At 37.4% G+C, this 72089-nt stretch overlaps 2 protein-coding genes across 6 annotated transcripts in view; one reads left to right on the top strand and one right to left on the bottom strand.

Moving 5' to 3' along the window:
- Positions 1-20657: 20657 nt before the first annotated feature.
- Positions 20658-58838, top strand: CBX1 (chromobox 1). 4 transcript variants are annotated; one of them, XM_051994720.1, is made up of 6 exons: positions 20659-20898; positions 43985-44063; positions 54047-54223; positions 54584-54761; positions 55363-55457; positions 57309-58838. In XM_051994720.1, the coding sequence occupies exons 3-6, from the start codon at positions 54084-54086 to the stop codon at positions 57451-57453; spliced, it is 558 nt and encodes a 185-aa protein (XP_051850680.1). In that variant the 5' UTR covers positions 20659-20898; positions 43985-44063; positions 54047-54083; the 3' UTR covers positions 57454-58838. The 4 variants fall into 4 exon arrangements, with proteins under 4 accessions (XP_051850682.1, XP_051850680.1, XP_051850681.1 ...); XM_051994721.1 differs by lacking the exon at positions 43985-44063 and having other exon boundaries at positions 54050-54223; XM_051994719.1 differs by lacking the exon at positions 43985-44063 and having other exon boundaries at positions 20660-20898.
- Positions 58839-62920: 4082 nt separating this feature from the next.
- NFE2L1 (NFE2 like bZIP transcription factor 1) overlaps positions 62921-72089 on the bottom strand; it is a 13637-nt gene continuing 4468 nt past the window's right edge. The window contains exons 3-6 of one of the 2 annotated variants that reach the window (XM_051994716.1): positions 68474-68689; positions 68021-68110; positions 67627-67788; positions 62921-66768 (exon numbers count right to left, since the gene is read on the bottom strand). In XM_051994716.1, the coding sequence (XP_051850676.1) occupies positions 65443-66768; positions 67627-67788; positions 68021-68110; positions 68474-68689 (1794 nt within the window). In that variant the 3' untranslated portion in view covers positions 62921-65442. The remainder of the gene's footprint in view (positions 66769-67626; positions 67789-68020; positions 68111-68473; positions 68690-72089) is intronic. The other variant, XM_051994718.1, reaches the window with a different exon arrangement.

Below are 72089 nucleotides of genomic sequence, written 5' to 3'. Positions count from 1 at the left end.
TAGAAAATTTTTTTAAAATATGTTTATTATGAATCAACAATTTAGCACAGTTCCTGAAAAATATTAAAAAACAAGGGAGATAATAGAGACTATCCCTACCACCTTCCCTAAAGGACATGCACATTCCCCTTTGTACTCTACACTAGTCGAACATCTGTAGTGTTCTGTTCTATTCTAGATTTTGAAACAATGCTAGCAAACAAGAACTCAAGCAAGAACTCTAGGGGAATATGGGTATCTTGAAGTCAGATTCTATGTTATATTCCCAATATAAACACAGTCTGTAATGTTCAGACTAGATTTCTGGAGGTCCTCTGGAAGGGCCTTGGTCTCAGTAGGATAGACACCATGAGAATGGACAAGAATAGAGTCCAAAGTCTTGATTATCTCCTTCACAGTCTATGTCTGTCAGTCTGGCCCAGTTTCAGTCTGACCCGGTCTCCTCCAGCAGTCTGACAGTCTGATAGTCTCAACCCATCTCAGTCTGAGTCTGATTTTGTCCCCAGTTCTCTAAGCCCTTAAATATTCTATTACAATTACATCATTATTACAGTATACTGAGTATAAGTCAATCTCAAGTGATTATGTCATTATATCAAACTAAAGTGATTATATCATTATATCATACTAGATATATGTGAACTAGAGAACCATTATCTCATCAATTCAATTGAGTTAACACCTTGTTTCAAGTGTACTTCTCCAGAGTTCCAGCCCTCTACAACAGTTCATCAATAAACATTTATTAAATGCTTACTGTGTTCAGCACTTTGCTAAGATGAAAGGATGCAAAGAAAGGCATCCTGCTTTCAAATAGTTTACAAACTAATAGAGGAGATTATGTACAAGCAATTATATACAAATGAGTTATAGACAGAATAATTTGGATATAATCAACATCACCTTGAATGTAATAAGTGCTTAAAAATGCTTGACAAATTAAATGTTTGTTATTGATGAAGCCTGTCCAGAAAGATGATAGTTCTGGAAATTGACATAATGACATCTTACGTTTATTGTACTATGGTATAAATGAATGTCTCATTTTGTTCTCACAGAAACTCTTTAAGATGAGCAGGGTAATGATTGTTAATTATTTTATATGTGAGACATTTTCATTTTATACGTTAAAGGTTTAGAGAAATTGTCACTTGCCCAGGATGAAACAACAAGCATTCCATACATACCTACTATGTGTCAGGAATTGTGCTAGGTATAGAATACTTACTATGTACACAGAAGTGAGATACTTTGTTCTCAAGGAACCTATATTCTACTGGGGACATATAAAATATATTCATAGGTAATTAAAAACAGAGACATAAAATAAATGAAAAGGGTTTAGAGGAGGCAGGAAGACAGGGAGATAATTTGAGTTGAGAGAGGGGATCCTTAAGCTGATCATTAAAACAGGCAAGGGGTTCCAAAAAGTAAAGCTGGGGAAGGGAAGCTTACAAGGTGTAGAGGACAGCTGCAAATTATGAAAGTATATAAAAAATCTCCTTTTTAGCTTTTCTAGAGACATTAAAAATAATATTTCTCCAACTTAAAACATTTTCTGGACTTTTTTTCCTTTTAGGAAAGTGGGTAGGAAAAATGCTACAGTCCTTTCTTAGCTTCAGTCTTGAATTACTGCCAGCATGTGCTTGCCTTTTGCCTGAATGGAGATGGAGAAAATCATGAAACAATGCTGATTGGGTCCACTCATATGTTATGTTACACAGTCTCTGTAATTGATTCACCATTCACCACTGTTTTCTAAACTTTTTCTTCTCTCTTCAAACTTTTCAAGATTCTCCCTTCCTCTATTTCTTAGTTGAGAACATTGTCTAATATTCACTAAAAAAAAAAAAAAAAAAAAAAAAAAAAAAAAGCCATTCACTGAGAGGTCCTTCTTCTCCCATCGTATCACTCAGATATCTTCTACCACTTTCTTTTCTGCCACCCTATGTCACATAATGAGGTGGGGTTTTTTTGTACTCCATGTCAGAGTGGTCCCATTTCATCCCATCTTCTCTAACAAATTGCCCATTCTGTCATCCCCATTGTCTCAATAATCTTCAATCCTTCTCTGTTAACTAGCTCCTTCCCTACTGCCTACAAATTTGTTCATGTCTCCCTTATTCTCAAAAAACCCACACTCAATTTTTAATTCTCATATCTCTTTTCCTTATTGTTTTGGGTTGGGTTTTTTTGGAGGGAGGTTAAAAATAAAAGCAAGCTTTTATATAATGCTTAAAAATTTACAAAATGCTTTACATAGTTGTCTCCTTTAACCCATACAACAGGCCTCTCTACCTTATCCTGATTTTACAGATGGAGAAACTGAGGCTGGCAGAGCTTAAGTGGTTTTTTCCATAGTAACACAATTATTAAGTATCTAAGACTGGATTTGAACTCTGATCTTTCTGACACCAAATTTCTCAAAGTTTAGTTCTAGACCATTTTCTCTTTTCCTTCTATAATAATTCACTTAATGGTCTTTTTAACTCTCATGGATTCAAATATCACCTCTATGCACATGGTCTATTTATTCAGCACTAATTTATCAGATGTCTCAGATTAGATGTCCTATACACAACTTAAAATCAACATATCTAAAACTGAATTCATTATCTTTTCCCCAAAATCCACCCCCGCCCCTCCATTTTCAAACTTCTCTAATACTGTCAAGAGTACCATCATCTTCCTTGGCTTACAAACCAGAAGTCATCCTCAATATTTCATTTTTGCATCCTTGACATTTCACTTTTGTATCTTTTATATATCCAATCAGTTGCCAAATCTTGTTTTTAACTTTGTAATATCTCTTATAAATACCCCCATGTCAGATTTGTTAATCAGTGATGACTGAGAAAAATAGGGTTCCAAGCACAATTAGTTTATTAGCAAAGCTAGCAATTGCTAATAATCATATAAGTAATGATTAGTAATCACTAATTAATAATAATATTAATAACCAACTCCCAAATTGAAGTCAAGATCTGCTTCCTAAAGGAATCCTGTCTCTAGTAGCCAGTGCCCTCCCTTCAGAAATTTTATATGAAATTTCTATGTACTTTTTTCTTCAATAAAATATAAGCTTCTCGAGAGCAGGAACAATTTAATTTTTGCATTAATTATGATTATGATTACTAATTATGTTAGCATTAACAATGCTAACAATAATTATTAATTAGAGGTCTATGGCCTCTCTATAGAAGGAGCCAGGTGGTTCAGAGGATAGAGTATTGAACCTGGTATCAGGAAACCCTGAGTTCAAATCCAGTCTCAGATACTAGCTATGTGATCCTGAACAAGTCATTTAACCTCTGTTTGGCTGGAGAAGGAAGTAACAAACCAATCTAATTAATCTTTGCCAAGATAACATCAAGGACAGCACTGTCTTTATGATCACCAAGAGTCAGACACAACTGAACAATTAAACTTTAATGAAACAAACAAAGGAACAAACCACAAAAAAAAGATTTTTCAATAACCAGAGTTCCCTTATGGCAAAATACAGAACATTCTTATAGTCTAAAAAGAAAGAACTAATCAAAATATATATTCATGAGAGTGACATATAGTGATAGATATTAAAATATTAATACATGTTCATAGAATTTACAGAAAAAGGGAAATAGATTGATTTGTAAGATTTGCCTCGGGGTGGGGGGACCAGTGTGCAGAGGGCCAGTGCTCTATCCACTGCGCCATTTAGCTGCCCCAAAGTTTTCTTTTGTTCTCTGTTATGCATTTTTAATTTTTTTCTCTTTCCCTTCCCCCCAGGCCTAAAGAAGATTGCAATTGGACACACATGTACTTACACATATATGTGTGTATATATATATGTGTGCATGTGTATACACATACAATTATACTATACATAATTCTATTTATCAGTTCTTTCTCTGGAAATGGATAGCATCTTCCTTTATAGCTCCTTTGATGTTATTTGAGTATTTATAATTCTCAAAATGCTTTAGTCATTCAAAGTTATGCTTAAAATAATATTGCTGTTATTGTGTACAACATTCTTTTGGTACTGCTCTTTTCATTCTTCATTGTTTCAAGTCTTTCCATGTTTTTAAAAATCTGCTCATAATTTCTTATAGCACAGTAGTATTTCATCACAGTCATATACTACAACTTTTTTTAACCATTTCCCAATTTATGGGCACTACTCCACTTCTAGTTCTTAGCCACTACAAGAGAGTTACTACAAATACTTTAGAACAAATAAGTTCTTTTCCTTTTTCCCTCAGGAAGCAGACTTAATACTGGTATTGTTTGGTCAAAGCATAAATACAGTTTTACAACTCTTTGGGAATAATTTCAGATTGTTTGCCAAAATGGTTGGATCAGTTTACAATTCCACCAACAGTATACTAAGTGTGCCAGCTTTTTCATATGCCCTCTAACATTTGCTGCTTTCCCCTTCTATCATTTTAGCCTATCTGAGAGATATAAAATATCTCATTAATTTGCATTTCTCTAATCAATAACGATTTAAATTATCTTCCCATATGACTATGTATAGTTTCAATTTCTTCATCAAAAATTGCCTATTCGTATCCTTTGTCCACTTATCAATTGGGGAATCTTACACATTTGACAAAGTTTTTTTATATATTTAAGATATAAGATTTTTATCTGAGAAACTAAAATTTCCGTCCCTTACTCCCCCCAATTTTCTGCTTTCCTTTTGATCTTGGCTACTTTGGTTTTATTTGTACAAAATTTGTACAAACCTTTTTCATTTAATGTAACCAAAATTATCCATTTTACACTTCACAATTCTCCTGTTTATTCATAAATTGTTCCTCTTATCTGTAAAGTCTGATAGGTAATATGTTCTTTTTGTTTCACAACTCCACCAACAATGTATTAATGTCTCCTCCAACATTTATCATTATTTTTTCCTGTCATCTTAGCCAATCTGAGAGTGTAAAGTGGTACCTCAGAGTTGTTGTAATGTTCATTTCTCTGAATAGTGATTTAGAATATTTTTTTCATATGACTAGAAATGGCTTTACTTTCTTCATCTGAAAATTGTCTGTTCCTATCCTTTGACCATTTATCAATTGGAATATAGTTTGTATACTTATAAATTTGAGTCAATTATCTACATATTTTAGAAATAAGACTTTCATCATTAACACTAGGTGTAAATATTTATTCTCAGATTTCCACTTCCCTTCTAATCTTGGCTGCATTGGTTTTATTGTACAAAAACTTTTTAATTTAATATAATCAAAATTATCTATTTTGCATTTTATAATGTTCTCTAGTTCTTCCTTAGCTATAAATTCTTCCTTTCTTCACAGATCTGAGAGGTTTTCCTAATGTACTTTTACTATATGTCTAAATCATGACTCCCTTTCGACCTTACCTTGGTAAAGGATGTTAATGGTTAAATGGTTAAAGGTTGTCAATGCCTAGCTTCTGCCATACTGTTTTCCAGTTTTCTTAGCAATTTTTGTCAAACAGTGAGTTCTTATTCCAGAAGCTGGAGTCTTTGGGTTTATCAAACACTAGATTACCATAGTCATTGACTACTGTATCTTGTGAACCTAACCTATTCTATTATTCCAGTACTCTATTTCTTAGCCAGTACTAGATGGTTTTGATAATCATTGCTTTATAGTATAGTTTTAGTCTGGTACAGCTAGGCCACCTTTGTTTGCATTTTTTCCATTTTATTACTTTTAAGATAAATGCACAATTGTACAACTTTTAAAGCTTTTCATAAGTTGGTTCCAACTTATCTTTTCAGGCTTATCATACATGATTCCTGTTCATACATTTTACCCAAACTGGCCTATTTGCTGCTCTACACATATGGCATTTCCTCTCTGATCTCCAAGTTTACACAGACTTTTCTCTCCTCTTGGAATGTACTCCATCTTCTCCTCAATCTCATAGAATTCCTAAGTTCCTCCCAAGTTGAAGTCAAGATCTGCTTCCTAAAGGAATCCTGTCCCTAGTAGCCAGTGCCCTCCCTTCATAAATTTTATATGAAATTTCTGTGTACTTCTTTTTTCTTCAATAAAATATAAGCTTCTTGAGAGCAGGAACAATTTGATTTTTGTCTTTGTTTCCCGACATCTGGCAAATTGCTTACATATGTTTTTTAAAAGCTTGTTAAGAGAATGGTTGGGAGAAAGAGGGGAAGGTGTAACCAGGTGGTGAAGACCTTTAAATGCCAATAAAAGTTTATATTTTATCCTAGTGGATTTAGGAAATTCCTAGAACTTCTTGAATAGAAGGACTGATATAGTCACACCTAGGCTTTTAGGAGTATCAGTTTGGCAGCTGTGTAGAAAATGGAATGTAAAAGAAGAAAAATTGGAAGACCAATTAGGAGCTTATGGTATTGGTTCAGATAAGAGATGGCTAAGATGATTGAGATATGAGTAGAAAAATTGGAAAATTTGAGAGATGCTGAGGAGATAAAAAATCAACAGTACTTAAGTATGGCGGACAATGAATGATAATGAAAAGTTGGGGATAACTTCTAGGTTACAATCTAGTGTGATTGGAAGAATTTAAGCTCTTTGACAGAAATAGGGAACTGAAGAGAAAGAGTTGAATTTAGAGCCAAAATATGAGTTCAGGTTATATTTGAGGTGCCTATGGAACATAGGAAAGGAGTTCTCCAGCATGCAATTGATAATGTGGAAATGCCAGATATGAAAATAATCCATGGGAACTGAGAAGCCCACCCAGAAAAAGGAGATGGTTCAGAACAGAATCTTGTCCTGCTCCTAAGAATTGAATATGTACTATAATTCTAGAGAGAAAACGGTGGGAAAAATCACAACAGAAAAGTATGCTAAAGGGAGGGTGGAGTCAAAATGGCAGAGAAGAAAAAATAGAAAAGAAACAAGAGGTATGTGTGAGAGAGCCAACAGTTTGGAAAAGGAAGGGAAAAAATTGTCTGAAGAAAACAATTCCTTAAACAGTAGAAGAAACCAAATGGGAAAAGAGATACAAAAGATAATTAAAGAAAATCCACACATTAAAAACTAGAACAGAGCAAATGGAAGCTAATAACTTTGTGACAAAGCAAGAATCAGTCAAAAAAAATAAAAGAAATGAAAAAGATGGAAGAAAATGTAAAATACCTCATTAGCTGACCCAGAAAATTGATCCAGAAGAGACATTTTAAAAGTTATTGGCCTATCTAAAGGCCATGACCCAAGAAAGAGCCTGGATAACATTCTATGAGAAGTCATTAAGGAAAACTGCCCCAATATTCTAGAAACAGAGGAGGAAATATTCATTGAAAGAATCCATTGATCATCTTTAGAAAAAGATCCTACAAAGAAAACCACAAGGAACATTGTTGCAAAACTCCAAAATTATAATCTCAAGGGAAAAATACTAGAAGCTGTCAGACAAAAACAATTCAAATATCAAAAAACAACAGTCAAAAATATCCAGGATCTGGCAGCTTCTACAATAAAGGATTGGAGGGCCTGGAATACCATATTCTGGAAGGCAAAGGAGCTGGGATTACAACCGAGTTAACTAGCCAGTGACACTTAGCATCATCTTTCAGAGGAGATGGAGCTTCAATGAAGTGAGAGACTTTCAATCATTTCTATTGAAAAAAACAAAACTAAACTGAAAATTTGATTTACAAACACAAGACACAAGAGAAACATAAAAAGATAAACAGGAAAGAAATATATATTTAAAGATTAAAGTGTTTGCATCCCTACATAGGAAAACTGTAACTTTTGAGAACTGTATTGGTCAATGGGGCAGACAGAGAGGGGGTATCACATGACCTGAGGGTGTGGTTATAAATGGTCCCTGATGTGATGATATCAAAGAACAAAACATTTAGGAGTGGGAAAAGGTCTGTACAGGAAAAAAGAGGTCTATACAGGGGGAAAAAAGGTATAAAGAAATGCATCAAGTGATAGAGCAGGAAAATTCCTAGATAAGATTTTAAGCCAGTTGCAGAAAGAAATAGACAGCAAAACTATTCTAGTGAGGGTCTTCAAACTTCAAACTTCCTCTCTCAGAAACAGACAAATCTAATCACAAAATAAACAAGAAAGAAACTAGGGAGGTTAAAAGGGATCTAGAAAACTTAGATCTCTGGAGAAAATTGAATAGGGAGAGAAAGGATTACACCTCTTTCTCCATAGTACATGGAACCTACACAAAAATTCACCATGTATTAGAGCATAAAAACCTCACAATCAAATGCAAAAAGGCAGAAATAGTAAATGCTTCCTTTTCAGACCACAATGCAATAAAAATTATATTCAATAAAGGGCCAGGGAAAGATAGACTAAAAACCAAACTGGAAATTAAATCATCTAATTCTAAAGAATGGGTGATTCAAACAACAAATGATAGAAACAATCCATAATTTCATCCAAGAAAATGACAATAATGAGACAACATACCCAATGCAGCCAAAGCAGTTTTTAAGGGAAATTTTATATCTTTAAATAGTTACATAAATAAAGTAGAGAAAGAGGAGATCAATAAATTAGACATGCAACTAAAAAAGCTAGAAAAAGAACAATTAAAAAACCTCCCATTAAATACCAAATCAGAAATTCTGAAACGCAAAGGAGAGAGTAATAAAATAGAAATTAAGAAAACTATTGAATAAACAAAATTGAGAATTTATCTATTTCTTAGCTTTTTTCATAAAATAAAAAATAGATAAACCTTTGGTTAATTTGATCAGAAAAAGAAAAGAAAAAAACCAAATCACCAGTATCAAAAATGAAAGGTGTAAACTTACTACCAATGAAAAAGAAATTAAAGCAAAAATTAGGAACTATTTTGCCCAACTCTATGGCAGCAAGTCACTCTGTGGCAGCAAGTCTGACAATCTGACAGAAATGGGTGGATATTTATGAAAATATAAATTGCTCAGATTAACAAAAGAGGAAATAAAATACTTAAAATAGTTCCCTTTCAGAAAAAGTAATTGAACAAGTCATTAATGAATTCCCTAAGAAAAAATCTCAAGGGCCAGATGAATTCACAAGTGAATTCTACCAAACATTTAAGGAACAATTAATTCCAGTACTATGTAAACTATTTGGAAAAATAGGTTAAAAAAAAAAAAAGTACTACCAAATTCCTTCTATGACACAAATATAGCACTGATACCTAAAGTAGGAAGGGCCAAAATAAAGAAAATTACAGAACAATCTCCTAAAGAATATTGATGTCAAAAATTTAAATATAATATTAGCAAAGAGATTAGAGCAACTTATCAGAAGGATAATATACTATGACTAAGTAGTCTTTATACCAGGAATGCAGAGCTGGTTCAATATCAGGAAAACTATTACCATACTTGTCCATATCAATAACTAAACCAACAGAAATAATATGATAATCTCAATAAATGCAGAAAAAGCTTTTGAAAAAATATAGTATTCATTCCTATTAAAAACACTAGAAAGCAGAGGAATAAAGGGAGCTTTCCTTAAAATAATAAGCAGGATTTATCTAAAACCTACAGCAAGCATTATTTGTAATGGAGAAAGGTTGGACACATTCCCAATAAAATCAGGGGTGAAACAAGGGTGCCTATTATCACCACTTTTATTCAATATTGCACTAGAAACATTTTCTTTGGCAATAAGAAAAGAAAAAGAAATTAAAGAAATTATAATAGGCAATGAGGAAACAAAACTCGCTCTTTGCAGATGATACGATATTTAGAGAATCCTAGAAAATCATCCAAAAACCTACTAGAAACAATTTACAACTTTAGCAAAGTTGCTATATGAAAAACAATATGAACACAATTAAACAATACTTCTCACACAAACAAAATCAGATCTAAACAATTAGGAGAATATCAATAGTTCATAGCGAGGCTGAGCTAATATAATAAAATGACAATTCTGCCTAAATTGGTCTACTTGTTCAGTGCCATACCAATCAAATTGTCAAAATACTATTTTGTAGAACTAGAAAAAATAATAACAAAATTCATCTGGAAGAACAAAAGGTCAAGAATATCAAGGGAATTAATGAAAAAAAATACAAAGGATGGTGGCTTGGCAGTACCAAACCTAAAACTATATTATAAAGCAGCAGTAATCAAAACCATTTGGTACTGGCTAAGAAATAGAGTAGTGGATCAATGGAATAGATTAGATACACATGATACAATAATCAAGGCTTATAGAAATCTAGAGTTTGATAATCCCCCCAACTCCAGCTTCTGGAATAAGAACTCACTATTTGACAAACATTTCTGGGAAAAATGGAAAATAATATGTCAGAAACTCAGCATAGACCTATATCTCATACCCCATACCAAAATAAAGTCAAAATGGATACATGCTTTGGAAAGAAAAGATGATACTATAAACAAATTAGGAGAACAAGGGATAATTTACCTATCAGAACTTATGGAGAAGGGAGGAATTTATGACCAAAGAAGAACTAAAGAACATTATGAAAGGCAAAATGAACAACTTTGATTACATTTTTTAAAAGTTTTGCGCAAACAAAACCAACAGAAACAAGATTAAAAGGGGAGTGTAAAACTGGGAAAAAATCTTTATAGCTAATATTTCTGATAAAGGTCTCATTTCTAAAATATATAAAGAACTGTGAGAAATTTTTAAGAATACAAGTCATTCCCCAATTGATAATTGGTCAAAGCATATGAACACATAATTTTCAGATGAAATTAAAATCATTTATAATTATATGAAAAAATGCTCTAAATCACTGATTTGATTAGAGAAATGCAAATCAAAACAACTATGAAGTACCACCTCATGTAATATTCTTTTCTAAAATGTAATGTTCTTATGCTCAAAAAGTTATCAAACTGTGCATACCTTTTGATCCAGCAGTGTTTCTACTGGGCTTATACCCCAAAGAGATACTAAAGAAGGAAAAGGGACCTGTATGTGCCCAAATGTTTGTGGCAGCCCTGTTTATAGTGGCTAGAAGCTGGAAAATGAATGGATGCCCATCAATTGGAGAATGGTTATGTAAATTGTGGTATATGAACGTTATGGAATATTATTGTTCTGTAAGAAGTGACCAGCAGGATCAATACAGAGAGGACTAGTGAGACTTACATGAATTGATGCTGAGTGAAATGAGCAGAACCAGGAGATCGTTATATACCTCAACAATGACACTGTATGAGGATGTATTCTGATGGAAGTGGATTTCTTCGATAAAGAGAGCTAATTCAGTTTCAATTGATCAAGGATGGACAGAAGCACCTACACCCAAAGAAAGAACACTGGGAAATGAATATAAACTGCTTGTATTTTTTGTTTTTCTTCCCAGGTTATTTATACCTTCTGAATCCAATTCTCCCTGTGCAACAAGAGAACTGTTTGGTTCTGCACACATATATTGTATCTAGGATATATTGTAACCTATTTAACATGTAAAGGACTGCTTGCCATCTGGGGGAGGGGGTGGAGAGAGGGAGGGGAAAAATCGGAACAGAAGTGAGTGCAAGGGATAATGTTGTAAAAAATTACCCTGGCATGGGTTCTGTCAATAAAAAGATATTAAAAAAAAAAGAATATGAGTCTCATTCCCCAATTGATAAATGGTCAAAGAATATGAACAGACAATTTTTAGATGAAGAAATAAAAGCCATCTATAGTCATGTAAAAAATAATAATAAAATGTAATGTTCTCCTGTTGGGGTTTTCTTGGGGTCTCTGAAGGCAGCCTTAGTTTCAGTTCAGTAATCATCCCAAATGCAGCCAGGTGTTAAAGTCCAAATTCTTTATTGTCTCCTCCAAAGTCTTGTCTCCTTCACTTGGGGCTCAGCTAGTTTTTCTGGAGGCCTTCTGAATCTTGGTTTCAGTGTTCTGGATAGGGCAGCCTGCCACCACTTCTCTGTCTTCCTTAGTTCTGATTCTGGCTGAGGTTCTGAGAGCTTCTAGTGCACTTGTCTTCTCTGGCCCTGAGAGCTTATATGCTATACACTGAGCATACACCAATCATTATATCACTAGGAAGCCATTATTTGTTGTAGGATTAAATCAGTGCTAAACTAGATTTAACCATTGTATCCTCAATTCTACTTAGTACCTTGTTTCAAGTTCTGGTCCATAACATCTTGTAGGATTAAATCAATCATACTGAACCCATGCTAAAATAGATAACTATTATCTCTATCAATTCCACTGACTTAGTACTTTGTAAGAATCCTTTGTTTCAAGTTCAGAGTTCTGGCCCATAACAACCTCACATCTCTCAGATTGGCTAAGATTACAGAAAAGATAATGATAGATGTTGGAAGGGATGTAGGAAAATTGAAAAACTAATGCATTGTTGGTGGAGTTGTGAAATGATCCAACCATTCTGGAGAGCAATCTGCAACTATGCCCAAAGGTTTATAAAACTGTGTATACCCTTTGATTCAGTAATGCCTTTACTGGGTATGTATTTCAAGGAAATCATAAAGAAAGGGAAAAGACCCACATATGCAAAAATGTTTGTAGCAGCTCTTTTTATGGTAGCAAAGAATTGGAAAAGGAGTGGATGTCCATCAATTGGGGAATGGCTGAACAAGTTGTAGTACATGAAAGTAATGGAACATTAAAAAATTCTATAAAAATGATGAACAAGCTGACTTTAGAAAGGCCTGGAAAGATTTCCATGAATTGATGCTGAGCGAAACAAGCAGAACCAAGAATATGTTGTACACAATAACAGCAAGAATGTTCAATGATCAACTATGAAAGGCATTGTTCTTCTCAGTAATTCAGTGATCCAAAGCAATCCCAATAGACTTTGGGCAGAAAATGCCATCTGCATCCAGAAAAAAAACTAAGGAGATTGAATGCAAATCAACATAGGCTATGTTCACTTCTTTTTTTCTGTTTTTTTTTTAATCTCTCCCATGGTTTTTCCCTTTTGCTCTGATTTTTCTCTCCCAACATGATTCATAAATCAATGTGAATTAAAAACAAACTGTAGAAATATGTATAGAAGAATTGCACATGTTTAACATATATTGAATTACTTGCCATCTAGTGTTGGAATCCTTACAAAGTTATTAAGTCATTAGAGTTGATAGAGACAATAATTATCTAATTTAGCATAGGTCAGTATGATTGATCTGATCCTATGAGGAGATATTATGGGCCAGAACTTGAAACAAGGTACTAAATAGAACTGATAGAAATAATGCTTGTGTTCACACCTTTAGAGAGCTCATATAAGCAAGAAGCTCTTAGGGCCAGAGAGCACTCTGGGAGAAAACCCATAATCCCACTCTCAGATACCACAATCCCACTCTCCGAGAAGGAGCATAAATAGAGCTTTAGTGAGCCAGTCAAGGCAGTTCAGGAGAAGCCCTCTCTTGGAAGGGCAGTCAGATTCACTAATTCCACCGAGGTGGCTGGCCCCCTGCACTTCCCCCACTAAGACCAAGGCTGGTCTGAAAGGCTCTCCAAAAAGCTGCTCAGCCCCAGGCAAGGAGACAAGACTGGGAAGGAGCACTCTGGGAGATTGAGAGTCAGAAGCCCTCTCTCAGAGGCAAGAGAGATTCATTCCAACTTTCACCTCGGTGCTGGCTGGAGGCTGAAGGACAAACCTTAGGATTTGGAAACATTTAGAGGGAGCTCTTGGTACCAAACAGAGAGATAGGCCACTAAGAAAACTAACTGGGCTATTTTGGAGGAAGCATTAAAAGATTTAAACTTTTATCACCTGGCTGCATTTTTGGTTGATTATTACTTTTAACTGAAACTAAGGCTGCCTCCAGAAAACCTCCCCAAGAAACCTACTCCCAGAGAGAATGATTATATATTATAAAAGAAGAAAAACACCACAATCTAGGGATGGGGCGAGTGAGGAAGCAGGGGAAATTTGGAATCCAAGGTTTGCAAGAGTCAATGTTGAAAAAATTATTCATGCATATGTTTTGAAAATGAAAAGCTTTAATCTGAAATTATGCCCAAAAAGTTATCAAACTGTGCATACCCTTTGATCCAGCAGCATTACTACTGGGCTTATATCCCAAAGAGATACTAAAGAAGGGAAAGGGACCTCTATGTGCCAAATGTTTGTGGCAGCCTGTTTGTAGTGGCTAGAAACTGGAAGATGAACGGATACCCATCAATTGGAGAATGGTTGGGTAAATTGTGGCATATGAACGTTATGGAATATTATTGTTCTGTAAGAAATGACCAGCAGGATGAATATAGAGAGGCTTGGAGAGACATATATGAACTGATGCTGAGTGAAATGAGCAGAACCAGGAGATCATTATATACTTCGACAACAATACTGTATGAGGATATATTCTGATGGAAGTGGATATCTTTGACAAAGAGAAGATCTAATTCAGTTCCAATTGATCAATGATGGACAGAATCAGCTACAACCAGAGAAGGAACACTGGGAAATGAATGTGAACTGTGTGCATTTTTTGTTTTTCTTCTTAGGTTATTTTTACCTTCTGAATCCAATTCTTCTTGTGTAACAAGAGAACTGTACGGTTCTGCACACATATATTGTATTTAGGATATTCTATAACATATTTAACATGTATAAGACTGCCTGCCATCTGGAGAGGGGGTTGAGGGAGGGAAGGGAAAAGTCGGAACAGAAGTGAGCACAAGGGGTAATGTTGTATATGTTCTGTCAATAAAAAATTATAATAATAAAAAAGTAAATAAAAAGCTTTAATAAAATAAATAAATTTACTACAATAAAAAAATTTTTTAAAAAGAAAGGTATCCTTAAAAAAAAAAAAAGCCCAAAGATGAGAGATTGGGAACAGGACATCTGACCTTTTTTTTAATCATGCTCCCCTTTGGCCATCTGCTAAAAATAAGGAATCTTCTCAAATAATGTTTGTAAATGCATAAAATAAAATACATAAGATTAAATAGGAAACTAGTTAGCATTAATGAAGACATCAAAATTAAAAAACAAACCAGGTGATTAATTCCTAATCTAGAAGAAAGATGTTGACTGACTTTTAAAAACTGTATTTATATTATTTTCTTTTGCTTCTATAATCATCCTCATTTCTGAATACATTACTCTCTCCTCCTCTCCCTAATCCCATCTAACAAAAATTTAAGAAGAATAAAAGCAGGTTAGCAATTGCAACCAACATAATCAATAAACGTCTAATATGTTCTTGAGGAGTTTATGTTCTAATAGGAATCCCTATTAGTATTCCTAAATAAGGGTCTATAAGATTCAGAGAGAGTACATTTAAGTTAACTTTAGAAGTGAAGGCTCCGGTGAAGAGCAGGGAGTTGGGAACTAAGAAAAGCCTGGTGCAGTTAGAGCTGGGTCTTGAAGGAAGTCAGTGATTTTAAGGGACAGATATGGGGAGACAGTAGAGGGCAAGTAGGGATAAGAGGACTACAAAAAGCCAGGTTGTGAAGAGAATTAAAGGGGCATCTTCCAAAAGACAAAAAGGATATGGAATCAAGGGTACAAGTAGGATTCTGTACTGGCACCTCGGTGATTTAAGGCAAGGCCCAATGCTGAGGAGAAGTAAGAGAGGTGGCAGCAATAGGAGTCCAATAGAGCCTGGATAACATAAAATTGTTCTGGATCCACACATATGGATAGCACATATTATGTGACTTCCTCTAGTTTCATTCTGTGCCAAAGGAGTAGGATTAGAAAAAGCAGGTGGTGGGAGTAATCAAGGGGTGGAAAGAGATGGATTAACATTCATTAGACAATGGAACAAAGGATTCAAGGTAGGATATAGTATAAAATTCAATTGGTTAAGACTCAAGTGTTTGAAGGAAGAGAAATGAATATGGAGTAGGAGTGAATGAATGAGAAAACAAGGAGGAATAAAGAAGTTGGAGGTTTCAATGTGGATAGAGAATAGCTTTGGGAATAATGAGGTGGAAGAAAAGAGGATTGTTACAATTAACTCAACAAGCAGTTAGGAAATCCCTGTTTTATGTTAGGCATGATAAATTCTGGATTGTGGAAGCAGAAACCCAAGGATATAACTATCCCTGTATATGTAGCTGAGATAAAATGTAGGAGCAGATCATGAAAATTGAAAAAGTTAATGAAGTAAAGGGTAATTGAGGGTATGTTGACATGTAAGTATGACAGGTTGGGGTTGAGAAGAAGACTTGTGAGCCAGGTACTAGATTACTTGAGAAAGGAGGAAGAATGATTTGGAGGCCTGTAAATAATAAGTTTTACATAAAGGTGATCCATACAGAAGAAATGAACTTCTAAGGGTCCCAGTGAAATGGAGGAGGAGGTGGGGTGAGGGAGATGACAATAAGTGACAATGAGGAGTATGAAGCATGCTGACTCTGATGGATACTCAGGGAAGTCTTATTCCAGAGAAGTTCCAAAGATTAGTGATAAACTTCTCCTGGATTTGGATTGGCAAGGGAGGAAGAGTCTACAGAAATCTGTCTGAAAAGTCACTGCTTCTGCCATGAAAGTGCCATCAACACAACCTATAAGTGACAAAGATCAAACTGCTTTTTTTTCTGTCTTAGTTCATTATGGGGATGATGAGATGAGGAAAGATGGCCAGGGATGTAGTGACTTCTGGGAAGAAAATGAAAGCATAGTTATACAATAGAAAGGTAGTTCTAGAAGGTATAATGAAAGTGAAAAGGGAAAAAACTATAGAATCAGGGGTGAGAGAAACTGGAAATGAAGTAGGGAGAGTGGTGATCATGAAATACAAATAATTCTTTCCATACAGCACTTAGTACACATTTATTTGGAACTCTGTTTCAAGTTTTATGAAATTGCATATACTTTCCTCTGGCAACATCACTATTATATCTAGATCTCAAAAGAGATCATAGGAAGAGGAAAAAGACCTTAAACACAAAAACTTGAAATTTAGGGGTACCCATCTGTAAAGAGCAGAACTTTATATAATATATTTAGGGTTCAGTATGATTGCTTTAATCTTACAACAAGGTGTTAATTCAGTGGAATTGATAAGCAATGGTTATCTTGTTTAGCAGGTGAGTTCTCTAGTTCAGTATGATTGATTTAATCTTACAACAAATAGTGATATAATGATTGGTTTATATTAAATATATTGTAATGATGTAATTGTAATAGAGTATATAAACTGGGAACAAACTCAGCCAGAGGAAGAGAAAACAGAAAACTGGAGGCTGGAGCTCAAACTCTCGAACTCAGACAGATTTCAAGATAAATACCCTTGTGGTGGCTCTTCTGCCTCCTGCATTGAAACCAAGACCCATTCTGGAGGGCCTCCAGAAATCTAGCCGGGCCCCAAGTGAAGAAGACAGACTGCGAAGGAGATAATAAAGACTTTGTACTTTATCCCTGGCTATTCTGCTGAAATGAAGGCTGGTCCCAAGACCTCCAGAAAGCTAATCAGAACATTCCACCCATCCTTAAACTCAACTCAACTATGAGATAAATGGGGAACAGACAAACTATAGTTTAGGAATATGATAGAATAAAATTATGCCATAAGAAATGATGAAAGGGACAGCTTCAGAGAAATTTGAAAGGCATATGAATAGATGCAAAGTAAAGTGAGCAGAGCTGCATAATGTACATAATGACAACACAATAAAGACAAACAACTTTGAAATGCCTTAACAATTTGAGCAGTGCAAGGATCAATCATACTTCCTGAAGCACATTGTTACCCAATTCCTGACAAAAAGGGGATAGAATTGAGATGCAGAATAAAATACATGCTTTGGGGCAAGGTCAATGTAAGAGTTTTTTTTTTTTTGCATATTTCTTACAAGGACTTTTTTCTAATTTTTGCATTGAGGCAGAGATGAAAATGAGAAAAGATGAATTCTTAATCGTAAAGAAAATTTTAAAAATTTTAAATGATTGTGGATTCCTCTCATTCTGCCAAAAAAAAAAAAAAAAAAAACAACCTACCACTCTTTTCTTGATTCTGTTGCCTTTCTCCCTATTATATAAGTGAGAGCTTACTATGTAAACTAGACAGCTGAATTCTGAATAAAGTTGGAGTATATGGCTACCATTTTTGGAAAAGGTGTGACAATGGTATGGCTGATTTGATTATGATTTCCTGAGCAAGAAGTATAGCAAGAGCACAAGACAAGATACCTATGTTTTTGTGGTGCTACTGTTTTAGTCCCAGGCTGAAGGCAGGATAATTGGATAGGACGAGGCTCAGTCTCAGATGGAACTAGTAATAGATAGTAGAGATGAAGTATGACTTAATTACCTTCCACTTCCTGTAAAGAGCCAGAACTTTGGAGAGGTATACATGAAACAAGGTGTTAATTCAGTGGAATTGATAAGACAATAGTTATCTAATTTAGCATGGTGATTAATAGCAATGGTAATTAACACAAGGTGTTAACTCAGGAATTAAGATAATGATCCTCTAGTTTACATGTACTTAATACTTAGTATAGTTCTACAAGTTGACCTCTATTCTATAAGATTGACTCCTATGATGATATACTTATAATAGAGTATATAAGAGCTAAGAGATCTGGAAGATAAAGACCTTTGTGGTGGCTGTCCTGTCTCCTGCATTCCTCCACTGAAACCAAGATCCATTCTGGAAGGCCTCCAGAAAGCTAGCCAGAACATTACAACTTCCAAAGGGGAGGTGATAATTTCCCCTATTTGGGAAAGAAAGGATCTGTGGAAGGTCTACACAGCTCAGAAATGATAAAGATAGAATTGAACAATGGGCAGTTCAGTATTCTTGCCATGAAACAAACCATGCTGCCTCTCACATGAATGAGTGAAGGAAATGGAAATGTTTATGTGGGAAAGAGATGCTTTGCATCTGGAGAAGAAGAAGGGAGCCTATGATTTGGAATTTCTGTTCAAGTAAAGGCTTGGATGACAAGCTGTCTGGGATCTAATGGAAGAGATTTTTTTTCCTACACTGGTAGGAGATTGGATTAGATCATTTAAAAGTTTTCTTCCAACTCTAAGAACCTATAATCTGATTAAAAGAAGAGGACAACAGAATAATAGATTCTAGAGGCAAAGCAGGATCAAAGGAAAGGGATGAGTTGAAGATCTATGCATATTTATTGATAATAGGAAAAGAAGATTACAGATTTGAAAACATTAATCAATAAGTATTTACTAAGCATTTGTTATATGCCTAGCACTATACTGAAATCTGGAGGTACAAAGACAAAAATGAAACAATTCTTGCTCTCAAGAAGCTCACATTGTAATGCAGGTGACATTAACATATGTGTGTGATACATATAATGCATGGAAAATTATTGCAAGATAGTTTGGGGAGTATAATAGTTGCTGCAGAAATTCATGTAGAAGGTGAAATTTGAACTTAATCTTAAAGGAAACCATGGATTCTGAAAGGAAGCAGTGAAATCTACAGCACTTGTCCCCAGCTCAAAGGTATACTCAGAAGAAGAATGTCATGTGTAAGCAACAGCCAAAAAACAAATCTGGATTCATTTCAGAATGAATTTTGGGAGCAATTATTTGGGAGGAATAATTGAGGGATCAATATCCTAAACTGAGAAAAAGAGAGAAGGATCAATACCACAGATTAGCCTTGAAAGGGGGAAGAAAAGGAAGTTTAGTGGGAGAGATATACTTGTGAGGGACAGAGAAAAAAAGAGGGAGACGGGTTTCAATGCTGCATGGGTTTTTAGTTCCATGATTTTATCCAGCAACATTTAATGGACTATTCTCTACCTTACTGGATTGCAGAGCTAATTGTCTTCAAATCCAGCCAGTATCCTATCCATTACAAACTCCCTGATTGACATTTAAAGCACTTTACAACCAGGCTCCAACCTACTTTACCAAACTTACCACACATTACTACCTAGCAATCCTCTAAAATTCTATACCCACCACACTGGACTGCTTGTTCTTCAAGCATTCTATCTTTACTGTCCCCCTACCTTCCCCTCTTGCCTCATCCTCCCCTCGAGTTCCTAGGAATGAACTTCTTGCTTACCCTGGAAACTCAAAGAATTTATAATTTCTTTCAAAGGAAACTCTGAAACAGTTGCTGAGTACTCAGCTCAATCCTCACCTCCAATTTGAGGTTTTCCCAGATGCCACCTAATTGCTAGTACCTTGCACCCTAAATTATATTGTGATTAATTACCTTTTAGTTACTTTATATACTTTTTTTAAATGTTGCTGTTTTGTGTCGAGGAGCAATGTTATTAAGTAGAGAGCGAGCTGGTCTCAAAGTCAGGAAGACCTAAATTTATAGCTTTCCAACACTCCAAGCCTCTCTTAGATTTATATCTTAATAAATATGTATCTTAGTTCATAATAAATAGTATAATATCGCTTTAATTTATAATAAGTATTGTAATTAATATAAACCTTAATTTAGAAATTACAGAGAATTGCCAAGACGTTTAAATTCACAAGACTGGCCCAAAGGCATATTTAGAATGTGCTTCTGTGTCTAGGCCGTTGTCAGGGAAAGGACTGTTTCATTTGTCTCTCGGTATCCCTAGCAACGTGGCCGGTCTCTAGACGCTTAATAAATGCTTGTTGCTAGATGGGTTGATTACACGTGCCACAATCCAATCAGACACCACTAGTCCCTGGAGCAGCTACCCCGAGTTTGTAGTTTCGTCCGGTGACGTCACCACGTTCCTTCCCTCGCTGTATTCTGGGGGTTGTAGTCTGGGCAGGACTTCAAGTTCCACACTGCTTCGCGTTGGGTCGCGGCGCCTGCGCATTGCGCGCGGCGGGCAGAGCCGAGTCTGGGGCTCTTTTGTTCCGCGGAGCTGGGACGATTGGCTGGGCCCGGGGGAGCTTCGCTTAGCCTAGCTGAGGTGAGGAGGGGCACCAGGCGCTGGACGTGACCGCAGCTCCTCTTGGCTTAGACAGCTCACCTTCCTCTTCGCCGTCCCCAGCCTTCTGCGACGCGCTAGCGGCGCGACACCGATTCCCCCCGGGTTGAGTCGACGCTGCTCTGAGGTAAGGAGGGAGGGGTGTGTGTATATGTGTCTGTCTGTGTGTATATGAGAGTATGTGACTGGTGACACGTTGGGATGGGGGTCTGCAGAGCGGCAGGGGGCGGGGAAGGCGCTGGGCCGATGGGGATGGAGCCGTTAGGAGCCCGGAGCGCGGGAGACACCCCCCGACCCCCTCCCCCACCGCTCCCCCTGCCCTCAATCCATTCCCGCGCGCGGACCCCGGGAGGAGGCGGGGCTCGTGGAACGCGCGCGGTGAGGGCGAATCCCGAGTTGGAAACTGCTGGTGTGGCGGTCGGGCCCCCCGCACGTGGGGGCAGCTGTGAGCCCGGGGCGTTTTGCAAGAACTATTTGCTAGGGGGTATGAGGACCCGCGAGAGAGAAGAAATGTGGCCCCGATGCTTAGGGGGGAGGGGCTGAGCTTAAGCTACTTTAGACTGTATTGTTTTTACCTGCTAAGAAAGGGGGCGGGAACGCCTTTCTGCTGAATTGGGGAGAAACGTAGTACTCAGCTTCTGAATTTTTGTAGCCAATGCAAGTTTAAAATTGCATTTAAGAAGAAAACTAGGTTGAATAACGTTCTTGAATTCAATTCTCCACCTCCGCCTTCCGCCTGTAGATTATCTCCAATTGAAGTTGTCTATAGCTTGTTTGTACACAGTTTGCACGTTGTTTACCTCTTGTGAGTTCCTCGAAAGCAGGTACTTTTGTAATTTTGCACAGTGCCTGGCATGTGAAAGACATTTAATAAATGTTTGTTGACCTGACGTAAGTAGTTGTGTGCGAGGGCAATGATTTTCTTTCTGTCTTTGTGCTTATAGTACATTGCCTGGCTCGTAGTAGAAGCTTCATAAATGGTTATTGACTGACGAAACATAAAGAAGACAAAAGCTTGAGAAGCCAAAGTTCTCTTGCTTGGTATACTTAATGTTAGCAAGTAATAAGATTTCGAAATAAAATATCATTCATGTTACATTAGAAAAATCGTTTCCAAGACGATTGCAATAGGAAAATAAAACTAACTTTTAATTAATTTCATTTCACTATGTTCTCCCCCTCTTTCCTCCCTCCCCCCCTCCCCGGTAACAGATTATTTTCCACAAAGTATTGATGCCACAATCAAACTCATGCTCAAATTTTGGTTAGACTCAGGAGTAAGAAAGACTTTGAATCCCATCTTAGACATTTACTAGTTGTTCCTAGACAAGTCTCTTAATCTTTTTTCAGTCTCACTTTTGTAGTCTATTAATCAAGAGAAATTTGTGGGAAGAACCCTTGCTTTCTCTTCTTAGGCTGTGGGCTGGCATTCCTCAGTTCTTTTAATTTAGGTTTAGCGCTGAAAGGGAACCTAAAGACTTAAGTGCTTTGTAGTTGGTGGGAAAGCCTAGGTGTTGATCTGATTCCTACCTTTAGCCAAACGGTACCGGGAGCCTTCGAGGTTTGGTTGTTGGTTTATGGATCAGCTTTAAATTTTATTTCTTCATTCAGCCTTTTGTCTAACAAATTTTGGCTCTTGATGCTTGGTGGTGACTGAGTTTAAGTTTTGGAATTGCTTCCTTTGGAAAGGATTGCTTGTGAAAGTGTGTAAGAGGATGCCTTTTCTTTTTGATCTTTTGTAAAGTGCTTCTTGGGCGCCAAATTCAGGGTATCTGAAGTGTGAGAAAGCACCCTTTGAGTTATTTAAATGCAGCAACTTTCACCTCTTTCTACACTACCCAGAAGATTGTTTTGTAAGAGCTTTTATGTACCCATTACTATGTCAGGCTGAAGACTTCCTGTTTGTGTGGCTTTACTTGGGCTGTTTCCCATGCCTGGAATTCAGTCTCTCCTCACCTGAGCCAAGCTAGAATCCCTAGATTCCTTCAAAGCTCAGTTTAAACCTTACTACAAGAGTCTTTTCCTACTTTTTTCCTCTTCAGGGAGCTGAATAAATGCTTGTTGATTTATGAAACTACCTAAAGGACAACCATTTCTTTTTTTGTTTTGCTGAGGCAATTGGGGTTAAGTGACTTGCCCAGGGTCACACAGCCAGGAAGTGTTATGTATCTGAGAACAGATTTAAACTCAGGTCTTCCTGACTTCAGGGCTGGTGCTCTATCCACTGCACCACCTTGCTGCCCCAAGGACAACCATTTCTGACAGTTCTTTTCACCATTTACCCTAACAAAGGGTCATCTCAGTTATTAGGTAGCTGAGTGACTGAAAGGTCCAAAGGGGAATAGAAGCAAGAAATCCTTTATGCTGTGATCCTCCAAGACTTTTTTATATGGAAGATAATAGAGTTAAAGGAAGCCTCTGGGTTTTGGAAAATCTTCATCCCATCATCATGGGTTTTGCTTTTTTCTTCTCCTCTGAATACATTTTTTAAAAATTTCCAATATCTTATATATTTCAAATTGTTTTTTAAAGAGCATAGTGCTACAACCCATTGTCAGGTTCTTGATTAGAAAAGATATGTACTTACTGTTTCTTTGTATATATGGTTAGATATCTTAATTTTTCTAACTCCTTCTATTGAAATATACCGGTAGTCTATTAGAAAGGAAGTTTTTAAATGAGAGAACTTAAGTACACTTTGAAAGGAGGACTGACATTTTAATGTCATTTTCCAAAGGACATAATCATAAGAATAGAAGGTATAGTTTTTTCCCTAGCTATGAGCATTTATTTATCACCCATTATGTTCTAGGCATTATGCCAGTATTGAGTATACAAAGAAAAAGTTTTTGGAGATTGGAGCTCTCCTAGCTGGAGGGTCAGGAAAAGCCTCAAGTAGGAGACACTTAAAGGTGAGCTCTGAAGCAAAGTAGAGCTTCTAAGAGGGAAGAGGTGAGATAGAAATAGACTTCGATGCAGACCTAAGATGGAGTGTCTTAGTAGGCAAGTTTCACTGTAATGTAGAATAGGTAAAGACAAATAATGTGAAAGACTTTATATGTCAAATAGAATTTGAGTTTTATTTTAACCCAGAGGAAGCTGCTAGAGCTTTTGAACAATCTTGACTCTGGCAATTGATAATATTCCTATAAATCATTTATTCTGAAATGGTGTGGTATTTATTCACTTGTTTCAGTTTTGTCTGACATTTTGTGACCCCATTTGGGGTTTTCTTGGCAAGGGTAGAGGAGTGGTTTGTCATTTCCTTCTCCCAATTCTTTTTACAGATGAGGAAACTGTCACTTAACAAAGCATTGAAAAAAGGTACAAAACAGTTCAGCAAAACTTATAGTCATAATATATTTGCATTAAGCAGTAAGAGACCTTTTTTTTTTCCAATTCTTTGGAGACAAGCTTGTTACTAACTACAGAGTCTTTTTCAGTAGTTAAATATTCTCTTCCATAGATATTGTGTCTATGTATGTATTGTTTTCCTGGTTTTTTTTTTAGTTTGTTTATTATCAATTAATGTTGTCTTTCTGCACTTCTCTGAATTACTAATGTTTTCCATTTCTCAGGCCATAGCGGGATCGGATTGAATTAATACATCAATATTTTTAGCCTTTTCCCATTTGGTTTGTTAATTTTTCTCCCTGTTCTTGGCTACCCTAGAAAATACTGACATGAATGTGTTTTGAAGTATGAGAGACCATTTGTTTTCTTTAACCTCTCTCCTTCCTATTCCTAAAAATGGGATTTCTGGTCATTAAGTATAGACACTTTAGTCACTTGGCATAATTTCAAATTGATTTTCAGAATGGTTATACCAAATTATAGTTCCATCAACAGTATATTGGTGTTCCTGTGTTTTGCAGTCTTTCTAACATCATTTTTGCCAATTTGGTGCCTGGTGGAGAAACCTAAGCTGTTTTGATTTGCATTTCTCTAATTTTTAGTAATTTGGAGCCATCTTTCATATGATTATTAATACTATATAATATGATTATGAAAATTATGAAAATTGTATTTGTCATCCATTGAGAAAATGTTTTCTTTAGCTTATTCCCTGTGAATCTTAGGCATCTGGCTCTTCCTTATCACAGGTATTTGAAGCAAAGGTTTTTGTCCCCAATTGGCAGTTTCCTTACTCTATTGCATTATTCGTTCAAAATCTTTTCAATTTGATGTAATCAAAATGAACCATGTATCTTTTGTGTTCCCACTCCCTTGTTTGGTCAAGAATTTTCCTATGAGTCTGTGGGATTGTGATTGGTACTTAATCTAGTTTTCTTTTATTTTTTATTTCTTCTAACTTAGGACTTTTATTATTCAAATCTCATTTCCTATTTAGGGTTATCCTGTTATATAATTTAAGATTATTGGTCTAAACCCAGTTTTTGTCCAACTGTTTTACACATTTTTCAGCAGTTCTTGTCACATAAGGAATTCTTCCCCAAGTAATTTATGTCTTCAGGTTTCTGTTTTTCCTTATTTAGTCTGTTCCACTGATCCACTTTTTTATTTTTAAAAGGTACTAGAGTTTTTCCCTACCTTCACAGTATGATAAATTTATGAGTCTCATATGTGTTTCCACTGAACCTTCATATTAAAGTAAGCCCCTCTGGTCAGATTTATGTTGTCTCTAGGAGGTATCCAGTGTTGGCTTTGTAAAATAACTACTTATGAAAGATAAGGGAAACTCCTCCAAGCTGCACATGACACCTGATATTTTGAATTTTTTACGATTGTACTGTGAAAAGTCTTAGCCCATATGGAAATAAAGTAATGGAATCAAGGGAATTTACAAGAACACAAAAGATTTTAAGTTTGGGGTTCATTTTCTTTTACATTTTAAATGTGCTTTTTTAGGAGCCAAAATAAACTCCCCGTATTTGATCTTTTAAGTATCTGTGTTAGTAAGAAGTTGACATAATAGAAAGTAGCAGAAGCAGGGATTTGAACCCAGATTTTAAAATTCCAAATTCCACAATATTTTCACTAGACCTTCTATTTAAATCTCTTCTTTGCTGCTTAGTATTGATGTGATCTTTGGACAAATCACTTAACCGCCAAAGTGTATCAATAAAGTGAAACTCAATAAGAAACATCATGGTTTCTTACTCTCAAAATTTATGGTCCTGTGATACAGTATCTGAGAAACTTTTCCTTTTCCTTTCTTTTTATACAGACCTGTATTGAATTGAGAGTTGTTGCTAGTTATTTGAACTTTCAAGGAGGGAGATTTTTATCTTGGGATGCTTCCAAACTTGGACATTTTCTGAACTCTGAGTTAATTCTAGGTTTGACTTTTTTTTCCTTTCCTTAAAAGGCTTTTAAGAGAAGGACCCTAAAACTGGGTAAGCTTTGCTTCTGTAGAGTTGGTTCTGTAGAGAACCACAAATAGTGGGGAACTCTGGGAAAGGTATACTTGAAACAAGGATACTTACAGCAGAGTGTTTACTCAGTGTGATTGATGAGATAATGGTTCTCTAATTCACATATACTTAGTGTGATATAATGATATAATCACTCTAGTTTAATGTAATGATGTAATCACTCTAGTTGGCATAGACTCAGTATGATATGGTGATGTAATGGTTTTACAGTTGGCTCAGTGTGTTGTAGTGATATAATCAGACCTAGGGTATTTAAGGGCTGAGAGGACTGGAGATAAGTGTGTGCTCGAGCTTCATCCCAGACTCCAGACTTCAGACTCCATCCTTGACCATTATTAACCATCCTCAGGGTGGCTTTCCTGCCTTCATCACTTCTCCACCTAAGACTAAAGCCTGTACAGAGATCCTCCAAAAAGCTAGTCTGGACATTATAGGTTCTATATCTTCTTTGGGAATAATATTGACTAAACTTATAGTGGTTTCATCTACATGGGTTACTTACCAAAATGAAAAACCATTGACACTTCTCAGACATGGTTTATGAAGGGTCCTACAGAAGAGCCTAGCATGGAATAATTATAGTCCTCATTATGTGAATGTATGGCATTTCTTTCTCCACTGTCAGGTTTTGCATCTGAAAACATTCCTTTCACCAATAAAACCATATCCTGAGGAAAAGACAAAAGGAACTTTTGAATTATTGGAAGATGCCATATATTAGTGATGTCAAACTCAGATATGGAACCATTTCCCAACTACATTTAATCTCATTAGGGCCACATTTAGGAATATTGCTGACATATATTTGACATCTCTGCTGTATATGATTAGGTTTCACTTGCCTTTTAATAATAGTTCTGTAGTGCTTTTGACAAGACATCAATTTTCCTTTTTTACCATTGGATTAGTTATTCAAATTCATCTTGTTGATCTTCCTAAGAGTTCATTTAGTTAATATGAGTGATTTGGTTTTTTTTTTTAAAGATTCCTTATGCCCCCCTAGAATTCCTATTGCCTACTGAGTAAAATTCAAGTCCTTAACTCTTTCTGGACCCAAGTAATATTTCTAATCTTGATACTCTTTACATAGAAGCTCTCAGCTTCAATTGTGTAATTGCCTTTCATCCTTCCATTCACTTATTAAAGTTGTTAAAAGTGACCAACAAGCATGAATTAAGCTCTTATTATGTGTGAAGAACCATGCTAAACCCTGGGGAATATAAAGTCCAAAATATAATCCTTATCCTCAAAGAGCTCAAATTCTAATGGGTGATTCAACATAACCAAAATAACTTAAAATACATGAAATTTAAAATGGAACTTTTTTGCTAAATGAAGAAAGGGTGGAGTGTTGGGAGGGGAGAGGTCTCAGGACAGAGTCTGGTCAGGGTTGGGGCTCATTCTGCCACAGAAAAATGCCTCCAGCAGATAGCAGAATTTGAAAAGTCTTGAGGGGAACTCAAAGATAGAGGTGAGAGAGATTGTTTCAGGACTTTATCACCTAGTACAAAAACTCAGATGCTGAAGATGGAAGGCTGTGTGCAAGAAATAGCAAGAAACCCAGGACCACTGAATCATAAATTATATAGGGGGAAGTAAAGTGCCCTATAAAGGGTAAGGAAGGTCCAGATTGCAAAGGGTTTTAAAAGCTTAACAGAAAATGGCATGTTTGATCTTAGAAGTAATGGAATACACTGGAGTTTATTGAGCAAAGGTTAGAGAAGCTATTGCAGTGATCCCGGTGTGAAGTGATGAGATCCTTAATTAAGAGATATTGTAAAGGTAGAAATAACACTTGGTAACAGAACTGGATGTATGAGATGGGTACAAGTGAGTAGTTGAATATTATAGTAAAGTGGAAGTTAGAATAACTAGGAGAATTGTTGTGCCTTGACAGCATTAGAGAAATTTGGAAGAGAGAAGAATTTTTGGGAGAAAGATAATGACAACATTAACATCAAATTTGAGATGTCTAACAGGCAGAAGTGGATGATATGAAACTGGATCTCAGGAGAAAAGTTAGGACTGGACTCGTTTCATTTGTCTGGAATTCATTTGCATAGAGATGATAATTGTAGTCTTGGAAACTATATGACCACCAAGTTATATAGTATAGAAGGGATTCTTAAACTTTTTTGTGTCATCGACCCTTTTGGTCCTAAAGAAACTCTCTCAGAATAATATATTATTGTTGTTTTTTCATAATTGGATCAGAGGTTAAAGTATGTAAATTTTTTTTTCCCCAACCAAGTTAATGGACCCATCTTTTAAAAATTATTTATAGACCTTTTGGGGAGAGGTTTAAGGATCCTCAGAGAGAGAGAAGAGAAGACTTAGCATATTCTTGAGCAGTAGCTGTAGTTTCTGGGTGTTTTCCTGAATAAAGTTCCAGCAAAAGATAATAAATAGTATCAGATGGGTGAGGAGAAAGCAGTGTCCAAAGCTGCAGAGATTTTAAGGAGGTTAGAAGAAAGTCATTAAATTTGGCAAGTAATATACTTTAACATATTTAACATGTATTGATCAACCTATCTGGGAGAGGGGAAAAATTGGAACAAAAGGTTTTGCAGTTGTCAATGCTGAAAAATTACCCATGCATATATCTTGGGTTTTTTTTTTCCTTTAGAGATCTTTTTTTTTTTTTTTTTAATTATAACTTTTTATTGACAGAACATATGCCTGGGTAATTTTTTACAACATTATCCCTTGTACTCACTTCTGTTCCAACTTTTCCCTTCCCTCCCTCCATTCCCTCCCCGAGATGGCAAGCAGTCTTATACATGTTAAATATGTTATAGTATATCCTAGATACAATATATGTGTGCAGAACCGAACAGTTCTCTTGTTGCATAGGGAGAATTGAATTCAAAGGTAAAAATAACCTGGAAAGAAAAAAAAATGCATATATCTTGCAAATAAAAAGCTACAATAAAAAAAAATGGCAAGTAAGAGAACATTGGTAATTTTGGGGAGAGTAGTTTCAGTGTAATGACCTGATCCAGAAGTATTTAATAAGTACTTACTATTATAAATAAGCAATGAACAGTGCGGGCCAATGAGGTTACCAAAGAAAAGAAAAATAGGCCTTGCTCTTTTGGAGCTTATATTCTATAGAAATTCCCTTTCTATGTCCTATGAAATTGTAATCCTTTGTAGTAGTGGGGAAATGGAAATGTGCAGGACAATAGGACCTTGGTTGTAGGTAATTTCCCTATTTCTGCAAAGCTGAGCTCTTTGCGGAAATAAGCTGATGAGCTAAGTTCTTCTTTTCAACTAGTCCTGACCAGTCCTCTTATGTGCCATGATGTCAAGCATTCCACTTATCCTAGTCTTTGTAAATTCTAATCCATAGGAAAGAAGAGGTGTTCATTGCTTAAATACTGCCACTCCCTCAATTCACTTTGTAGTTGTCTTTTTTTTTTATTGAAGCATTTTATTTTTAAAACATATGCAAGGATAATTTTTCAACATTGACCCTTGCAAAAAACCTTGTGTTCTAATTTCCCCTCTCCTTTTCTCCATTCCCTTCCCTAGAAAGAAAGTAATCTAATATATGTTAAACATGGTCAAAATATATGTAAATCCAATTTAGGCCTACATATTAATATAAGTATAAAAAGCAGATCAAAAGGGGAAAAGAAATGAAAAAGAAAATAAAATTCAAGCAAACATCAATAAAAGAAGTGAAATTGCTAGGTTGTGATCTAAACTCAGTTCCCACAGTCCTCTCTGGATGTAGATGGTTCTCTTCATCACAAACAAGATCATTGGAACTGGCCTGAATAATCTCATTGTTGTAACAGCTAAGTCTATCAGAATTGGATCATCGTATAATCTTGCTGTTGCTGTGTACAATGATCTGGTTCTGCTCATTTCACTTAGCATCAGTTCACATAAGTTTCTCCAGGCCTCTGAAACATCCTCCTGATCATTTCTTATAGAACAATAATATTCTATATCATTCATATATCATAACTTGTTCCATATATCATAACTTGTTAAGCCATTCTTCCACTGATGGGTATCCACTTAGTTTCCAGTTTCTTGCCATTACAAAAAGGACATCTTTACACGTTTATGTCCTTTTCTCTCCTTTATGATCCTTTATGACCAGTAGAAACACTGGTGGATCAGAGGATATGCAGTTTTATAGCCCTTAGGGCACAGTTCCAAATCGTTCTCCAGAATGGGTTGGATCAGTTCACAATTCCAGCAACAGTGTATTAATGTCCCACTTTTCTCACATCCCCTCCAACATTCATCATTATATTTTCCTGTCATTTTAGCTAATCTGAGAGTGTATAGTGGTACCTCAGAATTGTCTTAATTTTCATTTCTCTGCTCAGTAGTGATTTAGAGCACCATTTCATATGCCTAAAAATGGTTTCAATTTCTTCATCATTTTTTTTGATGATCTTTGACTGTCAGTTGGAGAATGGCTTGAATTCTTATAAATTTGAGTCAATCTCTATTTTTAAAATGAGGCCTTTATCAGAACTCTTGAATGTAAAAGTGTTTAACCAATATATTGCTTTCCTTCTAACCTAATAAACATAAGTTGCTATCATTCTCCAGCCTATCAAGAATTGGGTAACTCCTGTGTTTCTCAAAATTATGTAATTTTTGATTCCTCTTTTTTGTTCCTCTTTATTGATTATAAAAGAGCCCTATAAAACCCAACATGGCATCTATTGGCAATTGCTAATAAATTGATTATGTTTGGACTTGATTGCCTCAGTTTATTTCAGTTGCAAAGGGGACCTACTTACTCTCTAGATCTAATTGAAATTTTGTCTAAGTCTCACATGATTCTGTCCTTATTTACTTTTTCTCATTTAAATTCTTTCAGGGCTCATACTCCACTTCTTACCCCAAACATTATCCTTAAGTAACTTTATAAATGTGTTAGTTTATTGTCTTTGTCTACAGAATACACAGTTTGTTTTGTTTTGCTTTGCTTTGCCTCCACCAAAGTCCTAACCACAAGATGATGGAGAAAGATCGCCATTATAAACAAACATTTGTTTTTATTTAGTATTTTTCCCCACTTACATGAAAAAATAATTTCTAACATTTTTTTTCAAACTTTGAGTTCCAGATTCTTTTTCTTTTTCTCTCCCCATTTCCCCTCATTGAGAATACAAGCAAAAAATACAAATACAAACAAAAATAGGGTGTGTGTGTGTGTGTGTGTGTGTGTGTGTGTGTGTCTGTATGCAGTCATGCAAACATTTCCATAATGATCAGTACTGTGAAAGAAAACAGACCAAAAAGAAAACCTTAAAAAAAAAAGGAAAAAAAATCTGCTTCAATCTGCATTCAGATACCATTGGTTCTCTTTTTTCATAAGTCCTCCAGAGTTCTCTTGGATCCTTGTATTGCTGAGAATAGTTATGTCATTCACAACTGATCATCTTAAAATATTACTGTTACTTTGTACTCAGTATATTTTCCTTTGTATCAGCTCATGTATCTGCATTCAGATACCATTGATTCTCTTTTTTCATAAGTCCTCCAGAGTTCTCTTGAATCATTGTATTGCTTTTTCTCATTTAAATTCTTTCAGGGCTCATACTCCACTTCTTACCCCAAACATTATCCTTTGCCTACATCATTCACAACTAATCATCTTAAAATATTACTGTTACTTTGTACTCAGTACTTTTTCCTTTGCATCAGCTCATAAATCTTTGCAGGTTTTTCTGAGAGCATCCTGCTCATCATTTCTAACAGCACAATAATATTCTATCATAATTACATACCACAGTTTACTTAGGTATTCCCCAGGTGATGGGCATCCCTTCAATTTCCAGTTCTTTGTCCCCAGAAAAGAGTTGCTATATATATATATAAAAGGACCCATATGTACGTGTGTGTGTGTGTGTGTGTGTGTGTGTGTGTGTACATATGGGTCCTTTTCTTTTTTGTTTTTTATCTCCTTTGGGATTCAGACCTAGTAGTGGTATTGCTAGATCACAAGGTATGCATGGCTTTATAGCCATTTGGGCATAGTTCTGAATTGCTCTTGAATAGTTAAATCCGTTTACTACTCTACCAACAGATGAACTTGATTTTTAAGGTTTTTATTGATATCTGCTGTTTTTATATCACCTAAATTTTTCCCAGTACTATATTTCCCAAAGAGCATTCCATATAACAATGCTTTTTTTTTACAATAGCTTTTTATTTTTCAAAATACATACCAAGATTATTTTTAAAATTCACCCTTGCAAAACCTTGTATTCCGAATTTTTCTCCTTTCCTTCTTCCCACTCTATTCCCCTGGACAGCAAGTAATCTTATGTAGATTAAACACGTGCAGTCCTTCTAAATAGATTTCCACATTTATCATACTACAAAAAAAATCAGATCAAAAAGAAAAAAAAAAATGAGAACCAAAAGAAAAATCAAGCAAACAACAATAAAAAAAGGTGAAAGTATTGAGGTTGGGAAGGGACCCCAAAAGGTTGAGAGTCACAGACTGTATTGGAGTGTCTCTAAAGTATTTGTAGGCTTGAACCCATATCCGAGTCAAGGGACAAAGTTTATTGTAATTGTAACAGATATTGAAGCAGGCTGAATTCCAAAAAAATTTAGCAAAGAACCCGAAGCACAGAGTCACATTTATCTACTTCTTCATGTCTAATAAAATATGCTAATTTTATGGCCTAGAAGTAGAACTGAGGAGTGGTCTCAGGAATTTAGTTATCTCTGACCAACAGATCTAGAATTATTCTAAGGTTAGAGAGTCTCAGGATCATTAATATGTCTTCCCTGAAGTCTAAGGGAAGAAATATTATATTCCTAGGCCAGAAGACTTTTACAATTATTGACAGACAGGTTGCCAGAATAATAGTACTCCAAGATTGGGGGGTAGGGGGAAGAGGAGGGAAGAAGAGGAGACCTTGGGATCATAGATTACAAAGGCAAAAGATTTAGAATCACTGACAGGTTTCCCCTAGAGACTATATTCCTTCAGAAATATTGTGCTTTGATCCACATTCAGTCTCTATAGTTCTCTCTCTAGATCTGGATGACTTTCCATCACAAGTAGAAACAGTGCTGGATCAAAGGGTATGCACAGTTTGATGGCCTTTTGGGCTCTACCACCTCTTTTTACACAGATAGATTTTGAATTATTCTTTAATTATTAAACCCAATTCAGATGTCTTTTTAATTTTTTTTTTTTTAAACTCTGATGCCTGCCCAGAATCACACAGCTAAGAAGTATTAAATGTCTGAGGGCAGATTTGAACTCGGGTCCTCCTGATTTCAAGGCTGGTGCTCTATCCACTATACCATCTAGCTGATCCACCAGTATCTCTTTTTAAGCTTTCCCTTATTTTCCAGTGAGTCCCTTTGCAATTCACATAGCACTTTGCACTCTTCTTGTAAACTTAAGTATTTTGCTTTTCTGAAATACTCAAGCATTTGCTGAGCATCTATCCTTGTTAGGCCAATCAAGAGCTACAGATAACAAAGATGAAACAATACTTACTTTTAAGAAGTTCACATTCTCTGCGGGAAACTATTATATAAATAAAAGTAGTAGAGGGGAGTATTTGGAATATCAGAAAGGTTTTGGTGTAGTGATGCTTAAGCTGTGACATAAAGGAAGAGAAGGATACTATGAAGTAGAGGTGAGGAGAAAGGGTGTATAAGACATAAACCAAGAAATGGAGTGACTTGTGTGAAAAACTGAGAAAAGGTGGGTTTGACTGGACCCAGCCAAATGCAGGAAGGTAAGCAGTTGAAAGTGACAGGAAAGAAAAAATCAGTTCTTTAAAAGCCAAAAAATAAATTTTATATTTTATCCAAGAGATAAGCCATTGACATTTATTTATTTGTAATAATAGTTTTTTTTCAGAATATATGCACAGATAGTTTTCAACATTCACCCTTGCAAAACTTTGTGTTCCAAATTTTTCTACCTTCCCCTAGACAACAAGTAAACCAATATAGGTTAAACATAAGCAGTTCTTCTAAACATATTTCCACATTTATCATGCTGCACAAGAAAAATCAGATCAAAAGGGGAAAGAAATGGGAAAGGACAAAATCAGCAAACAACAATAATAAAAAAGGTGAAACGCTATGTTGTGATATAGTCTATATCCTCTCTCTGGGTACACCTGGCTCTCTCCCTCACAGGTTATTGGAATTGCCCCAAATCACCTCATTCTTGAAAAAGAGTCAAGTTCATCACAGTTGATCATCACATAATCTTGTTGGGTGCAATATTCTCTTGGTTCTACTCACTTTACTTATCATCAGTTCATGTAAGGCTCTCCAGGACTTTCTGAAATCCGCTTGCTTGTCATTTCTTATAGAACAATAATAGTCCATTACATTTATATACCATAACTTATTTGGCCATTCCCCAGCTGATGAGCATCCACTACCAAAAAGGACTGCTACAGACATTTTTGCACATGTGGATTCTTTTCCCTTTTTTTTGCCACCAAAAAAAAGGTGAAAATACTATGCTTTTATCCACATTCAGTCTCCGTAGTTCTCTCTCTGGATCTAGATGGCATTTTCCATCAAGTCTATTGAAATTGCCTTGAATCACCTCATTGTTGAAAAGAGCCAAATCCATCGCAGTTAATCATTACATAATCTTGTTACCGAGGACAGTGTTCCCTTGATTCTGCTTGATTCATTCAGTATCAATTCATGTAAGTCTTTCTAGGCATTTCTGAAGTCAGTTTGCTCATCAAAAAACTCTTCTTTATAAAGTTACCAGTGCCAAATTTCTATATCCATTGGCCTTTTCTGAATCCTAATATTTCTTCACAAACTCTTCTCCTTGATCCTTTGTTTTCTAGGTTTTTGGGACACCATTATCAATGCTTTTCCTTCTGCCTGTGAGACTTTCTCAGTCATCCTGGTCATAACTACTAACCATCATTGTCCCTTTTAGTTCAGTGCTGGGCCCTCTTATTTTTTCTCTACAGTATTTCACTTGGTGATCTCATAAGCTCTCTTGGTTTTAATTATCATCTCTGTGCTGATGATTTTCAGACCTACCTCTTCAGTTCTAACTTCTCTGCTGACTTCTAGTTTTGCATCTCCAACTGCCTTTCAGATATAGCAAGTTGTAAACATGTAAACATCTTAAACTTAACAAGTCCAGATCTAAACTTCCCAAATTCTCCCCATCCAAACTCCACTGTTAACCATCAAGTGCATTCTCTCATCCTAGATTTACAACCTAAGTTTCATCCTAGACTCCTCACTATGTCTCATCCCTTTTCTCTGATTTGTTGTTAAGGTCTCTTGATTTCACCTTTGCAACATCTCTTGAATATCTAGTAACACTGGCTCCTTGCTTGTTCCATGAAAAAAGACTCCCATGTTTCAGCTCCCAGCATTTTCTCTGGCTGTCCCCCTTTGTCTGGAATGTTCTCTCTCCTTTCCTTTAAAACCAAACTAAAATCCCCTTCTCACAGGAAGTCTTTCGCAGTCCCTTTACATTGTAATGCCTTCTTTTAATAATTTCCTATTTATCTTATGTAATTTTTGCTCATATGTTTGCTTGTTGCCTCCTCTATTAGATTGTGAACAGTGCCTAACATTGTATGATTTAATTGAAGCATTTATAATATTTTATTTAAAATTTATTAAAATATTTACTGATTGACTGGATTGATAGACTGAGGAAGGGGATTCTTGGTTGTCACCAGAATGGAATGGCAAGAAGATGGTCTGGAATTGGTTTTTTATCTGACCAATTAAGACAGTACTGTTCTAGGGGTGAAGCTCTTCCAGGGAATGCTTCTGATGCTCCTTCTTGTTCTACTAAAAAGGATATTTACAATTTCCTATCTCTTCCCTTTCCATTCCAATGCCAAAACAATTCCAAGTCTTTTTTGAGGCCTGAAGAGAAATGTTTGTGTTCTTACTACTTCTCTTGTGCTTCCCTTTGTTGTTGCCATAGCTTGCTCTCAACTGTCAGTCTACCAGAATAGAAAAAAAACCTCAGAAGACATCTAGTCTAACCCATTTCTGAACAAGAGTATAAGTTGTGCTTGGATAATTTTAAGGATAGAGGGAATTCTTTACCTTACCAAGCAGTCTATTGAATCTTGGGACAACCATAATTGTTAGGAATCTTTCCTTATTTTTCAAGATGGAACTTGGTCTTACCATAGCTCCCAAACATTGTACCTTACTCTGCTTTTTGTGTGAAAGGAGAGACCTAGGCTTTCGTGTGGGCCATACCTAATCACTTGACAATAGACCATGGAGCTCACATGCCCATATGATTTTTTTGGTTAATAGAATTCTGATTATCTTGGAACAAGATTCAGAGATTTGGTCTTCAGTTTCTGCTCCAATAGGTCCTCCACACACTCCTCTGGAGTGCCAGTACTGACATAAATATGTACTATGGACTTTCTTTTGTTGTTGTTGTTAATTAAAACTTTTTATTTACAAAACATATGCATGGGTAATTTTTCAACATTGACTCTTGCAAAGCCTTCTGTTCCAAATTATTCCCTCCACCCCCTCCCCAGATGGCAGATTGTCCAATACATGTTAAATATGTTAAAATATATGTTAAATCTAATATATGTATATATATTTATATAGTTATCTTCATATTAATATAGTTATCTTGCTGCGCAAGAAAAATCAGATTAAGAAGGGAAAAAAAACTAGGAAAGAAAACAAAATGCCAGCAAACAATAACAGAGAGAGTGAGAATGCTATGTTATGTTCCACATTTAGTTCCTATAGTCCTCTCTTTGGGTGTAGATGGCTCTCTTCATCACTGAACAATTAGAACTGGTTTGAATCATCTCATTGTTGGAGAGTCACATCCATCAGAATTGATCATCATATAGTCTTGTAGCTGTATACAGTGACCTCCTGTTCTCCTCATTTCACTTAGCATCAGTTCATGTAAGTCTTTCCAGGCCTCTTTGAAATCATTGTGGACTAATTTTCAAATACACAGCTTTGATCATTCCTGTAGAGAGTCAGAACTCTGGCAAAGTATACTTGAAACAATGTGTTAACTCAGTGGAACTGATGACATGATGGTTCTCTAGTTTACACAAATACTTAGTACTTAGTATGGTGATATAATGGTTCTCGACTTCACACATATTCAGTATGCTGTAACGATATAATTGTACTAAGTTATATAAGGGCTGAGAAGGACTGGAAATGAAACATTCCATTTTTGGTGGCTGTCCAGCCTTCATCACTTCTTCACTAAGACCAAAGACTCAGCTGATCCCGAGGACCTCCATAAAGCTAGTCTGAATATTACAATTCCACTATTCCAAAACTTCAGTGACTTCTCCTTGACTACAGAATTCAAATTCCATCTAGACTTGTTTTTTATTTAATTTTTTTGAACTTTAATACTTGAGGTTCAATCAGCATCACAGAATCTGAGAATTGGAGGGGAGATCTCCAAGTCCATTTAGTTTAATATGGAAAAAATAATCCCCTCTGCAGTATCCCCAACAACTAGACATATATTTTTTTTTAAAGTGTCATCTTTTCGTCACTTTGTCAATTGTGTAAGAACAGCTCTGGACTTTACCAATCAGACATTAATTTGCCTTTCTAAAGGAAGACTATCTGGATCTAAATCTTTATTCTGCTATTTAATTGCAGTACTTTTACATGAAATAATGTTTGTAAAGCACTTAGCACAGTGCCTGGCACATATTATTCCTCCTCTTCTCATTCACTTCTCCTTCTTGATCATTCTTGCTGTTATGTAAGATGAGGATTTCATAAGGATTCCACTTCTAATCCTTTGATCCTTATTATCTCACATTACTTCTTCCCTACCACAACATCCTGAACTTGAACCTCACTCAAACTAGATTACTCAGTTTTTCAGCAGATCCTGTGTTTATATTCCCTTGCTCTTATCCATTCTTTATGCTTGCAGTGCTAGCCATTCCATTCCCAAGATCTTCTTATTTAAAGAGTGAAACCCATTCTTAAAAGGCCAAACTCAGAAGTCATTTCTTCTATGAAACATTATCTGTTCTTCAAGTTGTAGATGATCTTTCTCCTTAGGTCTATTATATGGTCCTAAATTCCTTAAGGGTAGAGATTACTCTTATTCTGATACCTCTTAGCTCAGCATCTAGTTAATTGCCTTGCATAACTTTGAATTGTTGAATTTATGAATGAATCTTATATAGTCTGTAGGTTACAGTTACAGAGATCTGGGCTTGAATTTCTGCCCAAATTCATGGGAGAAAATGTGGTGCATGCAAAGAACTGGATTTGGTGTCAGCTATGTAATCTGGGCAAATAAATTCTCTGAGCTTTAGTTTTCTCATCTCTAAAATGGAGGTATTATTACCTCCCCAGATTTTTGTGGGGTAAGTTTGAGCCAAAGAAACATGGCTATTAAATTCTTCCAGAGAAGAGGGCCATTAAACATTTATTTTGCTTTTTTTTTAGGATCTATAGGAAAAGAAGAGATTTAATTTTCTTCTTTGCATGGAAACAAGGGCAGTAGCCTAACAGGACATGACAGAATTTTGATTAAATCTCTGAGTGGAACAACTTAATCTGTAATACCACAGATCCATTTGATTATTTGCTATAATACCTACAGAACTGCCTAAGGGGGTTTTATACTGATTTTCTTGGATGTGTCAAGTAACTTACAACTTCTTATTGAACTCACTGCTGGCATTTGTTTTTCCACACTAACAAATCACCAGGATCTTGGAGACATAATGAAACAGCTTTATGCAATTCTTCCTTGCCTTTCTGTGGAGACTTGAATTTCTCAGGGAGACCTAGGTGGGACTTTCCTGCACATGAACTGCCACTTACTTCCCAAGATCTTATGGGGCCCTTTGATATCCAAGAGAGATCAATCATCTATCTTCTCTATGAGGCATCATTTCTGAATATATCAAAATATGATACAATGATTGCTGAATTTTAAATCTTTCAAAAAGAGCAAACCTGTAAGATTTTGTGTGTGTGTGTGTGTGTGTGTGTGTGTGTGTGTGTGTGTGTGTGTGTGTGTGTGTGAAAAATTTAGCATGTAATTCCATCTTGTTGGAAGTTTTACCTGTTGTGAAGATTTCAGTAATGGACCTTGGACTTAGCAAAAGACCAGCCTCATTTTGAAACATTCATTATTAGATGCTAAGTAAATCACGCAGAACCAAGAGAATATTGTACACAATAACAACAAGATTGTGTGATGAACAACTGTCTTGGACTTGGCTCTTCTCAACAATGTGGTTAATTCAAAACAATTCCAATAAACTTATGATAGAAAATGCCATACATAAGTAAGAGAGAACTATGGAGACTGAATGTGAATCAAAGCATAGTATTTTCATCTCTTTTGTTTGTTTTTTTCTCTCGTGCTTTTTTCCCTTTTGATCTTACTTTTCTTGCACAACATGACAAATATGGAAATATGTTTAAAAGAATTGCATATACTAAACCAATATTAGATTGTAGGCTGTCTTGGGGAGGGGGAAGGGAAGGGAGGGAAAAATTTTTATAAAAAGTAAATGTTTAAAATTATCTTTGCATGCATTTGAAAAAATAAAATACTATTGAAATTTTTTTTTTAATTATCAGCTTTAGTCACCAAGTGGTTTAATTTTGGGGACCACAGAAACAATTGTGAATCCTTATAGTCTAATTAATATCCACATATTATGATAATAATTTACTGTCTGCCTTGAGAACAATTGTTATTTTTCATTCTTCTAATTTCCCAACAATTTGAAGGATAAGGAAAGATCTAAATAAGGTGCTCTTTTGATAAAATTTACTGTTGAGTTCAAGCTCCTATTATCACTGCACTTTTATTTATTTGTTTTGAAATCGACATTTTCTTGGCAGGTGTTGAGTTCGTTCACTTCCTATGTGTTTTACTTAGAAAATTCTGCCTCATTAGGAGGTTGGTATTGGTGGTAGGTTTTTTTTTTTTCTTTTTTAAATGTTTTTTGTTTTTCAGTGCCTATTTAAGGCCATCACAAATCCTGCTTGAGCTATGAGGATACTTATTTAAGCTCTGATAGTACCTGTATTTTTTCATTAATAGTTCCTTTCATGGAATAGTGATAAAGATTAGTGGGAACCTTTCTCAGGAGATCCTTTAATTTTTCTATTCAGAGATATTTTCCACCTGATTTCCTCTTGAAGAACAGTAACTTTGTGTCGTTGTTGTTGTTGTTTTTTAATAAGCAGATATATATCTCCTAGGTACCTCAAAATGTAATTGGTAAATATTTAGTTTAGAAAAATGGAGTTTTTGATTCGCTTTGGCTACATGGTTGTAAGAATGTGCAGTGCTTGGCACATAATATGAGATAGATCTATAACTAACTGTAAGATGGAGCAACATCTTCCTGTTTTTCCCCCCTATAAAATTACTAGCACCTGAGGATGATATGTTAATTCCTCAATAGTTTATGAATCAACTTGTTTCTATATAAAAAACTAGAATGAATTTACTTCAAAAGGTATAATTACTTCGCTTATATAAACTTCCTTTATCTTCCTTTAGAACTTGGTCCTTTGGTTGTAATACTAGGTTGGGGGAAAGGAGTATCCTTGGTGCCAAGATGAACTTCCAGAAGTGCCAAGGGAAGTAGTAGTAAAACGATCAGCTAAGTGGATTTCTCCATATATCCTATTACAATTGTCTGACTTAGTTCACCAGAGTGGGATTGGTTGGTGGAGAAATGTCAAAAGAAATATTTTCATCTGTAATATATTCTTCTTTTTCCACATTCAAATAGGCATAAACATAGCAACCGTACCTCATTAAGTAATTAGCTTTTGGGGAAGTATTCCTTGAAAGAGCTAATTTTGGGCACTTTTAAGAAAAGTTGATTCAACTTCTGATCTTGATCTTCCTAAGAATATGTTCCTTCTTCCTTAGAATGCTACTTGCTTATAATAATTTTTTGCAACCTGCTTTCTTGACCCCAAATAACTATATATATGAGAGGGGGAAAAATGCCATTTTAGATGCTCTGATAAAGTATCTCAAACCAAATGACCTAAGCTGGTTTGGGAGTCTAAATTTGCTTAATTGTTCTGTGTATATGAACAAATCACTTAACCTCTCTGAGTTACAGTTTTACTTTTTGTAAATGAGAAAGTACATAATATTAACTACCCCATAAGACTGATAAGAGGAAAGTATTTTGCAAACTTCAAGGTGGTATATAAAGGTGAGTAGTTTCTGTGTAGCCAATTATAATCTACTTTGTGCCAGGCATAGTGCTAGACACTGGAGACACAAAGACTAAGAGGCAGAGAGAATCCTTGTCTTCAGAGAGCTAACATTCTACTGGGGGGACAGGTGTGGGATACAACTAGATCACCTATTAATGAATAAAGAGATAGAAAAAATAAACATGGAATGTTTGATAAGGTGGGGGAGAAGTCACAAGAGACTAACCATTAAGAAAACCAGGAAAGGCTTTTGGAGGGAAGGTGGCCCTTGAACTTAACCATAAAGATAACTAGGGAGATGGGGGATCTGAAAAGGAAGGGTATTGCTGACATTTAATTGCAAAAATACCAAGGTTAGAAATGTGCTGAAGCACAGCACCATTCTGGCTGGTACATAGAATGCATAGAGGAAGTAAATATTGAAAAGCTTTAAATGCCTAATAGAAATGTTTGTATTTTATCTTAAGAGAGACCAATAAGAGCCACTAAAGTTTCTTGAACGTGAGAATGATCTGGTCGGATATGCTGTTTAAAAGGAATATCATTGTAGCCATCACGTGGAGAATTCTGAGGACAGATATCTGGGTTTTTTGGAGTCTGGGATTGGATTAACCTTAACCCTGGTCTTTTCAGGACCTCAGGAAGAGATGTTCTTGATTAAGGATTAATTGAGCTATAAGTTATGCTAGAATTATTTGGATCCATCCATAGAGGGATGTGAGTTGGAGACCTTGGGCCCACATTAATTAAGAGAGCTGAGATAGGATAGAGTGTTCCTTTACCAAACTTTTTTCATACTCTTTTAACTTAATACTTACTTAGTTCATATTCTTTCCAAAGTTACCAGAGATCCTTAACCTTTTTGACCTCTCTATAGCCTTTGACATTGCCAGTAATCTTCTTCTCAATCAATATTCGCTCTTAGATTTTTTTTTTCTTGGTTCTTTTTCTGCCTGACTGTTCTTTCTTAATATCCTTTACTGGATCTTCATGCTTGCTGAGCATGGGTGTTCACCAAAGAATCCTTGACATCTCAAATTCAGCATGTTCAAAATTTATTCTCTTTTCCTCCCTTCTTCCCAATTTTTTAAAATTAATTTTTTAAATCAACAAACACTTTTTCTCCTCTCACGCCACCAATTGATAATAAAAGAAAGACCAAAAAAAGGGATTAGTTCAGTTGGCAGCGAGAACAAGTAAGAGAAGCCCATGTTTGAGGTTTTCTTGTTCTCATAGTTGATCTGCTCCCACTTGTAAAAATTATCTTCCATGAGGGTACTATGTTAATGTCGTAGAAAGAGGCCTCCAATTCCTGGAGATAAGCCACCATCTGTACCAACTTTTTCCACAGTAGCACTAGCCTTCAGGAGGGAGAATCAGGTAGTTGGCATTCAGAGTCTTGTTTCTTACTGGGTAAGAGACATAGAGCCTTTTTATTAGGGCAGGCATAGCTTAGATATTTCTGTACTAAGGAGCCATGGGGCCAAAATGGAATGCCCTTTTATCTCCTTCTTAGGGCATCTTTGGCCTTAAATTAGATGATAGGAATGAGTAGTTGTAGGAGAGTTATCACTATTTTTGAATTACTGGTAATCTACCCTCTCTACCTTCCATATCAAATAAAGCAGGTACCTTCTGATTCCCAAAGCTAGGTAGTAGAGGGAGTTCATATCCTTACACTATGTCCTGAAACTATTATTTTTCTATAGGCTCTGTTACTTGATTGTCAGATATTGACTTTTTCAGATTCAAAATGTTGTTCAGCAAGCAATGTCTCTAAAATACACAATGAGAACTCAAAAAGAAACGAGACTAGAACAGATTGTCAGTGGACCCGAGTTATGATTTTCAGAGATGTATTACACTTTCAAATACAGAATTCAACACAACTCAATGGCCCACCCTTAATGAAATGGAGGGACCTATCACTTCCAGTACATTTACAAAGTTGCTGCAAAGACTGCCTTTATATTACTAGGCAGATAAAAATGTTGTATAACATGGCATAATCGTTTTTCATGACTTATGACTGCTCTTGGCTTGTGGTCAAAGCAAATCCTGTAAACACATCCTGGATCCTAACCAACAGTACTTTGATTACTTGGGCAAGCAGAGTCTTGTAATAACAGTTCTCTTCAGCCAAACTTTTTTCAGCCAAAACTTCTCAGCATTTCCTCATGTATTCAATTGTCATTCTGTACAGCTAGTGATAAACTTATATTTATAACTTTTTATCTAAAAACCTATTTGCTAGTAAATGTAACTAATGACAGGCTTTCTTTTATTCTGAAATTATTTTAAATTCTCATAAGAGCCAAAGAAGAGAAAAAAGCAGTATATTTTGTAGGTTTTATAATGTTTATCTGGATAATAATGGGCAAAATGTAAAATACTAAAACTTCAAGAATACAATATCATCACAACATAAAATTTGAATCACCTACTGATTTACCTCTGGCTATATGTGTAAGAAAGAGAATTTGTGACAAGATTAGAAAAAGGAGAGGCATATATTTTTTGCTTCTGCTTGGTTTAAAAAAAAAAAAACTACCACGTTCTATTCAGTCTTGACTCCCAGTTGCCTCTTGTAATTTAAAACCTTCTGATTGGATACAGATGCAGTATCATAGAGCTGGAAGGGGCCTTAGAGATCATCTAGTCCAGTGTTTCCCAACCCAAACTGTACAACGGACAGGTAAAAGATTAAATTCTCTACAGACAGCTTTCTACAGAAACTTCCTAGCTTGGGTGGGGGAGGAATTTTGAGAAGTGAGGTTTGTTGATAATTTTGTGAACTGCTAAGAATATGTTCTAGTCAGCTAGCATTTATTAAGCACCTACTATGTACCAAGCACTGTGCTAACCACTGGGAGCAACAGTTCAGAAATCCTGACCTAGTAGACCCACTTTTACCCTCCTCTTTTTTTTTAAACAACGTAGATGAGGGCCAAAGAGAATTTTGATTTCTCCATGGCTACAGAGTAACACAATTAGAATTAAAATTCAGATTTCCTGATTCCGAGACAGTGTACTTTCTAATATGCTAGGGGTTCACTACTATTAGTTTTACTTACTTTCTAGAATACCAATCTGACATTAAAAGAAATCACCTTGATGGTCTTTCTAGCTATGTTAGTGATGAATTTAGGTAATTTCTCATCAAAACCCCATATGAGATTTAGGGTCCCACATAGCTGCTAGTGGGAAAAAAGCAATAGGGACCAAAGATTGTATATATGATACATCCTTTTGTCCTTAAAGGAAGTCAGCATTTCGTTTCTTTTAATCTTCTTATCTGATTAACAGATTTCTAGCAATCTCAAGTGCCTAGTTCTAACTCTGACACTTGTGTGATTATTTAATGTCTTAGAGAGTTTCAGTTTCTTCCTGTTAAATGGACATGTTTGACTAGATAGGCTCCAAAGTCCCTTGACACTTTTAATCTTGAATTATTTTCAACGCCACTTAGACATAAGTGAGAAGAAGGGGACGATGTTAGTCTTTCCTAATCAACGATTAAAATAGCTTTAAAAGAATCAAATTGATTACTTCTGATGTACTAGAATTGCTTTTTACTATTAACAAGCATTTTATTAGATGTTTACTATGTACCACGCACTAACTACTATGTTAAACATGAGGGAGAAAAAATGAATATAACAGTTTTAACTTTAGCATGCCTTTTAGAAATGGTGAGGAAACACATAGCCTGTAGACATACAAGTACATATATAGTAAGTGTAAATGAAATAGATGAGGTAGTTGTTGGAAGGAGAAGAACTTGAGGAGATCACTAAAGGCTTCAGGCAGAGATGACATTTGAGCTAAACTTTTGTAGGGAAACTAGGGATTTGAAGAGGTAAAAGTCAGAATGAAATAAATGGGTGGAGAGTACACAGTCATAGGAGATAAAATATCACATGTATGGAACAGCAAAAATAGTTTGACTGGAATGTAGAACTCTTTATATCTTCAAAACCTAACAATAAGTTAAAAACCTCATAAATGTATATGTTTGGTGGGTTGGAGACTCACCAAAAAAATCAGAAGGAACTGTACAGATTGATTGTGATTGTCTGTAAAAGATAGGTATTTAACCTAAAAGCTGAGAGAAACCAATCCAAAAGCATGTACTGAAATACTAAGAAGTCAACATATATTGGAGATACAGAGACAAAACTCACTAGTCCTCAAGAGTTTATTCTAATTCTTATATAGAGGGGTACTGGTGAATATAAATAGATTTTTTAAAAAATGAATATGGAGCAGTTAGGAGAAAAGAGGGTCCAGGTACCCAGAGGGTTGGAAATTAGGAAAGATTTCTTGTAGAAGGTTATACTTGAGCTGAATTTTGAAGGAATATCAGGACTTCTATAAGGCTAAAGTAAAGAGTGAAACTATTCCAGCCATGGGGAAGAGGTGAGTTCAAAGGCCCAGAAAGTGGACATAGAATGTCCTGTGTGAGCAACAGAAAGAAGGCCAGTATGGAGAAAAAAGTAATGTGAAACAAGTCTGGAAAGGGGCTAGTTTATGAAGAACTTTAAAAATCACTCCTAAGAATTGATCTTTCTAATTTTCAATCTCTGTCATTGGTTCCTTCCCTACTGTTTTCAAACATGCTCATATCTGCTATCCTTAAATTTTCCCTAGTACCTTATCTTTCCCTTGAGAATCTGGTCCTATCATTTTTCAGCCATATTCCTGGAAAAAGCTGTCTTTACTCCTTGCCTCCACTTCCTCTCATTTTTGCTTCTGACTTTATTGCTTAACTGAAATAGCTTTTTCTGGTAGTTTAAGATTTCTTTAATTGTCCATTCTAATAGCCTTTTCTCTGTGCTTAGCCTTCTTGACTTTAGTGCTTAATTTGCCAATGTTAACCACCTTTTCTTGGATACTTTATTCTCTCTAGGTTTTCCTTATTTTGTTACCTAACTATTCCTTAGTCTATTTTGTCCCCTTTTCTTCTCTCTTCATATGTACTTTTTTTTTTTTTTTTCGGAGGCAATTGGAGTTAAATGACTTGCCCAGGGTCACACAGCCAGGAAGTGTTAAGTGTCTGAGACTGATTTGAACTCAGGTTCTCCTGACTTCAGGGCTGTTGCTCTATCCACTGCACAACCTAGCTGCCCCTTCATATACTTTTGATAATCCTGTTTGATATCCATGAGTTGATGTACAGATGACTCATAGAGCTCAATAACTAACTATACTTTCTCCTTTGAAGTTTAGTCATTCACCTGTTGCTCATTGTACATTTCAGGCTAGGTTTCCAGGAACATCTATTTTTGTTTGGTAGTCCCAAAGCCCACCTCTTTTCTAAATATCTCTATTTCTATCATGGGGATTCTTCCAGGTTATAAACTTGACAATTCCTTGTGTTCTCGCCCCTGTGCCAATAGAAATCTCATATCTTTTGTTGTTGTTGTTTTAGCAAGGCTAATAATTACCAATAAAATGGATCCAAGACGTAGAATACTTACAGTCAATAAAGAGGAACAATTCAAATAACATTGAGTAATAGGTGTTCCTTACTTCCAATGGATTGACTAATGATTGATATAATTCTTGTGCAGAGAAAAAAGAAGGTAAACAGAAGTTGAGGTTGGAATATTTGAAGACAGGGATTTGAGATTTGTACCCACATTTCTTGGAGAATTCTTGGATCTCTTATCCATGGCTCACTTATCCATGACCTAAGTTAAAATAATTAGAATCACATGTATTTATGATTAGTATCCTGAACCAACATAAGAGATATTGCTAATAGAGTCAATACATCAGTTAATACAGAGTAATTATAGAACAGTATAATATCAATTTTCCTCTTTTGAGGTTTTCCCAAACCCAACGTAATATAGTAATAAAAAAGAAGCAGAAAAGCTGGATTAAAGTACAAAAGGGAGTTTTCATTAAAACAATCTGAATCAATGGATTCATTCATCCTCCTTAGTAGCCATCTTACTCATTTAAGGATCAGTAGGTACCAAATTGGTCAAAAACTTTTCCCAATGTCTTAAAATCAGAAACAAGTGTGCTGGGGCCATGGATATCACAAATCATCAATATAGAATAGTAAGAATTCATTTGATTATGATCGTCAACTCAGCAAACAATAAACATCATGAAACAAAAAAGGCTGAAGTAATACAATAAGATTTTCAATGCACAACCAGTGTCCATTCAATCAGCTTGTTTATCTTAGTCCCAGATATACCGGGTTTCAGTATTCACTTTGGAGGAGTCTACAGAGACTGCTTCTCATATAACTCAACTATCTTAAGACATCTGGAATAGTTTTCACTCTTAGGGCATCTCTGAAGGGAAGACCTAGCAGATTCTCAGATTCACTTGTCAGGGTTCCTAGGTAATTCTACTAAAATCTTACAGTTATAAAACTCAATACAATTTAACTTTCATTTAATCAAGTTTATTTGATCACTTTACTGTTTGTATTTTAACCTAATCCATGTATCTGATATAGACAAGTTTTTTGTTTTTATTTTTTGCTGAGGCAAAGCTGTGCCCAGGGTCACAGCTAGGAGGTGTTGAGTATCTGAGGTCAAATTGGAACTCAGGTCATCCGGTCATCCTGACTTCAGGGCTGCTATTCTATCCACTGTGCCATCTAGCTGCCCCCTAATATGGACAATTTTGAAAATAACTTTATATTTTTCTAATTCTTTCTCAAATTCTTTCTCATTCTCAGTTTTCTGTAGGAGAATGTTATCACAGATCACCCACTCTAAAGAATGAGATACTTCAAATTTTTATTTTGAACGCATTATAAGACTATAAATAAAACCAATAAATGACTTCTTAATTATGTCCCATTCAAAACCAGCTATTTTTTAAATCTTTTGATATGTTTTTATGACTGTATGACAAAATTGCAAGCAATGAATCAAAACAAATTCAGGCCCTGATTATAGAAATTTGCTATGAGAGAAAAGAAGAGACTTGGTAATAACAGTCTCCTCAAGGGTGTAAGTCATAATGGGGAAATTCCCTTAGCTCTGTTTTGATTTCAGGCATGAATCATATGTCAGAATTCCACAGTATGCACAGGGTATTATAGCCAGACTCAATTAACTGGATGGGGAAATTTCCTGTTCAGAAAGTAAATAGCACTATGGGAAATTGAGTCCAAAAGGTCCTACCTTTGCCTATGCAAGATTGTCCCCCTTAACTGTCCCAGCCATAGACATTAACAGTTCTCAGACTGCTTTCTTTGGACTTCACTGGCATTCTCTTGAGTAGTGGTGAGAGGTGGCTTCTTGACAATCTAGACAATCATACCTGAAATCAAAATCTAGAAAAATATCTATTTAACAAATTTCCAGAAGATTTTACTTCAAATGATAAAATTTTACTAATTGCAGTTTTAGGCCTAGTTGTTGTTATTTTTGATGTTCCTATATATGGTCAACAATGAGCACAAATAAGGACATTTTCATTTATTCTGGTTTCACACATAGATAGTGAATACTAGTTTACACATTCAGTGAATAGTTGTTTCAAACCCTCCCCCCCCAAAAAAAAAAATTCTGCTTTTAGTAAGCCTTCAAATCTGTATTGCTCATTCCCCTCTCAGATGAAATTAACATTTTTTAATTTAATTTGCATAAGTAACAACCAGATAAGTTTTGCATGCAGACTTGTAAATCTCCTTATTTTGGAGAGGTTCTAGTTTCTCAAACTCTAGAATGTTACAACATGCTTTCAAAATCTCATAATCTTACTCAAGTAGAAAACCCTAAGGAATCCCACAGCTTAAAGAGAACTTTACTACTTCTAACAGTAAGTTGTTATTGTTATCCATTTTAGCACAAAGCATACACCTTTAAGTATTTAACAAGTTTCAAACATAGTTATCACATTTTTTTTTGAACAGTTAAAATTTGCAATCTAACAACATTCATATTAAAAAGAATAATTGTTAGTTTAAGGAAGAAGTTGCTTTTCTAAAAACATTTTCAAATAGATACAATTCTAATTGCCTGTTATAGTTCAAAGTACTATTTAAATAGGATTAAACAATATCTGCAATTTTACAAAAATAGTCATATTAAAAACCTGTTTATAGAAGGAACTGTAATGAATAAAAAAGGGAAGGAAAAAATGCAATTCTCTTTTAAACCAGCAATGCCTGTTATAGTTCAAAGTACTATTTAAGTAGGATTAAACAATATCTGCAATTTTACAAAAATAGTCATATTAAACCTGTTTATAGAAGAAACTGTAATGAATAAAAAAGGGAAGGAAAAAATGCAATTCTCTTTTAAACCAGCAATGGCTTAGCAGATTTAAACATGAAACAAAACTTAACTAGTCTTGTGACATTAATTTAGTTAAATTCATTTTCAAATTATTCTATATGGAAAAATATTAATTTTGACAATTTATAATGATAGCATAAAGACCATATTTTCTAAAGTCAGTAATGTTAAACTGAGATATATACTGTAAGCAAAATCAGTTTAATAGTGACACATCTAACTTATTAACAAAGCAGGTCACATTGACCACTTCAGTAAGATCAGTGACTTCAATAAGAAGGGCTCTCTTTATTAATATATAAGAAAGAATGTCTGGTAGTCATAGAATATTATAATTCACTATATACTAAGAAAAATAAGCAACATTCAGGTGAGGTTACACATTCCACTTATCTCTTGTAAACTCTGCTAGGGGATCAAAACTACCATAGTAAATGCCCCCTTGGAGGAAAGAGAAAATTCTCCCCCCAAATTTTGCAAGACCAAAGGATATCTTTTGGGGAATGGCACCAGGTTAATTTGTTGGTGCTTAAAAGACAAAAAGCGGACATCTGAGCAGCTAAATAAGTGAAATAACATAAGTGAAATAAAGTAAGTGATATAACATTTTTTCCTTTAATTATGCCTTTACACTAAGTGAAGGAAGTGTTCAACTCGATGATATAATAAGTGGCTTTAGATTGAAACTAATTCAATTATAAAGTAATTATAAATAAATATTTTATTGGATATTTACAATATTAAATTTATTTAGTATATTAAACATTATTTATAATAATTATAAAACTCAGTAAAGCATAAAAATCATTTACATTGTAAAATCAGTACAATAGAAATTAGAGGTAATACAAATTTTGATGTTTTAAAGACCAATTATAGAGTGCTTACATATAAAGCCTTTAGATAGTGCTCACCACATGCCAGGAGCTATACTGTGATTCTCCCAACAACCTGGAAGGTAGATGGTATTTTTTATTATCCCTTTTACATATTAAAAGAACTTACAGTAAAGTAACTCTCCAGTGATAAGGCAACTAATAAATTTCTGAGGCTGGATTTGACTTAGATTTATGCACTTTTTAGTATTTAACTGCCTTAAATAATTTTTTTGTCATAATTTGAGGGACAAAGATTAAAGTTTCCAAGCATATCAATTTATTAGCTTAGCAATTGACAGTAAGCTATTGTCAAGACCTCTCAGTTGATACAGCTACACCATTTGGCAGTTTACACGGTATTATTACAATCATTAAAGAGGAACAAATCACATGACATAATCTTCAGGAAGTAGGTATTCCTTTATTCTGATTGATTGGCTAGTGATTGATAAGTTGAGGTTGAAACATTTGGGGATAGGAGATTTGAATTTTGTACCCGTGTTTCTTGGAACATTCTGTGGTTAGCATGTTTTCAGAATCATGAACAAAGCTTTTACAAAATTACATCTCACAAAATAGGGAACATCGACAAGAATCTAGTGATCAATTTTATAACTGAATTTGGCTTTCATACTTCACATATCCAATCAATTGTCAAGTCTTGTCATTTTTATCTCCATAACATCTATCCTATCTTTCTCTACTTACAACACAGTTCCCACCTTATTAAAAGTCCTTACTACCTCTAACCTAAATTATTCAGTGGTCTCTTAATTAGTTTCTATGCTTTTTCCTTCAAAATGCAGCTCAAGCACTCCCTTTTGCATACAGCATTTTTTCATTTTCCCTAAATTCTTACTGATTGGTTGGTTTTTATTCTATCCAGTAGGCAAAAGGAAATCAAAGAATTTATTAAAAATTTGGAGTGGTGACATGTCAGATTTGTTCTTTAGGAAATTCACTTTGGTGCCTGTGTGAAGGATGATTTGGAGTGGGGAGAGACTTGTGTTAGGGAGTTGAGTTAGAAGGGTATTATAATAGTCCATAGGAGGTGATGAGCCCCTGAACAAGGATAGAGGCTATGTAGGAGGAGAGAAATAGATGGATGTTGTAAAAGATAATAAATGATAAGATTTACAACTGACTGAAGGGAGAGAAGAGAGTCAAGAATAATACCTGGGTTGAGAACTTGAATGGCCAGAAGAATAGTGGTACCTTTGCCAATAACAGGGAAGATTGGGAGTTATCTGGGGAACAGATAACAAATTCTGTTTTGGACATGGTACATTTGAGATGCTTCCTGAGTATTCGGTACAAAATATACACTGAGTGGCTGATGGTCCAGAACAAGATTTGAACCGGATAGGAAGATCTAGGAGTTATCTGCATAAAGGGGGTATTATTAAGCTCAAAGGACCCAGTGAAGTCAGTGAGTGAGAGGAGGGTGTAAGAAAAAAGGGCCCAGGGTAGTGTACCTCCTCTGTTAATAGGCATGGAATGGATGCAGCAAAGGAGGCTGAGAAGAAACAGAGAATCAGGAGAGCAATGTCAGGAAATCCGGAAAGAGGTCAGTAGTATTAAATGCTGTTAAATTACTGTGCAAGAAAAATAAGATTTGAGAAAAAGCCATTAGATTTGACAAGAGATCATTGGTAATTTTGAAGAAAGTCATTTTAGTTAAGTGACGAGGTCATAAGTCCAATTTTCAAGAGCTGAAAAGGGAAAGGCATCAGAGAGGGCCATGGATAGAAGAGAGCAGCAGAAATTAGAAGAGATGGGAACTCTGAAGTAAATGCTTGCCAAAAATAGCTATACAACTAATGGGATGGGGCAGAAACATTTTATGAAAGTATCAATAAGCTAAGTCCTACTTTGGTCATTCCAAACGACCTTGATGTATTCAGAGGAGATACCATGCTGAAGGTACAACCAATTCAGCAGTTTTGAAGATTTAGCATTTTGTTATATAGAATTAAGAAAAACTAAACCATAATTGAACTCTATGGTGTTTATTTTGTTTATTGAGCACTTACTGCATAGTAAATTATAACTCATGCTTATAATCTCCTGCGTCCCTGGTGCACAATCTTTAAAATAATCTATACTCAATTTAAGATGCAATGAATTTTAAACATATCCATTGGATTTAGAGCAAGACTTTTGTGGATCATATCTAATTTCAATCTCCTAATTTTTTTGAATTAAGAAAATTAATATTCTAGAAGGATTCAGTGGATTCTTTCAGAAGCAGGATTTGGTATCCAATTTTTCTTGGGTCCCAAGTCCCATGCTGTTTTTCACCATATCTGTAACTTTTTTTTAAAGAACTTATTAAAACCTAAGTATGTTATCTCCATTACGTCAAAAGTTAGACTTAACATTCTAATTATGTAGACAACCTAATTTATTTAAAAAAAAAAAAGTTGTTCCATAATGGTAAATAAGAAAGGCATTTCTATTAGATTTTCAGAAATCAGTTCTTTTAATACTATAGGCAGTTTATAATTTCAGTTGCTTCTAATCCTTGTGTCAGTATGTAGGTTTTTGGTACTTATATTTAGGATAAGATAGTCACACTGGTGATAAGCAAAACCTAGGTTGTCTGACACTAAATTCAGCATTCTTTTTGTACCTCCTTGCCTTCAAATTATTTTGCTTCTCAGTTTTAAGCCTGAGATGGTGTTTTGACAGTCCAATACAGAAAATTTGTCCTTTTCCTTATAGGCACAGGAGCACCATCTAGTGGCAAGCAGAATAAATCAATGAATACTAACCTGCCTTTCATTACTACAATATACCTCAAATATTTATTTAACTATGGCACACAGATAATTCTATTGGGGTGGATTGTATGGAGAGGACAGGATTTTAAAAATATTCTAAAGGAAACAAAGGAGCAGTTTAATAATCTTTTTTATATGCATGATCTTCCGAAAGTACACGAAATTATAGGATTTTTATTAATTCAAGAGATGGTTTAAATTGAAAGCTTAAAGTATAGTGTGGTTAGAGGGAGGAAAGATTTTTTTTGTCTGACATGTTTCTAAGAAGTCTGAAGGGATGGGGGGGATGATATATTTTTAATATGGTATTTAAAGAGAGTCATGTTTTTGTTTTTTTGTTTTTTTTTTTCCCCTAAAAGTTGAATTCATTTTGCTTTTAAGGCCTTAGGGCACGGTATCTAAATCACTCCAATTTACCAAGAAAATATCCAGTGGTGTCAAACACAACAGAAAAATAACTGAATTTAGTTATACATTTTGCAGTCTTAAGTTTGAATTCAAGACTTCTATAGAATTGCTGAGATTCATTAGGTCTTTGATAGAATAACTTTTCTAATTTTGCACATGTCCTTCTGCAGTATGGGGAAGAGGGAGAAGTATAGGGAGGACTGCACATAGTTAATAGCAAAAAATGAAAACAGAGTACTACTGGCTCTGGTTTTCCCATTCGGGAAATCATTCTGAAGATCCCCTTCTCTGATCCTGATAGCTTTCCCCCCCCTTCCTTTCTTATTTTTTCAGCAGCGTCAGCCTTTATACCAGAAAGCTGGCGGGTACAATGGGAAAAAAGCAAAACAAGAAGAAAGTGGAAGAAGTACTAGAAGAAGAAGAAGAAGAATATGTGGTGGAAAAAGTCCTTGACCGGCGAGTGGTGAAAGGCAAAGTGGAGTATCTGCTGAAGTGGAAAGGCTTCTCCGAGTAAGCTGTCGATTGAATACTTACTATGTTCAGGGCATTGTGCTCGATGCTGTTGGGATAAAATGAGTTCGTCTTGCCTTCAAGGAACTTATGATCTATTAGAGATAAGAGGTATCTAAATAACTATAATGGTAGAATGTTGTCTTCTGGGGAACAGTTTATGGGTAGAAAATATTTCCACATAACTCCAAATCGGAAGCAAAATTGTTTATGAGAGATCAGCTTTCTTCTTGGTCCAGTTTGTTGTGGGGATAAGGTACTGGCCAGTTGATGATTCAACAGTTAACCTGACAGCAACCCTGTTAGTTCAATTACAGTAAGTTTGGCTGGAAAAATTGACTTTTGGTGCTCTGATTTCAGTGAGGACAACACATGGGAACCAGAGGAGAACCTGGATTGCCCTGACCTCATTGCTGAGTTTTTACAATCACAGAAAACAGCCCATGAGACGGACAAAACAGAGGGAGGCAAACGCAAAGCTGATTCAGATAATGAAGATAGGGGGGAAGAAAGTAAGCCAAAAAAGAAGAAAGAGGAGGTAAGACTGGAAAAAGGAATTTTTAGCCCAGATTCACACTTCTTTCAGTACAACATAAAAATAATTGAGACTGGGACTTCGAAGTTCACTTCTTATCTCAGTAAGCTCTTACATAGCAAACAAAAGTTGAGTGTTATGACTTATAAACTAGCTAAGCTAATGTTTAGAGAACTACTTTGAGATCCTTTGCTGAGAAAACCATATTTCTACTCAACCATTATGTGAGAAAGAAAGAAGCAAGGTTCGACTATTATTACCTTGATGGTGCAATCTCTTAATTGGTTTATATCCCAGAGGGCAGAAATTCCCAATGTTTTCAGTTATAAGCCATTTTTAAAAGGTTCAGATTTTTTTCCTGTTCAAATACTCCAAAGCAGTTATTCTCAAGGATAAAAAGAGGAAGATATTTCCTTATAAAGTAAAAAATCATAGATTTTATACTATGCACAAATTGGTAAGAAATTCACTTTTTTTTCTGTAGAAAAATGGCCACTTTTAGAATTGGTAAGGCATGAGTGATTTAAAACATAGCAGAATTTAGAACCAAAGCAGACTTCTGAACACAAAGTTCACATATTTTTCTGTACTTATGATCTTTCAGTCAGAAAAGCCCCGAGGCTTTGCCCGAGGTTTGGAACCTGAAAGGATTATTGGTGCTACAGATTCCAGTGGGGAATTGATGTTCCTGATGAAATGGTGAGTCTGTCATTGTCCCTGGATGGAGTTGTGGAGGGTGGGAAAGTGATGGCTGTTCTGCCCATCTGCCAGAGAAAAAAAGCTGGACCTCCCAGAGAGCTTTCATCTCCCAGGAGGAGAAAGACAATCTGAGTGAAAATAATATGGGAAAGAATTTCACTCCACTGCTATAAAAATTCAGGAAAAGATTTGAAATATGACTGGACATTTTTCTACTATTTCCAAATAGAAATTGAATTGACCCCAGGGAGAGCTTTCTGTTAGCTAATTCTTCAGTATTTGTATGGAACCTATGTGATTTTCTTTACTGAAATAGTCCCAAACCCTTCCAGTTGATACAAAAGGAAATCCCGCAATTCCTTTTAATTTTCCACAAAGCATCTAAAATAAAGCAAAAGTTATTTTAATACTTAGATTGCTCAGAATTCTTGACAATTGCACTCTTTCAATTTAAAATATTCCTATTTAAAAATCTCTTAAAGAATTTCTCATTTAAAAAAATGAAGCTGATCTTTTGTATTTTTAAAAATGAGTAGCTAGAGTAGGTGGTTTGCAGTCAGTCCAGTCCTTTAGAATTAGAACAGCTTCAAAAGCCCATCCTCTGAGACTTTATCATCATTAAACTAATAACTTCCTAAGATTTCTACTGATTCCTTTACTTTAGAACTGTGGTTTTTCTATATCAATTTTACTTGCTGTCTTGGGAAGGGAGGGAGGAAGAAAAATTTCTAAGTCAAATCTTACAAAAGTGAATGTTGAAAACTGTCTTTTCATTAATTAGGAAATAATACAATACTATTAAGTGCAAAAAAATAAAAACAAACTATGGGTCTCCTACTTTCCTTCAATGATAGAAGCCTTTAGTTTAAATCATACTTTGGCAGAACCATGGTAGTAAAATCTTCTAAAATTATTTTTAACACCTAAACAATATATGGATAATTTAAAAAAAAAAAAAAAAAAGCTTCCAATGTTTCAGTGTTTCTTTCAGCATAGTTTGAGAAACATTTTTTTTAACATCTCAGTTAGCTTGAGAATGGCATTTGAAGTCTGTCACAGCTGATATTCCCTTTTCCTATGTGGGATTACCAGATTGGTGGACTTTTAGCAAAATTCTTAAATTCACACTATCCCCAAAGCTCAGTTGTCTTAGTCTCTGACAGCATATAGTAAGATCTGAATTAAACTATGATCTGTGGAGCCTGTGTTGTTGGGATGGACAGTTAATATTCTCCCTGCTTCTATCATGAGACATTACTAATGCCCTAAAGATATAATTTCTCATAATTGTATCCCAAAAGACCTTAGAAATTATGTATGGACATGTTTCTGTCAATTAGGAATGTTATTGTCAAGGATAAACTATCAAAAAGAAAATTCAGATTCATGATGAAAGTTAGGAAAAGTAAAATGTCGCATTAATTCTGGTTTAAAAAAAAAAAGGCACGAGACTTCATCTTTACTTGGAATCAAGTTGGTCCTGGGATTTCAGCTTTTATCAATAGTAATCTGACCCCCTAGATCAGAGCTCTAAATTCTTGGAGGAATCTAATATAACTGTGGTTCTTGTTCTTGTGGTAAACTTGTTACAGAAAACGAGCCACTCTCATACCATTTGTAGGATGGGGAATGGGGAGAGCCAGCTTCTTGATCAGTTCTTGGCAAAAACATAGGGGTGGGGCAGTAGAAGTGATCAGCTAGATAAAAACCATCTCATTCTGTAACGTTACCTGACCATAAGTCATCAGCAAACTCTGCTTGGACCATGCTGTTCATCCTGTGGAAATAAATTTTATATTCACTGCTTCCCAGTCCAACTTGGTCTTGATAGGCTTTGCTTTATTTCTACAGGAAAAATTCTGATGAAGCTGACCTAGTCCCTGCCAAGGAAGCCAACATCAAGTGCCCCCAAGTGGTCATCTCCTTCTATGAGGAGAGGCTGACGTGGCATTCTTACCCTTCAGAGGATGATGACAAGAAAGATGACAAAAATTAATTCCATCATGTGCCAGCCTCTGTGTCCCTCAGACTGTGGATTTGAAGTGGGAAGGGTAGAAAGCGTTCTGCTTGTCTTGACACCATAGAAGGGGCTTGAGAAGATGTCCTTTGAAGAGCCAGTATGATTCCTGGCCTTACAGCAGCATCCCAAGGGCTTTCGGCACTTCTGTGCTGTATACTTTGCAGACTTGTCCCAGTGGAGGGAAAAAATGTTTGGGGCAGCCCATTCTTCACTTTGCTGAGAGGAGAAGCAAAGGCCCTTCCATGAAGAACAGACCTTGTGGAGCAAGTGTGGGGTCGAACAAAGAGATAAGATACTGCAGCTCTTCAAAGAGCATCTCCACAACCCACAGCCGCCTTCCCAATAGTGTTAACTCTGCATTTTTACCACGTAGCATGTGTGTAGTTTTTGGCTATTACTGGTGTATCATTTGGAGGGGGTGGGGGAAGGGATAAAGGGATTGAGTAGGGTCATTTTTTTGTTAAAATGGGGGAGGGGGGCAGGGGGAAGTGAACTGACAATAATCCAGTTCCATGTCCAGAAACTTAACTTTTTTAAATGGTCATTGGCAACATAAATGAGGACTGTGAGAGACTGTACAAAGCTGTGAATGTCTAAAACCTATAAGCCAAGGTATGCTCTGCCTGAAATTAGTGCTATCTCCCAAAAACTACTCCAAACTGATTTGGAGATGGAATTCTAGACATTAGAGGCTGGGATCGTGAGGGGAACTTGAAGGGAGAGAAGAGAAGCACAGATAGGCCAGTCTGTTGTTAAAGGTGCTAATTCTTGAAATTGAACTGAAAATCCTACAACCTCCCATCTCCTCCAACTGAGTTGTTTTAAATCTCAGCTTGCCTATCCAGCCAATGATATGTGGGGGTAGAGGATGACAGGGCCCATAGTCTTAGGGGTAGATAACTCTTGGAGCCTCTGTTTTTTTTTTTTGTTTTTTTTTTTAATTTGGAACTCCAAAACCATTTGTGGTGGTGTTCTAACACTGACAGCACAAGTTTAATCAGATCAACACAAGGGTTGAATGATTTAGAAAGCCTCAGGAAAAGAATGAACTTTTACCCTGGGCATTGGTTCTTTTTTTAAAAAAAAAAAAAACAAAAACATGGTTAAAATGGAATTTTAAAAATCCTGGGAATTACCCAGTCCCTGAAATAATTCTTGTCTTGAATCATGAGACCCACCATTTCTTCATGTCACCTAGGGTGGGCTATAACTAGAATGTCATTGTAAAAAGAAAAAGTCTTTTTTTTTAAAGCATGTTTTTAAGTTTCTGTGAAAATTTTGATTAAGATGTAAACTTGTTGGATTTGAACTTCATACCAAGCTCTGTCAGTTTTTGTCTTAATAAAAATTTAGATTTATAATCCCTGGTTTTCTGTCTTGACTCTAAACCTCCTGTTGCCAAGAACTTTGGTCTGGGAACTTTCAACTTGTTGGTAGCCTGATAACAAAGGATCTAGGACTGGTCCACCTGACAGCTTGATGAGCCCTGGAGGATTTGGGGTGAGTTGGATAACAGATATTCCTAAACCAGCTACTTCAGTTCTGTTTCTGGGACTAGAAGTACTTTTTAAATCTAGATAGATATTTTTAGTACCAGCACAGTTCATTTAGGCCTTGCTAACTATCAAGAAGTTTCAAATATAGCTTAGGAAACCTTTCAGGATGTTTTTAGGTGTACTAGGGATCTTAAAATGTTGAAATCCTAAAGATCCATCAGTACTTTCCCTGCATCTGAGCGCTACTGAAAATGCCAAGAATTTAATAGCCACTAGTTTGTCTGTCTTGATTCTGACAATCCTTGACAGACCTCAATTCATTTTCACAAATATTATATCCTGAGTTATTAATTCACAAATCTTAAAACTGTTGAGACTTGGCCCCATTTTTAATGTCTTTCACTTTAGTTTATCATCATTGGGAAGATGAATTGTAAAATTCCATTGAAATCAATCAGCATTCTTGCCTGTAAGTAATTGAGGCAGTATTAATTTACAGGACTATTTTAAAGGAAATCTATTATTTGGAGGCCTTTATTCTAAAAGTTTGGAATAGCATATGACTAGAATTGTTCACACCTAAAGTATTCAGAGCATTAAATGTAATCACTACTCTTATTTTCTCAATTATATCATGAGACAGATCTTTTTTTTTTTTTTTTTTTTTTGGTTTAGCTCCAATTGACTCCTGCGATATTAATGAGATGGAACAATGGTGATTTGTGCTATGCCAAAGATAAGCCTTTGTGTGCAGAAGTCTGGGTTTGTCTTTGTTAGTGTGTCTGATTTAGAGAAATATGTGGTACTGGCAGAAGTATTTATGAGCAATAGTAGGGAAAATAGCTTCAGGTATTATCTCAGGATCTTGCCAAGCAGTTCCATTCCCCTTTGCAATTGGGGCAACTTGCTGCTTATTAAGATGAGAAAGTAGAATTCAGAATTCTAGACCAGAAATCCCTTTCTTGGAAGTTCTAAGCCTTTGGGGAAGAATTGTTGATAAGAGCTTTCAGAAAGAATTTTAAGAGTGTTAAAGCCTGCGAGTTGTAACCATTAACATTCAGTTGCCAGAACTTGTGCTAGGAATGGAAAAGCCATCCTGGCCTCTTCTTCTGCTCTAGCCCGTCCCCATCTGGACTAAAATAAGGACGTTATTGGATCAGATCCTTAGTAAATGAATCAACTTCACCAATGCATTTAACAGCAAAAGTCCATTATTATACACTAGTAGTTCCCCACTGTGATCCACAGAAAGTGTGTGTACAATATAAAGAATGAAAAGGAATTGGCCTGTCAATATCCATCATTACTTAGTTGGTAGGTTAGACAAGATCGGAGCCAGTTTTTGGTGTCTAACATTTAAGTTTTCTTCGTGGGAAATCTGATTTTTTAAGATTTCAACCTACAGATCATGTCTTCATCTTAGAGATGCCGCTTGCTGGCTTCATGCTGAATGGACTGCAGATGTGCTGAAAGGAAATGAAATCTGAAACAGCCCCCCTTGCTGGGACACACAGAAAGCAAGGCCCAAGATCCTTAAGCAAAGCAGGATGACTCAATTCCAAGAGCAAAGTCAGAAAGTAGTAGTGCTTGAGGTTCTATGTTTAGAACATGTGAAGAACAATTAAGCTTTTATAAAGATCTTACTTTTTATCTTATAGAAATATATTATTTTAAAATTTTTGTTAAATAGCTTGTGTTAAAACTCCCAATAGCAGAACAACATTTATGTTGTGACCTGGTTAATTTAATGGTATGTGTTTGAGAGCCTGAACCAAAGCTATTATTTACTCTAAAATACTGACTGACTTTGACCCAACTTGTTTGTTCTTTGCATAGCTTCTATTTAGCCTGGATAACTCTGGGTCCTAGTTCTGAGAGGATGGCTGACTGTTGTAGTCTCTACTCAGTCTTGAATTGGGGATTGAAAAGTTATTAGTGTTCGTTTAATTGTTTAAAATTCAAAAGCACAATCCAGCTTCTCAAATATTTGTTGTATCCTTAACCACTGTAAGCTTTTACTTTCCTAAAGAAGTCAAAATAGCATCTGGAAAGAAAGTGAATTTGTAGCCAATTTAAGATGGCCTGGAACTAATTCCACTTTGGTGCTAATTGTGACTCCGTACCCTCACCTACCTGATTCTGTTAACTCCACTTAGCAAGAGCACCGAACTATCTTTGGTTGGACTTTACTCCTCCCCGATAACATATAAAGTAACATTTATTTCTTAATTATGCTTGGCACATTATTCTTTGAATTTGTGTCCCACTTTACCCTTATTTCCACACTCCTTGTTCAGTTTTGAGTAAGGGGCTAAAGAGAAGTGATGAAGTATTATGTGATGTGATTGAAGAGCTAAAGGCAAGATTATCAAACAATGGAATATTCCAAGTGATAGGTATTTGAGAATAGAGAAAAAAAATTATCTGTGAAGGAGACAATGCTGGCCTAGTTTAAAATTTGCTGGAGGACTTCTAGCATTGGTTAAAAACAGGGTTTTTCTCTTAGCAAGAGAAGGCTTTTTATAAACTTTAGGTTTAAGTCTAGCTTGAGAAGTAACACTCATTGCTACTGACCATGTATAATATAATGCAAAGAACCCAGATAGTCCCATCTCCATGTTCCCTAGATGAGGTAAGAGAAATTTGTGTTCCTTTGTGGAGGGTACTTGCTCTAATTGGCTGCCAAATAAAGCCAAAATGCAAAAATGTCTGCAGTAGTTGGTTGTTGGGTCAAAAGATCTAGGGGCCAACCAGGGTAGAGCTGAGCTCCGGCTGAAGCAGCCTTCCATTGACTAAGTTGTTGTAAATACCCCAGTAATGATAGTTCAGCTTTAATCTAAAGAAGGAAGACAGCCAACACATAACAGATCCAATCCCTTTTCAAATTGCTCTTTTCTTACCTGATACCTCTTTCATAATGACCACCAAAGCTGCTTCACTGGGATATCATCTTCACATTTAATTGTTTGTTAGGTAAAATTCCAGGTCACTAATTTTTAAAACTTACATGTGAAAGAGAGGTCTAGTTTTAGACTTTGGATTGAGAAGCTAGCCCATGACCAATCATTATCTGAGAAGTCTTTATTTTCCAAATGTGCCAGGCCCTAGTCTGCCAGAATATATGATAGCAATGAAAGTCTATAAATGCCAATTCCGAGCCTGTAACACTCAAAGTCTGTGCCATCTGTGCCAAAAAAGTCATTCTTTTTGGAGGGTTAACCATCTTCCACCTCAGATAAATGGAATGATATTAAAAATGTACATTTTTCAGCAGGAAGAGCTGGGGATGAGGAATGGCTATTACTCATCTATCAAAGGGTGTGCCAGCATAGCTGACTGGCAGATAGAGAAAATCTTAAATACCTGTTACATAGAGCAGTGACCAAAAAATGAGTGTGTGTGTGTGTGTGTGTGTGTGTGTGTGTGTGTATTAGAAGGGAGGGACTCAAACTGGGTTAAGAAACTGTTATTTTTGTGATTTGAACATACCAGATGGCCTAATCTAAGTTTAAGGTCCATTTTAAAAATACTCATTTCTGTGATATGCTTTGAGGTATTTGGAAATAACAGTGCAATAACACAAAGGAAGCAGTTGTGCATGAAAAGATCACTACAGTTGGAGTCTGAAGTCTTGGGTTCAAGTCCAGGATCCAGATTGTCTAAGGACATCAGCCTAAGTAAGTGCATAGTCACAGCCTGTTTTCTACCTCCCAACCCAAAAGACTAGGATAATTGTAATTAATTCAAGTATTTGAACACTCTGGAAACATCTATCTCAAATGCTACCAAGTTTACTTAAAAACAACTGTCTTCCATTCCACAGGCTCAGACTTGTCAATTTCCTTCTAATTCACACTATCCCAAATAGCCACAAGGTAGTGTGAGATCACCCCTTCTTTACATCTTAGACCTCAACATTAGGCATCTCTTTAAAAAGTCAACAAACCTTATTTCCAGCTTGGTGGCATTTATTTCAGACAGTCCCCTCCCCCAGCATCATAAGCCCTCGTTTCAGCCATGCTGCAATGTTGGGCTTTACAGCACAAGGTGGCTCTCGGGTTTTTATTACCATAGGGCGAGAATGCACTGTAATTATCTGCAGGCAGAGGCCACTGGAGCAAATTACACACAGCACAAGGTCAGGCATAAAAATACAAGTCATAGCAGGTGAAGAGACAGGAAGCAAGGGCCAGGTATCAGGGCCTAGCCTGGACTCCCTAAGAATAACACTTCAATCAGGCCAGCACTGTGTAGAGGTGGCCAAAAGTGAATTTTTAATCCTTTGCCCTTCATCATAACAGGGACCAAATGACACAGGCTGGGAAAAGAGACCCTCCTCCCCAAACATAGCTCACCTGCACAATACATGAAAGGTTAAAAAAATATAGTTAAGATTTTTCTTAAAAAAAAAAAATCAACAAACAAACAAACAAAAACACTCTCTTCCCCATTCTGCTTTCTCTAGTTATCAGTTCAGGTTTGGCTGCAGCCACACAAATGGCTGACTAGCTAAGGGCCCTTTACTGTAGTTTCACTGTAGCTGAGGCCCTTGCTCCCCAAAAATTAAACTCAAAGGGGGAAAAAAATTGCACTTGAGTGAGTGAATCAGCCATTTTATTATAGTTTATTTTATTTTGTCATGTGCTCACAGCATCTCTCTCTCTCTCCTCTCTCCCTGGCAGGTCACAGAGATAAATTAAAAATAAAACAAGAAGAAAATAATTTAAGCATTTTCCAAGCTTATTCCTTTCTGTTCCTGCTACTTATTGAGACCTCCAGATGGAGGGGGGGGAAATCAGTGCTCCCACCTCCATCCCCCAGATCTCTTCTACTGATTCAGAAACTGAAACTTCTTATAGGAACCCAGCCCTGAGGTGATCTTAGCTGCAAACTAAATTCAAGACAAAAACAAAAATGGGTGCCTCAGGTGCTACTGGGACCCTCAGTCTCAGCCGCATGTGGATATTTCCCCTTCCTGCCTTTACCAGGTCCCATGTTGCCCTTGTTGAACTGAGGCATCTAGAAAAAAACCATCTGTGCCCTAAAGTGGGATGGTGCTCTAGGCCCCCACCAAACTCACTATTCATTTCTCCAGAAAGAAATCCAAAAAAGACAGACTGACCTCAGGCCAGAGGAGAAAAATCCCAAGTGTTCACACAGTCACACGGAGTCTTTATGGCAAAGAGAACATCTAGCAGCTTTGAATATTGGGGCATCTCCCTTTTACTCAACACAAACACTCTAAACCCTAGAAGTAAAAACAGGGCTCAAGCCCTAAAAAATCAAAGCGCAAGAAAGAAATTCTGAGAAATCCTAACAGAGGCCTAGTTTTTCAGTGACAAGCCCAGTTGTTGGGAGGGAGAGAGGGAGGGATGGAAGAATGGGCTACTCCCCAACATTGTGCTGAATACTGGTTGGAGATTGCCACAGAAGCTTCTCCTCCTACCTCTCCCTAAGATGGCGGCTGGGGGCCTCTCCCCTCTTTCTAAAAGGAGGAGGAAACAACTCCCAGACCCAGGAGTTCCCCCCCCAGGAAACTCTTAAAACATCAAAGTGCTTCAACCAGTGGGGAGTGGGGATGGAAAGAGTACAGCATTCACATGCAGGCTGCAGTGGGAATGGTGCAGTTTTGGAGCTGGCTAGGGAGGAGTTGAGAGTGGGGGCAGTGAGTGCCACATGCTTGGTGGGTGGGGGAAATATGTGGCCTAATGGCTCTTTCCACCCTTTGCCCTGCTAACTCTTCCCTTTGACCCCAAAACCCTCCTAAGGTATTTGGCATAGGGTCTCAATAGCGCCTAAGTGACTAAAAAAAAAATTGGGGTGGAGGGAGGCTTCAGGAGTTCCCTCCAAGAATGCTGATGTACATGGAATTTTAAAGAGTTAATAGGGGACCCCTCCCCCAACCCACTTTGTAAAGTGACAGTCACCCCCTCTTCCCCAGGGTGAAATAGGTAGGGTTTACTCACATAGAAGACCAAGACTCAGTCACAAAAACCCATAGTCTGGAATTCCAGCTTAGGTTTCCCCCCGTGGTTTTCTTCCCGCTTTGATTTTTTGGGGTGTTTTACCTTTATCCAAAAATCAGACTCTTTCCTTCACTCCTTCTTTCACAAGGTTCTTCCTTTATCACCCACAATGGCACTCACCTTTCAGCTTCTTCCCACCCCCCAGCAATGCTAGCTCCATCCCTGCCCTCCAAAAACAATGGGTGTGGGTGGGCTTCTCTTCCCCTCCAGGAGCCCCAAAGTGCCCTCAGCCCCCACTGTGGAGGTGAAGGAGGGGAAAGGGCCAGGGCGAGCATAGCCAAACAGTGGAGGGCCCGCCCATCTTCCTGTACACTGACCGGCAGTTGTCATGTCTGAGAAGATATATTGGATAAGAGGCATCAAAGTTCCTCCAGCACTTCCAGGCACAGCCTTTCTCCAGTTTCTATCAGAGTGAGCTTTGTCCCCCTCCTCTCCAGGCAGGCTCACTTCCTCCTATCTTTCTGCTTCCTTTCTTGGCGCCTGGCCTGCTGGTCAGCCAGTGTGCGGGGTATTAAGATGACACTGCCATCCCCAGCATACTGCAGGGCATACTGCGTGGGGGAGTAGGGCTGCCCATTCTCGTCCCGCAGCCGCCCAAACACTTCCTGGTACAGACTCTGCACTTTCTGCTTCATCTGGCGCAGGGACTTGAGGAACTCCACCTTTTCCCTGAGCAGCTTGGACTTGTCCCGCTGCAGGTCCTCCACATCCCGTTCGAGGTTAAGGATGGTATCTAGTTTCCGTTTACGACAATTCTGAGCTGCCATCTTGTTTTTGCCTCGGCGCCTGATGTCTCGGATGAGACTCAACTGGGCCTCGCTCAGCTGGTACTTGGATAGCAGCTCATTGAACTCTTCCACTGGCAGGTTAATAATCTTGTCATTCGTGAAGGGAATCTTCATGGCTCGGGCCCGGTGTTCATCCCGGCTCATCTGCTTGTCCAAGAAGTCGGCCTGCTTCTCTCTATTGCCCTTCTTAAGGGACCCGGGGAGTTGCGGGTCTGAGGCATCCAGGGCACCAGGGGCCATGTTGTAGGTATGATTGTGCCCCACATGCTCCAGGAAGGGTAAGTAGGAGAGCTGGGAGGGGTCCTGATAACTCATGCGACAGAACTTGGTATATTCAGGTTGGTAACCCACGGCCCCCTCAGTCTCTTCTAAATCCAGATTCTCAGAGTCAGAGCTGTAGCCCACAGCACCTTCCTCTGAAAAGGAGGAAGAGGCAGAGGAGGAGGCAGAGGAGGAGGCAGAAGAGCTGCCTTCTGAGCTGCTCAGAGAGGCAGGGCTATGGCTCGAGTCCAGGGAAAGTCCCGAGTCAGAGTCAAACTCCTCCTCGAGCTGCGAGGCCTGCACCGGGTTAAAACCTTCCTCAATGGCCAAGTCCATCAAGCTGATCTCATCCAACATGGCTTCATCCAACAGGCCGCCCAAAGGGTCAGGCAGCTCAGGACCGGCGGTCTCATTGGCTGTGCTGTTGAGCTGAGGAGGAAAAAAGATCCCTGTCAGGTTAGTGGAACCGAAGGTGGAGTTGAGGCTGGTGGAGTTATTGGGGGCCAACTGGAGCAGGGTGGATCCACCAGCCACAGGAAGGCTCTCAATCTCTGGGCTAAAGAGTGAGAAATCCTGGGCGCAGCTCCCCAGGGACGCCTGATGCAGGCTGACATTCTGGTTGATGGGAGTGCTGGGAGCGAGGCTGTAATTGGTGTTCAGGGAGTCTCCAGATGTGGCACTGTAGAGGATTTCATTTGTTGCTGTGTTCACTTCCATAGCCTAAAAGTTGAGAAAAACACTGGTCAGTTTGGTGAGCATCTTTCCCTGGCATGGGGAGGAGGAAAGGCAGAAAAGTCTAAAGCATAGGCAGAACAAGATCTGTAGATCACATTGAAAACAGGATTTAAGAACAGTGATGGCTAACATTTATACAACATTCTCAGATTTGCAAAACACTTTACATGACATTTCATTTGAGTCTTACAACCCCATTGTGAAGAGACATGATGTTATATAACCTGTCTGTCTATATTTCGTCATCTGTAAAAATGGAAATAATGATAATAATACCTCCAGGACTGTAATGAGGATAAAACAAGATTTTTAAAAGTACTTTAGACATGCTAGCTATTATTCATTTTAAGGATAAGAGTTCAAATGTTCTGAGGCAACTCCAGGTCCTCATGAGTCCAAGTTCTAGCTGCAAACTGTACAGTTCTGTTCCATTAAGAGGCAAAATGTTTCCTAAGGTCCTAAGGTCCCCGCCTTTAGTCAAAACTGAATCATATTTTGGCCAGGCTTCCCTCTACTTAGAGGATGCAAAAGACCACAAGATCTCCATCTCTACCACATGCCCCAGACTTCTAGTTGAAAAGCTATCTAAGCCAAGGTAAAAAAGAGAATCCAATGCTGAGTAAGGAAGGTACTGGCTTTAATACTGAAAACTTGGGGTTTCATCTCAATGGCATATCTCGACAATGGAGACAATGACAAAGAAAAAAGTACCCACTTCCCTTCTCAGTATACAATTAGCAGAACATGCTTCACCCCCACCCCTATCCCAATCCCACCACCACCACCACCACCACCACCACCACACTGGGGCTATTATTGTTCTGTATGTTCATCTATTCCCACCTGCATTTCCATGATTGACATGAGGTCTTGCCACTGCTGTTCCAGATCAAATGGAGATTCTGTCTCTGTCAGAAGTGGGGACAGGAGACTGTTCTGAATAACTGAAGATTCACTCTCAGTAGGCACAGCTTCTGTTATACTGGAAACATCTGAAGCTGGAAACTGGGGACAAAAATACAAGCTTTCATTGGAGAAAAAGGAGGAAAAAACGCCCTATTCTGAAGCCCAGCCTCAGCTCTCTCCCCATAAAGTACTGCCTAATTCTTACTTCCTGCCTCTGAATCAATCCCCAGCAACTCTAGGGCATATGGATGGGTACTGTGACTGACCCAGAGTATTATGCCCTGTAGGAAGGTTAGCCAGTGCAGAGGGCATCCCCCTGAATTCTGCTCACCTCAGACTCCTCCCCTTTGGGGAAGGTAGCTTCCAGCAGCCTAAGGCACTCCTCCAAAGACAGGGCTGTTTGGTCCTCCCCACCAGGCACCTAAGGCAGAAAGTCTGACTGAAGTGGGCCAAGGCTAAAAGCCTTCCCCCAACAGATCTGAAGGGGGAAGGAAAGAAGTGATTCATGCTGTACCATAACTAGATCTGGATTAGAACAGGACCATAGTCATTTTCTAAGTGATTTCTCTAGAGGAGGAACCCAGGGCAAAAAGTCTGCTAAGCCTGGTTAGGGTGAGCTACTTGAAAGCCTTCCCCTGATTTGATTCTCTCTTTTACTACTCCCAATCCCACAGGACTTACACCTTCCTTTACCACTAGCAAAGCAGCCAATCCATTAATAAGTTCATCCTGAGGGTGGGAAACAAATGGGAAGAGGATAACAATGAAGTGTGTGAGCTCTTACCTGTGCAGGGAAGCTTTCCCCCGTCTCTCCATCCACTAGCAGGTTTCGAGCCAGGGCCTCAGTTCCCTCATCTGGCCAGCTGTCCCCACATTCCCCCCCATCTCTCAGCTCCTTGTCCACTTCACTTTCTTTCTGGCGATGGCTATAGTCAAATATCTCTCTCCCCGCACCCAGATCAATGTCCTGTCGCCAAAGGATGTCAATCAGATCAATGTCCTGTAAGATAGACCAGATCTCAGTTCTCAGGTCCACTGGGATCCCTGTCCTACACTTTAGAAGCCAGGTCTCTCCATAAATCCTGGCAAATAGCAAACGCCATCCATCCCCACAACACCCCAATACCAACCTCCAGCACTAGGCACATTCCTTCCCATCAGGACCGTTTTATTTATTCCTGACTCTGCAATCAGACCCACCCAAGTAGCCAGCAGACTCAGCTGCTTATAATAATCCTGTCCTGGTGGGCTACAGGACTAAAAAACTCCCTGGCCAGGTGTACAGTCCTCACTACTGGGAAATCTCAATTTAGGATAGACTATCTGTGGCTTTAAGGACTCAGGAGGGCCAGCTCTTGGCCAGAGTAGACAAGGGCGGAATTGTCATGCAGAATTGCTTCTTAGTGGAGGAGCTTGCATCAGCCAGTGGTGCCATTGTCATTTGCATAAATGGGTGGGTTGGGCTAGAGAGGAAAATCCCTGCATTTCCAACCACCTGATGCAACAGAACAGACTGCCCCCCCTTCTGAAGCCCCCCTCCCAACTTTCCTTCTGGCATACTTCTCCAAGCTGGCAGCAGGTAAGTAAGGCTCTGAAACCTGCCTATGGTCTCTCGGCAGCTCCCCCCAAATCCTCACCAAAGCAGTACCAAGAAAACAGCTTCCATCCCAGGAGAGTCTTGGGGTGGAGTCAGGAGCTATACCCCCTGCCACCCACACACCCTTTCACAAAAGAAAACAGGTCCATTCCCAGTTCTGGAAAGACCATACTTCCTATAGTTACCACACCCCAGAATTTAACCCCCACCTATCCTTTCCACTCAAGGGCAGTCACATCTAAGTCCTTTTCAACATCTTCACAGAACACTCTTGTGTCTGTCAAATCTCTCTCCCTTCCTTCTCTACCTAGGTGACTCAATCAATCACTGCAAACCCTAGTATAGCAGCAATATCTTTAGCTACATGACATGAAGCTTCTCTTCTCTCACCAACCCCCAAACGCCCCTTTCCTTTCCATTAGGTTTAAAAATACTTGCCTTCCCACTTACTGGTTAACTCCCAGATACCCTGTAAACCAGAACTCTCAGACCCACCTTCTCCGAGGGTCCCAGGGGATCTTTTCCCCTCCATTCTCCACTCTGCCCCTCAAAACTTTCCTGTAGCATCTCTCCCTGTTTCAGTTTGTCCACACACACCAACCTGAGCAGAGGCCCTGGACCAAAGATCAGAGAGGGGCTGGGTTGCCCTGCCCTCAGTCAACAAAGAGTTAAGAGGCTGACTCTCTCTGGAATGGCCCCCCACCATTGTGCATGCCGCGGTCCAGGCGGGTCATGGTCTGTGAAGTGCACCCCAGGACAGCTGGATCAGGGAACTGGACAAGAGATTGCGCTGAGCTCTCTGCATTCAGCAGACACACCAGAGTGGCAGAGTAGCCTTGTCTGCCGAGAGGCCCGAAGTGGTTACCCCACCAGTGCTAAAGCAACCTAGCCCAGTTCCCTTCCTTCATCCTTGAACAGCCCCTCCCTCCTCAAGACCCCAGTTCTACCCTCAGGTACCTGGTAGCCCCCACCCTGAGCTCACCGCAGAGGCTGCAGTGAGATGGGATTCCCACCCCATGCTGCGTGCTTGGGCTGCAGAGGAGAGGGACAACTCTCTCCTAGACCTATCATCCCCCAAAACCCCACACCCTGCTCATTCCTCTTTCCCCCCTTTACATCCCCCAAACTTGTTACCTAGGCTGCAGCAAGGAGCCAATCCCCTCCCCCCCCCACCCCGCAGGTCACTGCTGAGGCTGCGGAAAGAGCCAATCCCCTCCCCCAGGCCAGCCGCTGGGCTGCGCAAAGAGCCAATCCCCTCCCACTCTAGTTACCTAGGCTGCAATAGGAGCCAATCCCCTCCCCTAAATCTCTGCTGGAGATGCAGAGATCCAATCCCCTCCCAAAGCCGGTTACCTAGGCTTCGAGCTGGAGCCAATCTCTGGGCCAGGACAGCTGAAGAAGCTGCAGCACGGACCCATCCCATCCCAGGGTCTCCTTGAGGAGATGCACCCAGGGGCTGGCGGCCCCACCCAGCCCGGCTAGTCAGCTGGGGTGGCGCAGTAAAGTCCTGGGGGAGGGAGATGCTGCTCCCCCTGCTGTCGCATCCTGCTTACCAAGTCCAGGCAGGGACATGCAGGCAGATTCTCTGAGGGCTATTCCCAGTTGCCATAAGTGATCCTCTCCAGAGAATTTAAGTTCTTCTCTCAAAGTGGGAACAGTTTTCTATTCTTCCTGGAGATCTGGATTCATTATGTATCCAAACTCAAGGGAACTTTGAGCCCAAGTACCAAGCCTAAGCTGGAACCCTATAGGCCTAGATCCACTGGGAAATAGGCGGCTGGCTACCCTAAATAGGTCAGATCCAGTGGAAGGGAGTGGAAACTGTCTGCACATGTGCAGTGATGTCACAGGGATGGCAGGGCCTAGTCACATGCCAGCAGAGTATCAGCTGCCCCTATTACCAACACTTAGGGAGACAGGTGCCCGTAGGGATCCTAACCACAACCCTATGACCTCAGTCTTAACTCTTTTTTCATTTGGATTCTTTGCACTATTTCTCTTAATATAGCCCAGTAAGGAAAGCCCCTGGCACTCACCAAAATAACAGCAAGTGAAACTCCTTGGATTGCTTTCTGAAGGAGGAAAATCCAACTCCCTTCCCCCTTCAGCTCCCTTTGTGCCTAAGGTCAGCAGAAACAGCATGTCCCAGGCTACTCATGGCCAGGCAAGAACTGTAAACAGCCCACCCCACCCCCCCAAACTCAGTCCCAGCCTCACCCCCTTGCTCTGGGCAGAATGCCAACTGTGAAGGGAATCCTATTCCTGTCTAGGATTTTGGCTATAGCTGGCTATTGCACAGGCCTAACCATTAAGGGGAGTGGGGGCCCTGTAACTCTAACAAAAATACCATCTCCAGTAATGTAATCACATGTTTTAGGGCTAAGTATTTTTATCTTTCCTCCTTTCATCTCCAAAATGCTATAAAAATGTTAAAATCCACACTCACACCCCACCCCATCCCCCAGTATACCTTTATGCTAGTGCCTTACTCTCAAAAGAAGTAGTAAACTCTTCCAAAAAATGTCAAGCACAGCCTTTCTAAGAAAAAAAAAAAAAAAAAGAGCTAAAGACCTAGAAAGAAATTCAGAAGCAGGGTCAAAGTCAGCCATATTTCAGCTTCTTTCACTAAGGCATAAAATCTAAACACCAAGACTAGAGAAAAGAGCAAAATCTGAGGCCGGTAGAATATGCCATCTCCCGGCTGGCCTATTCTGGGGAACCACTTGGCATTCAACCCCCAAATCTCCTTTTCCACCTGATTTCAACAGGAGATGAGAATACCAAGCCTAGAAGTGAAAGGCAG

The sequence above is a fragment of the Antechinus flavipes genome, chromosome 4 (assembly GCF_016432865.1).
Source record: "Antechinus flavipes isolate AdamAnt ecotype Samford, QLD, Australia chromosome 4, AdamAnt_v2, whole genome shotgun sequence".
NCBI classification, from domain to species: domain Eukaryota; kingdom Metazoa; phylum Chordata; class Mammalia; order Dasyuromorphia; family Dasyuridae; genus Antechinus; species Antechinus flavipes.
Note: the sequence above shows the minus strand (reverse complement) of the source record. Positions and strands in the feature narration are given on the sequence as shown.

Excerpts from the sequence above, each read along its gene's own strand:
- CBX1 (XM_051994721.1), top strand. The coding sequence starts at position 54,084 with ATGGGAAAAAAGCAAAACAAGAAGAAAGTGGAAGAAGTACTAGAAGAA. Across the intron at positions 54,224-54,583 it reads AAGTGGAAAGGCTTCTCCGA|TGAGGACAACACATGGGAAC; the intron begins GTAAGCTGTCGA and ends CTCTGATTTCAG. Across the intron at positions 54,762-55,362 it reads CAAAAAAGAAGAAAGAGGAG|TCAGAAAAGCCCCGAGGCTT; the intron begins GTAAGACTGGAA and ends ATGATCTTTCAG.